Genomic DNA, 70513 nt, shown 5'->3' with positions numbered 1-70513 from the left:
TAAGTTGAGGGGGTGTTGCAAAAGGGAAGATGAGAGCACCAAGCTTCTGGAAACGAAAAGGCATGTGTCATAGACTTGAGCTGGACCAGACCCTGAAAAGCATGGAAGTGACCGGGAGTCATGGAAATAACCCTGGGATTGGAGTCAGAGGCCAGAATTTAAACCCCAGCTCTGCCGTGTGTTGACTTACAAGTTTGGGCACAGTACATAATCTCCATGAGACTTAGTTTCCTTATCTGTGAAATGCAATAGTATGGGAGGATTGTGTGAGAACATTTGGCTCAATGCTAACACAATAAATATTCTATGAGGGGCCGAAGGGAGGAAGTGATTTGCTCAAGGTCACTTCCTCAAGGTCGCACAACAATACCATTATCATCATGTTGCCCAAAGCTCAGCAATGCCATGGTCTAAGAGGCTCATGGTGCCCAGGGAGGCAGCAGGGCCCGCTGAACCTCTGCCTCAGGTCCCCGCACTTCAGGGGTACGGCCCTGGAGCAGGCGCTGAGACACCCGAGAGTCTCACTCTCAGGAATTCAATATAGAAAACACATTAAGGCCTGTTTACATGGAATGCTATTTATAATGATTGTTCCCTGCGGGATACCCCCCACTGCTTCCTCCAATCCAGTTTTAAACTGCTCCACTAATAGAGCTCCCCTGGCCTCCTCAGAGAGACATTCACAGAGGCTAATAGAGACATAATTCAAAAACTGCTTGATATACATGCCCTCAATTTCCCCAAGAACCACCCCAGCAAAGATCCCCGAGCATGCCGCACACGCACTGGCCGGATGCAATGAAGCATGCGCAGTGTGAAATGGATGGGCTCCGGCATAGCCAGGTCTGCATTTCGCTGCAGCCGTCCCTGCACTTTATCCTCAGATCCCACCACGGCCAAGTGCAATGGGGAAGAAGCAGGCTGCTAGATGGGGGCCCCAAAGGACCCCTCCTCTCGGGCCTCTGCTCCAAGCCATGTTGGACAAGGCAAGCGAGAGACAAAGAAGCATGAAACAGACTGTGGAATCTCAGAGGGAAGGCAGGGGTGGCTGAGAAGAGATCAACCAAAGAACTTGTGTGGACACAGACAATAGGGTGTTGGAGGTCTGGGGCAGGGGGCAAGGGCGGGCTAGAAGGAGTAAGTTGGAGGAAAAAGAGGGCATATGTAATACTTCCAACGATAAAGATTTAATTAATTTAAAAAATTTAAAAATGAATAAATTTTTAAAATATATTTTTATTGATTTTTTTACAGAGAGGAAGGGAGAGGGATAGAGTCAGAAACATTAATGGGAGAGAAACACCAATCAGCTGCCTCCTGCACACCTCCCACTGGGGATGTGCCCGAAACCAAGGTACATGCTCTTGACCAGAATCGAACCTGGGACCTTTCAGTCCCGCAGGCCGACGCTCTATCCACTGAGCCAAACCAGTTAGGGGAAAAAAAAAAAAAAAAGAATAAAAGAATAAATTTTTAAAATCCTTCAGGTCAGGAGAAGCAAAGAACCAATGTGGAGCACCTCCAGGAATAATCACTTCCATCTTGGTATGTAAAGAGAAGGAGGCAGGAAGAAGCTGGGCGCAGGCTATCACATGACAACACTCATGTGACATCGTGGGAGCAGCATTGCTCTACAGAGAGACCCCAGGACAGACACTTACTCTGTGGGACCGGGGGGTGGGGGGGTGGGGGTGGGGGTGGCGGGGGGGGGGGGGGGGAGTCCCTTTCGCTGTCTGAGCCTTAGCTTGTCAAGTGGCAAACGGGGGACACTAATTCACCTCCCAGGATTGCTGGGAAGATAAAAAATGAACAGATGTGAGAGCACTGGGCATGTCTTGACACAGGAATTCATTAAACTTCTTTTATACAAATTCCCTCTTTCCTGAAATCTTCATATGGAGAGCGTGGACGTGCTTCTATGCTTGTTAAACAAATAAATGTGTGTTGAGCAGATCCTAAACATACTAAAATTAAATTAAAAGAGGTATACTAGGACCGATTAAAAGAAGTTTGACTTACCCAAAACTAATAAACTTAATGAAACTTGGTATCTCAAGAAGGGATTAATATAAGTTTAAAATAGCATAGGTTCAAGGTGACTGTAGAGAAGTTTCTGGAGACTCGGTTCATAATTGATTAATAAACTAAAGTTTTCTTGAGAACTTCCCTAGGCTAGGAAAGTAAAAATCCAGTGCCTTATCCTCCCCACCACCACCACCACCACCACCACCACCACCACCACCTTTCCACTGCAGAAGGAATCAAAGCTCAGAGAATGGAAACTAGGGCTTTCAGGATATGGTCTGTGTTCTTTGCCCTGTACTGGCCTCCCACACATTGTCACTTAAAGATGGAACCAGAATGCCCAGCTGGTATTGCTCAGTGGTTGAGCATCAACCTACAAACCAGGAGGTCATGGCTCCATTCCTGGTCAGAGCACACTGCAGGTTCCGGCTGCAGTGTGGGGTGTGCAAGAGGCAGCCAATGAGTGATTCTCTCTCATCCTTGATGTTTCTGTCTCTCTCTCCCTCTCTCTTCCTCTCTGAAATCAATAAAAATATATTTTTTAAAAAGACGGTGCCAGATTGACACCCAAGCAAGGTAACCCAGAACTCAGTTCACCACCACCCTCCTCACACAAGAGTTGACAGGAGGAGGAGGGGAAGGAGCCCCGCCTGCTGCGCACCTACTACGTGCTGGACCCCGGGTATCACCTAACCCTCGGAAAGACCCTGACAAGGGAGTGTCCTCCGATACGAGACAACGCCATTGGGCAGGCGACAGAACTGTATGGGATTCAAGCCAAACTCTCTGGACACCGCATCCAACTCCTTCCACTTCTCCAACTTCACAGATGCAAGCATTGACTGCCGAAGGCTCTCCATCAACATGGCCTGATTTGAATTGACATGAATGAGGCCGGATCAAAGGATAAATGCTGAGGCTTTTCACTTGTATAAAGTGTTTGTGAATTCTCCTGTTATATGGGGAGTTTTGGGCTGTGCTTGGGGGAGAATTAGCAAGCAGAAGGGAAGGGGCCTTAGGATGGCCAGGCGGCTGACAGAGGGGAAGACAGCAAGAGGCACGCTGGAGGCAGTTTCACCTGCGGGCTCACTCAGTGGTGTGGCTCTCAAACCCGTGGCTCTCAGGCAGCACCTTTGCAGGAACCGTGGTGGGAAGCACCCCAGAGAACCTCAAACTCTGGAGGCAGATCTAGCACAAAGGAGAATCCTGGCCTGGCCCCTCCAGGATGACAAATGCCATCAATCCCGGATGGGGGAATGGCTGAAGTGCTCTCAGCCAAAGACCTCAATTTATCTTCGGGACAATTTTAATTGGAAACCTCGCCTCGCTGCTGCCCACTTTTTCAGAAGTAATTAGAATGCTAATCTATAAGAAAGATGTCTATTAAGTATAAATTAATAATAGATAATACATTTTAGCTTGCAATTTTGAAAAATACGGCCATCTCGTTCTTAAAGTAAAAATTCATATATTTTTAATAAGCCTGGGACGGTTCCCAATGAACCACAGATGGTTCATTTTTATTATCCTATAAAGAGACATTATGGGTAAATGTTGTTGTTTTTTTATGGCAAAACAGAACCTTGGAGACACTCTTTTTGGGGAGATCTCCAAGCACTTTCTCAGCATCAGGGCTCCGTCCTGTCATCGTGGGCACTGAGGTGGAGACAGAGATGAGGTGACCTTCTCCTCCACCCTCTCAGACCTTATCCCGCCCAGACAGGGTCAGGGTGGCAAAGACAAAGGCAATTCAAGTTGCAACTTTGTCCCTTGATGACTAGTAACCAAGCCCCAATGACCTAGAAATAGGTGCTTAGAAATAACCTCCTGCGGTGACGGAAGGAGTATGGAACACAGGCTGTGACATGCATTGGACACAACAGCTCCACCAAGGTGTCCTTCCCTCTCCTCTCCACACCTAAAACCACGAGGAGCATCTGCAGCCGTTCCCACTGGCGTCCGTGCACCCAACCTCGCATTCTACCTGCAAGGGGAACACAGGTGTTCTGTCCACTTGACAAGCACCATGAACCCTCCTACAAGAAGCTGTTGTTTGGAGAACGAATGATTCTGAACTATCCTGAGAAGATGAAATGTGTGAAACACAAGGATGGTAACGAGCTGTTCTCCCAGCACTGATTTCCGGGTTATTGGCTTAAAGCCAAAGATAAGTCTACCCCCAAATACACCCCCAAGTCCGGTGGACTCTCTCTGCCAGAGAGATGCAGCATCTGCCTCTTACTGGTCTCCTTCAGAGTTCACATCATCTCTCAGCCAGTTGCAACACTTTCCTCTAAGGCCTTTCTGCATCTTATTGAAATACTAGTGGCCATTGCACAGATACGTGCACATTGAAATGAAATTATTAGAAGAAATATTTTAAAATCGCTATTCACCCTTTATAATAGAAGTGTCAACCAAATTCATGATCAACAATGACAGATCAAAACACATGCGTATGATTGGCACCAGTGAGAGCTTGATATATATTGTGCATGTGTGAGTCAACTTAGCCATATATATATATATATATATATATATATATATATATATATATAAAATAAACTTGCTTAATTAGGCCTGCTTTCTGATGTAGCTAAACTTTTTCCAGCCCAGTGAAGCACCCCCAACTTCTCTTTCAGGTAATTGTCAGCAACAGTAAATATCAATACGAAGCAGATTATTATTGTAGATCACACAGGGAGAACTAAGGGTAAAATATTTAACTGCAGCAGTGTTTGACTATATGCACACTGAGAAAACCTGAAGTCATTTTCAAGTTCCACCATTTCTTACTTCTTCTCAGTCAGATCAAGTTTTTAATGAAAAGAAAATAGGATCCCACCCAGTCTCCTATCTACCTACTCCAGGACTTCTGTGAGGATCAAATGAGATGAGACAGGGGAAAACACTTCACAGACATTTGGTTAAAGTGTGAAATGTTCCCACCTGTCTGTAAAGCAGGTTGTGTTCCTCGGCTGAAGAAACTGCAAGGAGGCTACTAGCTAAGGAGAGGAAGCCAGGCGTTGCTACGTGATGTCATTACCTGGATGGTCGGACACTTGGCATATTAACCTTTTATATATATAGATATTGTGCACCAAACCCATGTGACCGATACCCAGATTTAAAACGGAGGAGGAGGAGATAGGTGACCACCATCACAGCATCCTAGAGGCTCTCTCTTTGCTCCCTTCCAATGGCTACTTCCAAGGATAACCACTATCCTGACTCCTAACAGCACAGAACCATGTTACTTGCACTCTCCATGTTCGTCCATATGGTTGGGTGCTGCTGCAGTTAATTCATTCACATCACTGCGTAGCATTTCATTGTGTGACTATGCTAAGAATCTGTGTTTATTTTACTATTGATAGACACTTAGGTGCATTTCCAGTTTGGGGCAATTATAAATGGATATTTCTGCTTCCCATTGCTTTAAAAGTGAAACCCTAAAGTTGACGGATCTGATCAGTTACCAGACCCCCCTTCCTCCCTCGGTCATTCTGCTCCACCACTTGGCCTCCAGTGAGTTCCTCAAAAGGAGGCGCTCATCCTCACCTCATCACCCTTGCACATTCTGTTCCCTTCCTCAGAGACTCTTTTCCTACCACTCTCTCACCCTCATACTTCAGACCATACTGCAGACTCTTCTTCCTTCTTTATTCTTTTTCAATGTGTTTTTATTGATTTTTAGAGAGACAGGAAGGAGAGAGAGAGAGATAGAAACATCGATGAGACAGAAACATTGGCCATCTCTTGCACAGTCCTCTCCAGGGATTGAGCCTACAACCTGAGCATGTGCCCTGACCGGGAATCAAACCAGTGACCTCTTGGGGCATAGGTCAACACTCAGCCACTGAGCAGGGAAGACTCTCCTTCCTTCTAACTCAAATCAGATTTTTGCTGGGTTTTCTTCCCCGTATCACCCCACTCTTCCCTCACAGCACTTAAGACCCTCATAATTGCACATTCATGTGTGATTATGTGTTTCACCTGCCAGTCCTGCTGAACTGGGGACCTGCCTGACTTCTCTGTGACCACGTTGCTGGCACTTAGAATAGTACCTGGCACCGGATAGGAGCTCAGCGCCTATTGGTTAAATGAGTGACTGAACTTGCCACAGCTTCGAGGAGCCCCTGTCAGGGGACAGAGAAGCCTTTCTGTGTGGACCATACCCTGTGCCCATGCTGCCTGGGCGGACAGGAGAGCGTCCGTGTCTGAGGAAGTGGCCCTCGAGGTGACGGTTTATGGGGGCAGCACAAGCCCAGCTGTTGTCTAAACAGTGCCCCCTGGAGGTGTGCCGTGCAAGGGGATCAATCTGAAGGAGGCCCGGGAAGGGAATCAGGCAGCGAGTAGAGGCAGGACAAAGGCATGGAAGCCTCATCCAGGAAGTCGTGTTGGCGGGACAGCAATCCCTGGGGAGAAAGAGCGTAGGCAGCAGCGGGACAGTGGGTGGGAGAGAGGCCACGATATCTAAACCTGAAAGCTAGGCAGGGCGCGGACCATGAAAGGCCCGGCCGGCCTCATTACGGAGCGTGGCCTTTCTCTCGCAGGCAGCGGGGAGCCGCCAGAGGCTTTAAAGCCAGGGCACACTCAGATGTGCTTCCTTTGAACCCGTTTTCTCCTTCCCCAGAGTCTCTGCGCAGGAGGGTCCTGCGAAGCTTCATCTCATCTTCCCTCCCACTGAGAATGTCTCTCACACACACACACACACACACACACACACACACACACACTTCCCGGCTAGTAAGCTCCCACCCCTTCAGATCTCAGGCCACCATCACTCCCTGAGGAAGCCTTCCCTGAAGGCCCACACTACACCGAGCCCCCTGCCACTCCCTCCTGTAGCACCCAATAGCGCCCCCTTGCAGCGCGCCTTACAGTGACAATGTGTGTGTGTGTGTGTATGTGTGTGTGTGTGTGTGTGTGTGTGTGGTTCTTAGGTGAAGTCTCTCTCACACCAAACTGCGACTTCCCTGGGGATAAGAACCACATCGTCCTTGCTCACCATCGCAGTCCCACTGCCGCCCCTGTGCCTGGCATGTACTAGGCACTCAATGGTGCTGTGCCTTCTGGGTGGCTGTTTGACAGAGGCCCTTCTGCCTGTTCCTGCAGAGAACCCGCTGGGAGGGCTGAGCCCACAGGCCAGAGCTTTGCTGTAGACCTGTAGTGGTGGGAGGGGGGAGGGGGGAAGGGGGAGGGAACATTGGGGGGGGGTGGAAGGTGCTGATTGATCCCAGAGATGGTCATGCCCAACACCCCAGTGAGGAGGCATTTTGGCCCCACATCTGTCTGACTGCAGAACCAAACTGTATTTTCTTATTTTCAGTATTCTTGACTCTCCCTCATTTGGGGCCTTGATCCTGGAGAGACGGCCCCTCCCAGAGCCGCTGTTGCTGGGACTATCCAGTGACTCCCCTGCCAGTGTGCCTTCCATAGGCAAACCAGCAATCCGGCCCCTCCCCCAGCTGTCTCCTTTACCTAACTCACACCCACCAGCCCACCGTCCCCTCTGCTCTAAGTCACCCCAGGGCTGGGTACTGGACAACTAGGCAGCCCCTCCCCCAGCTCAGAGGCTGCCAAAATTCCTCCAACTTTCCCATCCTAAGCTTACTCAGCACACCTGAGCCGCCTCACCCGTTCCTTCCCGGGAAATCCCCAATAGCAGCTGTGGGCCATGTTCCCTCCCAACCCCCCGCCTCCTGACCAGCCCCAGTGCTTCTCTGCGTGGCCCTGCACGGCATGGGTGCTGCCTGTTTTCAGGGACCTGTGAGTGTAAACTGCTTTATCCAGGACAGCCATTCCCATCCTTCCTGTGCCTGACCAACACCAACCCTGGGCGCAGGTTTAACACACAAACCCTCTAATGTGCCCAGGTGTCCCAGGGTCCCGGCTCCTAGAGGCTGTGACTGGGCCCTGAGTGTCCTTCCGATCCTCCTGTCGCCCCACTGGCATCTCAGAGGCCTCAGAGATGTTTGCCCTCCTCCCCACTGGCACCTCGGGGGCACCGGGGGAGTTTGCCGATAATGAGAAGGAGGTGCTCTGGAGCCCTCTCCTCCCGGAAACCTGCCTGAGCCCCCCGTCAGGCCCAGGCCCAGAGCTGCCTGCAATGGCCTCAGGACCAACCAGCTTTACAAATTATCAACATCTCCCCATTAGCCGTTGCAATATTAAATTGTGTGACTGGAAATGAATGAATAATCCCACGGGCAAGTGAGGGAGCCCAAGCAGCGGGATTTAATAACAAGTCCTGCCCTCTCTCCGAGCGGAAGGTCTCCCTAATTAAATATTAAAGACCTCGCTGCACAGCTACAGAAGAAAAAAAAAAATGCTTTTTCAGCAGCGGGGCTCTGGGACACTTCCTCAGAAGGCCCAGGTGCCACGGAAGTGTCCCCCTGGGGACCCGAACGAGGGAGCATGGGACAGCACGCACCAGCACAGCGGGGTGCCAGGCACAGGTCTCGCATGCCTCGTCACACTTGGTCCTCACAGGACCAGGACACATGGGTAGGATCGCATCCAAGTGGCAAAGATGGAATTTCCACCCAGTTCGATGTGGTTAGAAAGCGCACACACGTGATGTGCTGTTAAGAACACCGGTTGTGTCATCACGCAGACCTGGATTCGAGTCCTAGGTCCGCCGAGTCTAACTGTGCAGACTTGGGCAGGTCACCTTACCCCTGTGAGTCTCAGGTCCTCTGTCTTTAAGAGGATGGCAGCGTGTGGAGCTCACAGGGAGAATTATGGGAGATAATGCACATGAAACTCTAGATGCAGGCATGGTACCTGGGAGATGCTTCTGAAATGTCAGCTGCTGTTCTGGTCAATGGGACACACACACACACACACACACACACACACGCGCCCCCAGTGTCTCAGAAATGCCTCTTCCAGAATGGAGAGCATCAACTGATCTCCCCTCACCAGCTGTGTCTTTCTTTCTTCCTCCTCTTCCCTGGTTCGGGACAAGTTAGGTGGGGGCTGTTGGCATCTATTCAGCGGATACTGCATGCCATTATACCTCCACTCCACTCGTCAGCTCATTTAAGTCTCAAAAGAAGGTGTGCTCGCTTTAGCAGCACATGTACTAACATGGGAATGATGCAGAGAAGACTAGCATGGCCCCTGCACATGGATGACACGAAAATTCATAAAGCGTTCCATATTAAAAAAAAAAAAAAAAAAAAAAAAAAAAAAAAAAAAGAACGTAACAGCCATTCAAAATCTGAACTCTCATAGATAATCACTGCTAAGATTTTTATGTATGATATTCTAGGGGTAGATTGATAAATAGATAAATAGGTAGATAGATGGATGGATGGATAGATAGATAGATAGACAGATATTTCTTTACCAAACATGCTTTTCTCCTCATCTAGGAATATTTCTGAGGAATAATTTGAAATGTATTTAGGGTTACATTTCACATCCCTAATCCTAGTCCCACTGCTTCTTACCTTCCTAGATTCTGCTAATTATCACACTTATTTTACATATTTAATTTCTCCCGTTTAATTATGACTACCAGGGCCTAGTTCTCCCTGCAGAGCCAACTAAAATAAGAATAAAGGGAGAAGTTCCTGATTCGCTAGAAAAACTCTTCCTAGGACACTTTCTCCAGCCTCTGTATTTTTTTTTTTAATTGATTTTTACAGAGAATACAGGAGAGGTAGAAAAAGTTAGATACATCGGTGAGAGAGAAACATTGATCAGCTGCCTCCTGCACATGCCCTACTGGGGATGTGCCCACAACTAATGTTCATGCCCTTGACAGGAATCGAACCTGGGACCCTTGAGTCCACAGGCCAACGCTCTAGCCACTGAGCCAAACCGGCTAGGGCCAGCCTCTGGTACTCTTGACGCCATGCAGGCAGGCCTCCAGTCCTTAAGCGGCGGGCACCGCCCCTGGCCCCCTTGTGTCAATAGTGCCTCCAGTGACCGCGTCTCTCTGGCGCTGAAACTTGCTTTATTCTCACCCACAGCACACAGCACCACTTCCGACCCCTGCTCTCCACCGCCCAGGGCCTAGAGGAGTCCCTGGCACTTCATAGCTACTCGGCAATTGTTCGTTGAGTGAGTGAATGGCATTGTGAGAACAACTCTGAACTGGCAGAGGGACTGACATGAGTTTGATCCTGCCCTGCCAGGAACCCGGTGTGCAGCAACCTAGGACTACTCAGCTGCGTCTGTGATGTCAGAGGGCAGGATAAAAGCTCCTCTCTGTAATCCGTGGGCTCTGACGTCTATAGCTTGGTTACCTGGTGAAGGTTGCTTTCGTGCTCAGAAAGGGGAAACAAAATTGGGGATGCTAAATGGGCAGCAGGCAGCGTGAGGCAGGGGAGGCAGGGACCCCGAAAACTATTGGGCGTCTCCCTTCCTGCCACCTGAGACTGGGCCTGCAAATTTTCAGGCACTGAAAACGTGAAAAGCGTAGGCAGAGGAAGCTGGTCCCGACCTTGCTTGGACAGAGAACCACAAAGACACGTGAGCGGGTCCCTGAGGGACCCACAGGGCGATCCCCGATTCAGAAAGCATCTGACTGTCAATCAGAGGATGAGGTTAGTCTTTGCTCTTCTGTTCGCTGAGTTTGGGACCTCAGGGATTGCTCATGAGACCTCTGATTCCATCTCTTCTAATAAAACAGTCTAGCCCAGTGGTCGGCAAACTCATTAGTCAACAGTGCCAAGTATCAACAGTACAACGATTGAAATTTCTTTTGAGAGCCAAATTTTTTAAACTTAAACTTCTTCTAACGCCACTTCTTCAAAATAGACTCGCCCAGGCCGTGGTATTTTGTGGAAGAGCCACACTCAAAGGGCCAAAGAGCCGCATGTGGCTCTTGAGCCGCAGTTTGCCAACCACTGGTCTATCCCATTCTTAACGTGTGATGTCAGCAGCACAGAAGCAAACATCTGGCACAGCCCGAATGGGTAGAGGCCCTCTCTAATCACAGGACGCCCATTTTCCTCCATGTTGCCCAGGATCCAAAGCATGAAATCCTGTCACACTGTCAGTTATAGGACATATGAATGTCACCGGGGAAAACCAAGGTGTGGGATGGGAGAGAGGGCTGTTAAATAGGGATTGCAGACTTAGTGGGTCATATAGGTTAGTGATAATGGATAACAACTGTCCATGGGTATTCAAGTGGAGAGGCAATAGGGAGTAGTGGGGACTGCGGTTTACTAGAGAGCACGTGCCTGTCTAAAGGGAGCCACTGCTCCCCAGCTCCAACCAGCTGCTGCCGTGTGATAATGCCAGCCTGTACAGCTTCAGATTCTAAAAAGAAGCTAAAAATCATCATTTATGTGAAATAAACGTTGACAAAATTCACAGTTAAAATAAATGAGACAACAGCTGTTCCCTGAGGGCTGCCAGACTAGGATTTCTGAACTAAGCTGTCCAGTGACGGAATCAGCCGCTAATTAGCCAAATACTTTCCAGATAACCTCTGGGCTGCTGCTAGAGGCTCTTAATGTATTTCCTAATTAGCTCCTCATAGCTCTGCACACTCTTAGCAAACAGTGAGCACTTACTAAGCACCTACTAAGTGCAAAGTGGACACTGAACATCACGTGGTGGGGAGGGCGCGACATATCAAAAATAAAAACCAACCAACAGGAATAAGGCACCGTCTCCTCACCCTACCCACCCCACCCCCACCACCCACCCCACCCCACCACCCCACTCCGGTAAATGAAAGGCCCAACCCCCAAAGACAGATGGGGTATCTGCCGGTGATTATTGAAGATGGTAAGCGCTTCTGGAGTTTGGACAGAAAGAGCGCTTTCCGCGTGGCATTCTGTGAGAGCTGCCAGTGGAGATGGCTCCGAAGCCAGGTTTAGGGAGCGGCCGGGGTTGGGGTCAGCGGATCCCACGCTCTGGCAGAGACAGGGGTCCAGACACCAGCAGGCCGTGGCTGCACAGAAAACCCGCGCGGGGCGGTTGTGGGGACTGTGTGAGAAAGGTAACCTGGGCCCCAGAGTGGCCCCTTCAGTGCCCCCTGGGGAGTCCGGGCCTTTGTCCAGCAGATGCCTCAGCGGGGAGGTGGTGGTTTGTAGAGGGGCAAATGGATGGAGGGGCACCCTGGTCCTCCTGCTTGCTCCAGAGCGGGGTGTCTGGGCTGGGGCCCCAGGCTTCCTCCAGGTCCCGCTCCCACCTCTTGTTTATTTCCGACCAAACAGAGCGGACAGCCGCAGACAGAGCCTCCCCAGACAGCCCGCGCAGGCTGCCTCCTCGGGGGTGGAGCATGCCTTTGTGTAATGATCTGGGCCTTGAAACAATTCCAAGAGGCGGCAGGCCTTTTAAGTAGGCAGTATTCCACACACCCCCCCTTTTTTTTTCTTTTTAATGATGGTTTCATTTTCCATTTTTATTGGCCCTTCCCTGATTGCTCCCGGGCTCTCTGACTGGCTGTGAGCGGCGCTGACATTTATAGAAATCAATCCATTAATAAATCACGAAGTTCATAATGTCTGATTTGCTTCTAAATGAGACAGAACTATTATCACCATAAAGCCGCACATAAAATAGGCCCAATTGTGATGTATTGTGTAGCCTCATCAGAGGCATTGGAGGGAGTAACCTTTCCCCAAAAGAAGGAAGCAATCAGGGCTGAATAACTTCATTAATAATTCAAGGTGTGTCTGCCCCGGCTTCATTTATTCAGCGCACAGTTAAGAGGCTGCCGGGCGGTCCGGGAGATGACACCTCGCCACCCCCTCCCTGCTTCCCAGACACCCGCTCTCCCGCCGACCGGCTGCAGGCCTGGCGCTGGACTGCTGGGCGCCGGTTGGGGGTGATGTTCAGCTTCCTTCTCCAGCTGAGAAACGGACCGAAGCCATCCACACGCTGGCTGCGGGTTATTAAGGACACTAAATAATGTCATACTTTAGCTGCAAACAACTTGGGACCGGAGCCATGCAGTAACTCGGGAACAAGAGGCAGGACCGTTCGTGGTGACCGCACGTGGTTACGCCCACGTGACCTGGTATTTCTGGTGTTCCCCCACCCACGGTGCTCTGAGCTGTTCCATGGCACCTGCAGACCGAGGTGCTCGGTGCCCTGTCATCCAGGGTCTTGTGTTTGCTCGTGTCCGCTGCAGTCAATAGAGACTGGCAATGCTCACATAAGTCACTTCATGTCCAGCTGAACTGGCAGCTGGGTGACTCTGACAGAGTGAACCCCAGAACGAGAAAACCTTCCTGTAGTAAAGAGAGGCACATCTCATTACCTTGGTCCATCAGAATAGGCATAATCTTGACCTAAAAACTAGATAACGGATGTGAATATTGGATTCTACTGTGGAGAATGACCCTTGAAAATCATAGTCATGGTGTGTGTCCTAACGTTTTTTTGGAGTACCTACTATGTGCCTAGAGCACTTGACATACCTCATTTAGATTGAAGGAGGGCACGATTAGTCTAATAACCATCTCTCTCCTAGGGACAGTGAGATGATTAGATCGGTTGTGAAATTATCACCGTGCTTTCTGCACTCTCCCACATAGGCCCTCAATCCAAGGGTACATGAGTACTGAATCCCAGACCCACATGCCCTCTGTCCCCAACTCAGCGACCGTGCTCATTAACTGGTGTGTGCTGGAACTTCAGGACCGCGTCCAGCTGAGACCAAAGGAGAAACGGCAGGAGGTGTCCCCAGTGCGGCCTGGATGCTGTGGTGGCAGGATCTGGGCCTCGTTTGACTAATTGCCCCCTGGAGCTGGGGCCCCTGCCAGAGCTGCCTCAGTAAATCCTCAGAAGTGTCATCCAGACAAAGAGCCACATCCCCTGAAACGTGGCCTAGAGATTTCTGCCCGTGGGAGATGGTACCGTGAACCTGACATTTCTGCTTTGCAGTCTGGCCAGGGTCTTCACTGGACTAAAGCGTTGCGTTGGAGGTGAGGGTCCCTCGTGTAGTGGCCTTCCTCCTCCTCCTCTTCCTCCTCCTCCTCCTCCTCCTCTTCCTCCTTCTCCTCCTCCTCCTCCTCCTCTCTGCAGGCCCTGGCGTTTGCATGCCTCACTTCTTCACCAGAAGTGTCTCTGTGCTCTCAGTCTTGGTGAAAACGTGTGACTGTTACTCTGTGGCACAGCCAGCTGAACTATGATTACTGTCACAATCTCGATAGTGACTTTGGGGACTTTTAATAATTTAATTATATTTCCGTCACTACCCTCCCAAGAAGTGGCAAGGTGCATCCAACATCCCTCCCCACATACCCTCACGGGGGGAGAACAAAGGACTGAAAATCACTGTGTATGAAAATTTTCAAGTCATTTGACCTTGAAAACCCCCATCTGAGGGGAGTAGCAGTACTCACAGATTTATTTTATTTTTTTTGTAAGACTTTTTTTTTTTTTTTTTTGAGCATTTTGAGGACGGAGGTGTGAATGAACGAGGAATGTATAAATTTAATTTTGCTTAGAAGAGGCAGGTAGGTTTCAAGATAAAGAGAACAAACGCTTGGAGCAAAAATAAGTTGAGTTTTATTGAACCAAGAAGACAAAAAAAAAGTCTGGAACACTTTATCAAGGCTCGGTCAGCACTCCGGGGACCAGTTGTTAGTCTATAACGTTCAGAGCTGAGGAGCCATTGTGCTGTGTGGGCCGTGGGAGTCTCCGCCTCCAGGTTACCCTTCCAGACCAAACGGAACTCCTTTCCGTCTCTGCTCCACACAGGCACCAATAAGAGTCTCCACCCCCATTTATATAAGGGCATCAGAAAGATGGCGCTAAGCACTTCCAGAACAAACCAATCATCCATCTTTTTAAAAATATATATATACTTTATTGATTTTTTTTACAGAGAGGAAGGGAGAGGGGTAGAGAGTTAGAAATATCTATGAGAAAGAAACATCCATCAGCTGCTTCCTGCACAGCCCCTACTGGGGATGTGCCCGCAACCCAAGGTACATGCCCTTGACCAGAATCGAACCTGGGACCTTTCAGTCTGCAGGCGGACGCTCTATCCACTGAACCAAACCAGTTAGGGCCAATCAGCCACCTTCAAGGGGAGAGCAAAGGTGACAGTTCAGATCCCAACTTGCTATCACTAATGCCGTCTCCAGTGTAAGCAACAAGGCTTTTGCAACACTGAAAAGGAACCAGTGGAGACACTAGGAGCGTGGTGTCACCAGGAAGCACAATATTCAGCTGCATGCACATGCTCACTAAGTTATTTGTAGCTCAAGAATCACATGACCTTTTAAACTCCCTTCCAATTTTTCCAGAGTTTAAACTCCTTTCCAGAGTTTCCGTAGCATCCCCGTTTCGGCAGGCCCTATTTTCATTACCATCCAGTTCAAAACACATTCTAATTGCCATGAGCTTTCTTTTTGGATACATGGGTAACTTAGGAATTCGAACCATGCTGCTTGATTTCCAAGCATTCTGAGATTTCCTCGTTTTCCTGTTGTTCTTTCTTTTTTTGAATATATGTTTATTGATTTTAGAGAGAGGAGAAGGGAGATGGAGAAAGAGAGAAGCATCGATGTGAGAGGGAAGCATTGATTGGTTGCCTCCTGCACACCCCAATGGGGGATTCAAACACACACCCTGAGATGTGTGCTGTCTGGGAATGGCACCTCAGCCTTCTGGTGCAGGAGAGGATGCTCCGCCAACTGAGCCACACTAGCCAGGGCTCTTCTTGCTCTTGATTTCTTGCTTAATTCCGCTCTGGACAGAAAGCACCTGAGCAATGCTTTGCACTTTGTTGAGGTTGGCTTTCTGACCCGGGAAGGGTCCGTTTCAGTACATGTTCTATGTGCGTGTGTAAAGGACGCGTGGCATCCTGTGATGAGCCCTACGTGTGTCAATGAGGCCAAGTTTGTTAACTGCATTGTTCATAGCTCTTGTCTCTTACTGATTTTGTTTGTTTGTTTTTTCCATTATTGGAGAGGTGCTTTTAAGTCTCCACGTACGGTTGTGAATTTGCTATTTCTCATTTTAGTTTTGTCAGCCCTTACGTGTATTTTGAAGCTGCGCTATTAGTGCACACTAATTTAGAATCGTTACATCTTCCGAAAGCTCTCTCTTCCTCTCTAGCAAAGCATCTTGCCAAAAGCCTCTGATGTCCGGTGTTACAGCAGCCACACAGGCTTTTTCGGATTTGGTTTGCATCCTGTATCCCTTCCCATCCTTTCACTTTGACCTTTCCGGTGCCCTTATGCTTGCCAGCAGTACCTAGTTAGGGTCTGGCTTTTCCTGGGAGATTGCTCTCTTGTATTGGAGGTTTTCCCTTTGCCTTGGTGAGCCAGCAGAAAACCCTGTTTGGCTCTGCAACCTTATGGCTTTGGTCTAGTTTCTCTTGACCCATCCGCTAATAATTAGCAAATACCCAATGGAAGAAGCAGCCCGGGCAGTCAGGCCCATTGCTCTGTGGCCCCTCCAGGCTTTGGCCCCTCGGTTCCTGAGTGTCTCCATAGCACTGCCCAACGTTTATTTCCCCAGACTGCTGCAGGTGGTGCCCACATCCTACGTCTGAGTCGGTAATCCCTGGTCTAGGTGCGTACCAGTTCCTGAGAACTCCGTATGATCAGACAGGGTGTCCATCCCTCTCCCTGGCGTGCCAGAGAAGGCCAACCCACATGGAAATGCTACTGACACGTTTTTAGGGCAGTGAATCTGTTCTGCAGGACACAGGGCATTACACTTTTGTCAAGGCCCATAGAACTGTACCGTGGGAAGAGTGAACGCTGATGTAAACTATGGACCTCAGGTAAAAATAATCCACTGATCTTGTTTCGTCAGGTGTAGCAAATATGTCTGACCGAAGCAAGATGTTAATAACAGGGGACTCTGTGAAGCTGGGATGTGTGGGAACTCTGCCCATTCTCTGTAAACCTAAAACTGCTCTCAAAAGAAAGTGTGGTAGGAAACAATAAATAAATACAAGCGCTACTTATTCCGAGTGAGAAGAGAGGGCAACTAAAGCCAGCAAAATAAGTCTCTCCTGGGAAATTCAGGTCGGCAGACAAGAGCAGAACCGCTTACCCCCAGAGGCCCACCCACAGCCCCGCTTGGTGAGGCGGCAGGAAAGGAAGCCCCTCCTGTTGGGGTGGCAGGTGGGGGTGGTTACCACACACTTAGGGCGGTGACCGGGCTGCCTTCCACACTCCTGTTCCGGGTACCAGAAGGACAAGAGGAAGTTCAAGTCATTGCCTACTGGGAAAACCAGGCTGGTTCCCAAATAGACTCCCCGTGTGTGTGTGTGTGTGTGGGGGGGGGGGGGGGGTGGAGCAGCCAATAGAGCCCTTTTATCCCACACTCTGGGACCGGGGGCCCCACTCCACGCTGCCATGAGGATTTTCTAGGGCTGATGTTTCATCTTGTTTTATGCTCAGCATCACGGGGAACCCGCCTCCACTCTGCTCACATGTCCTAATGTGCTCATTGGGTTTTTAAAGGGCCCATTCCCTTTCCTGCATCTTTGTTCCTTATCAGCCTGAGAAGGGACGGGAGCTGTAGACTGTACACTCCATGAGAGCAGGGGACGGAGTTATTTCGTTTGCTGATCTAGAGGGTGGGGCAACTGAAAACCTACTTTTGCCCCACCCTGTATGTATAGTGGTTGCTTCATTGATGGTGGTTAAAGAATCGGCTTCAAATCACCAGAGAGGCAATGGGGCCTCCATGGTGGAGGGCATCTCTGAGCCACTCTTGGAGCAAACGCGCAGGTATTTCCAATGCCCATCCACATCCGTGCATCCTCTGCCCATGCCATCCCATCTCTCTTCTGGCTGCATGGCTGCATGGCTGCGGCATGCTCAGTGAGCCCCCTGCTGGGAGCCGTGGGCACTGCAAGCTGACCCATTGCTCTTGCCTGTTGTGGGGAAAGGTCAGGGAGAGGTCAGCCCAGCTCCCCTGCACCACCTCTTCGCCCAGGTCGAGCTGGACGGTGACCTGGACTCCCTCAGAGCCGACTCTCCCTGGAAAATAAGAGTGTGTTTTGTTTTTGTGATGAATGGATTTGGTAAAATGTTTTCTTACTTTTTCCTAGACATCGCCTGGTGGTATTACCAGTATCAGAGAGGTAAAAAAAAAAAAAAGTTTAAACTAACTTGACTCCTTGGTCATGTTACTTTCAAAGGAAGAGCCGTGTAACCGAGTATTCAGATTTTGTCCTGAGTCTTCTCGCTCAACAACTCTCTGTGCCCCGTATTCACAAACCCCACCTGCACGGACACCGTGGGAAACGTCCTGTTAGAGACAAGTTACAAGGGAGGCTCTGCTCCCGGAGCATCGGATATGCTTTCCTCTCCTGGGCAATAAAGCATACACAAGAGCTCAGCGCCAATTTGTGGCGCCAGAGTAGTAACTGCGGAGAACAAATGACCTGGATTTCCGTGTTCTCTCTGTCCCTGTGGTCTTGACCTCCTAATCGAATCCACGTTTTCTGAGGCTGTTTCCCTTATTACTTTACCTCTTCTTATTGTGTTATATGTATTTCATATAATTGCTTCAATCCCTTTGTGAAACAAAGCGGAACGTGTTAAGCAAACAGTGAGGGAGAGAGCAGGTTCGGTAGACGGAGTGGGGAGAGGTAGGGGAAAGTTAGGAAGCTTTCTGAAATGCCTCCGGGCCCAGGAAGGCGGCATAGCGGGGCATAAGTGAACCAGAAGGGACAGAGGGAGCCCTGGAGGGGACAGCCACTGCTCAGCTCCAGTAAAGGATGGCCTTGTGACAACTTGAGACCGAATCTTCAGATAATCCCATTTCCCAAGGAAAACCAGAAGCCCCTCATCTTTAAATCTTGGCAATTCGTTCCCCCCCAAAAATAAAGCACATGATATAGATAGATAGATAGATAGATGCCAAACAAGACCCATCTTTGGGCTGTGTTCATGCCAAGAGACACCATTGTCTAACCTCAACACTGCATGGGTGGGTACGAAGTCAGGCCCGGAGGCCGCAGGATGGAGAAACTATTTTTCAGTCCAGGCAGAAGGAGATGGTCATGGCCATGGCCATGGTCATGGGCCTGAGAGAGAAGGCGCCTCACCAGGGAGAAGACCTCCTGTTCCTCATGGTCTAAGGGTCTGACATGTACACAGGCCAGAGCTTGCTGGGGGCAGACCCACGGTAAGGCTGGCCACAAGCCCATTTGCCTTTTGTGCTAAAGGCAGCAGAAGCCGCTACAGGGGCACGTGGAAGTGAGATCTGTACCAGAGGCCTGGCCGGCGGGACGCTGGGCCCAGGTCTGCCACCAGCTGTCTGTGACAGCAGACCTGGGGTTCAGGAGAAGCCATTTCATGGCAGAGCAGGGAAGAGATCCCCTGTGCCAGCCCTTCACCTGGGCTATTTATGCACAGTAGATACGGGAACTCACCGAGGCAGTGCATTCTCTCTTCTGAGGGTCCGAAGCTTTCCTCCCGCACTCAGAAGAGCTGTGACCCCCAAAATGGAAGGCCCACTTCTCTGCATCATCTCCTCCAGCCTCTCCTCCTGCGTCCTCTGCAGTTGGTTGTTCAATCCCGTTTCCACCACCCCCAGTGAGAGATGGCGCATCGCTTTGAAGATGCTCCTCCTTAGCGAACTCCTCATGTGTTAGGACAGCCGGCTCCCTGATATTCCCACAGAGAGGGTGATGGTCCCCACTCCCCACCTCACACAGGGCTCAGTCACTTGCGGGCATGAAAACATTTTACAAATGAACAGCACTCGACAAACAGAAGGTTTTTCTAACTCGTTGTTGTTGTGTAGCCATCATAGTTTGAAGTCTCTGTGTTAATTTTCTACCATCCAAGCTCAGTCTGACTTGGGAACTTGCTCATCGTTGTTTTTAATGACAAAAATAATAACAACAAGCGACGTTTGTCCTCGGAGACTCTGAACGAACCTCCGAAGAAACCATCACACAGGCTCCCCGCCTAGCAGTGCTGTTTCCCCTTCCTCCACCCAGGGCCTCCCAGGGGCCTGCAGGAGGGGCGCACACACCGCTGAGGCCCCTTCCCAAGCTTCCGCAGCGGACCCGTCAGGAGGCGCCCGAGGAAAGGGAGGAGAGAGCTGGAGTGAGACCCGGGAATGCCTCCCCCTCCAAAGGGGCCGCAAGTGCAGGCACATTAGTCGTTCCCATTCGCATGTCACGCACAGACTTCTGTGCAGGTGTATGCGGGCTGGACTGCTGTGTAGACTCGAGTTCTTACTAATTAACAGTAAGAAAACCGAGAGCCTCGCATGCCCGTGTGCAGGTTGCACCCCAGCATCTCGAGTCCAGAGACATGGATTTCCTTCCATGACAGCTGTCACTCAGCCTGACCAGGAGAGGGTGGCAGGGAAGGAAAACAAAACAAAAGCTCTGCAGGCAGCCGCTACCCGAATATTCAGGTGTTACACAGCCCGTTTCATATGGGAATGGGTCCCGCTGCCCAGACAGCCAACTAACCATTTGTTAATAAAGGCCAGTTCTACCTTAATGGGTTTCATAGTTGATATTTCAATAATTACTTAGTGCATTTTTAATAAAGGGGATGGCAAGCAAGTGCAGTTTCTGAATCAGACTCTCTCAGGACTCCTGCAAAGAGAGTTCTCTGACTCGGGAGGAATTCCTTCAGGAGCTCGATACAAAGAAGACAATCTTGTGAGAATAGCTTTTAAGCTTTTAGGTAAGATAAACGGGGAGAAGTGTACTAGACACCTTCAAAAACACACCATTTCTCCCAAACATACATTAGTATCCTCCTTACATTTTAACATAACTTTTACCTCTTTTCAATGCTAAATATCTGTGCGTTTCATAATTGATTTTTAGAGACAGGGGAATGGAGAGAGAAAGAGAGAGAGTAGAGATCCATCCATCGATCGGCTGCCTCCTGCATCCCCTGCTGGGGAACAAGCCCGCAACCGGGGCATGAGCCCTGACCAGGAATCAAACCTTATAGGAGGACACTCCAAACCACTGAGCAACACCAGCCATGGCTCTCTGTACAGTTTTAGATAAAATTGCAATTGAATCTAGTGCCAGGCAATTTAATGCAACAATTTGATTTGTATTTTAAAATGAGGTAAAGAAAATAGGAGCATTTTGAATTAGATTCATGGGGGGGGGGGGGTTGTTTGTTTGTAATTGCCTCTTGTTAGCTACAGACATAATGACAATTAAAGGCTCTGTAAGAGTTACCAGGAAATTGGCTGTTGTCTGAACAGACGATCTTATTTATGTTGATTAACCTGTCCTGCTCCCAAGCAGGATAAGCTGATATGTATTGCCCAGCCCATAAGGAAGATGAGGACAAGGAATTGTCACCCAATTCCTCGGCCTCTCCCTTGACGACCCAGCCAAACGCCCATTCCTTTGGGGGAAGGTGCAAGATTCAAACTCCTCTTGAAATCAAAGCACCAAAAGGAAAAGTGGTGCAAAGAGGCAGACGCTGACTAGAGCGATGCCCCAGAGCCAGAGTAACGCACCGCCCACTGGTTCTCTCTCGCCCTCCTCACCCCCTGAGGCCGCGGGATGTGACAAGGCCGGTGTCCGTTCCCTGCAGCCTGCCCACCTCGCCACCATTCTCGCCAGCCCAGATGTGCAGCCATTGCAGTTCGATATATGGATTTGGTAACGTCTGCTGACAACAGTGGGCAGGAAAGGTTAGATGGTAATTGATTCCTGATTGGAGTCAATTCACAGAAAGCGTTGTGGCAGGGCCCGGAGGAGAACACTCACTCCCCCCGCGGGGATGGTAAGACGGTGAAAGTTCCGCCTGCTTGGGTTTTGTGATCCTTCAGGAGGAGGCGGGCAGAGTTCTCGCTTTAATTGACGGACACCATTTCCATCACTCGTGCAAGATGAGATGGCATTGTGGTTAAGCTGCCACTTACAACAGCGGTTTTGAGAGCCCTCCGATGCGTTAGAAGCTTTCATTTATGTAAAGTAGCTCCCTTTTCAGTCCTGTTCCCATATGTCAGGCTAGCTAGGAAATATTACAAAATGATACTGTGAAACACATTCCTATTTTTAAATTTATATTCATGCTATCATTTGAACTTTTTGCTAGATCGTGCTAGCCTTTCTCTCATTGTCCCAAATGGTGAGAGTTTACTCCATGCTTTTATATATTATTTTTAATTGATTTCATAGAGGAAGGGGGAAGGAGAGAGATAGAAACATCAATGATGAGAGAGAACCATCGATCAGCTGCCTCCTGCGCGCCCCACACTGGGAATCCAGCCATTAACCTGGGCCTGGCCCTGACCAGGAATGAAGCATGGCCTCCTGGTTCATAGGTCAACACTCAACCACTGAGCCACGCCAGGCTAATATATGCTTTTTTATATATATGTTTTATTGATTTTTTTTACATAAAGGAAGGGAAAGGGATAGAGAGTTAGAAATATCGATGAGAGAGAAACATCTGTCAGCTGCCTCCTGCACACCCCCTACTGGGAATGTGCCTGCAACCAAGGTCCATGCCCTTGACCAGAATCGAACCTGGGACCCTTCAGTCCATAGGCTGACGCTCTGTCTACTGAGCCAAACCAGTTAGGGCTGATCTATACCTTTTTGATAGTCTTCTTTCCCTTTGCTGTTTGGAGGGTGCGGATCAATCTGCCCCCTTACCTGTGTCTAGAATATTTAGATGTTCAGTGAGCAGCACATTGGATATGCAAAGAAGTTATTTCAGAAGAAAGAGAAATGTTTTCCTGCGGGCTCCACTCTCAGCCTCACTGGGAACGTGTTTCTCTCCAGCCCCGAGCTCCTCACCTGGTGTCTGACCTAGAGAGGGTGGACGGGTGGCGAGACAGGCAGGGACTGGCAGGGCTCCAGGCAGGAAGGTCCTCCGCGGGGTGGTCCCGGCCTGCGACCCTGTGTCCCAGACCACGACCCTTGAGACAGCCCTGACTGGTCTGATGGTGATCCCCAGGCAGCATCCCAACGCCGTCTCCTCTGGTTCCAGATAAAATTGAGGATGAGCTGGAGATGACCATGGTCTGCCACAGGCCTGAGGGCCTGGAGCAGCTGGAGGCCCAGACGAACTTCACCAAGAGGGAGCTGCAAGTCCTGTATCGAGGCTTCAAAAACGTAAGACACCCCCCCCCCCCCCCCCCCAGAGCCCTGCTCCCAGAGCCTCTGCCCCGGAGCCCTCGCCAGGTCCCCTGGGCTGAGTGAGCTCTCCCAGATGCCCCGGGGCCTGTCCGGAGCTCTCCCGGGGGAGTGGCTACAAAGGGAGGAAGGTCAGTTCTATGAAGGGGACATGAGGCAAGGCCGCCTGGCTAGGAAGGAGGACTCCGGGCGGGGATGGGTTCCAGCCTGAGCATAACCCGTTCACTCTGTGTGGCTGGAGCCTCAGAAACAAGGGGGTTAGGCCAGCTGCTAACCAAGCTGATGGACACTGATACGGAAGCCTGAAAGCCAGCGTGTTCACTTACCGCTTACTTCATTATTGAACCTCATGATAGTCTTGTTGGGAAGATCCTGTGGGGCCCATTTCACAGCTAAGAACACTGAGGGTCAGAGGCCGACTCAAGGTCACAAAGCTTAGAAGGGGCTGAGCCAGGAACCAAGCCCAGGTCCTTCTCATCCAAGTCCACACTCTTCCTCCTCCCAGCCCCATTCTTCTCATCATTTTGCAGAGTGGCTTCGGTCCTGAGGTGGGGCTGCCCCCCCTCCCGGCCCCTCTCTGCCCCTTGTGACCTAGAGATCATAAGGAGCCCCAGACCCCAAGGCTGGCCCAGCCCACTGCCCTGAGGGCAGCCCTCAGACACCCCCGCTGACTGTGTCCTCCCGGCAGGAGTGCCCGAGCGGTGTGGTCAACGAAGAGACATTCAAGCAGATCTACGCACAGTTCTTCCCTCACGGAGGTGAGTCCGACCTTGGCAAAGACTCTGCCTGGCTCCCTTTTCTTTTTTTCTTTTATTGATTTCAGAGAGGCAGAGAGAGATAGAAACATCAATGATGAGAGAGAATATCATTGATCTGCTGCTTCCTGCATGCCCTCCACTGGGGATCAAGCCTGCAACCTGGCATGTGCCCGGACCAGGAATTGAACCGTGACCTCCTGGTTCATAGGTCGATGCTCCACCACTGAGCCACGCCAGCTGGGCCCAGCTCCCTTTCTGAGAAACAGCCTTCCTTTCTCCAAGTTCATGGCCCTGGTACCCGCCTTCTCAGCAACAGGGAGAACTCAGAGCAAGATGCTTCCCTCACACGATGTGGAACTCTCAAAAGTGTCAACAGGAAAGAGCCCTAAAGGGGGCCCCTCTCCGGGAGGGGAGGGGGCAGCAGGGCCACCTCTAAGGCCCAGCACAGCCCTAGGCAGCAGGTGCTCCTCCCGATGTGGCCCAGGGAGGCTACGCCTCGCTCGGGACCACACAGCCGGGGAGCACCGCCCGCAGAAGAGCGTCTCCATCCAGTCACTGTCATTCGTCCACCAAGAACCGCACAGGCCCTAGCCGGTGTGGCTCAGTGCATGGAGTGTCAGCCTGTGGACTGCAGGGTCCCAGGTGTGATTCTGGCCAAGGCCACATGCCTGGGTTGCGGGCTTGATCCCCAGTGAGGGGCGTGCAGGAGGCAGCCAATCAATGATTCTTTCTCATCATTGATGTTTCTATCTCTCTATCCCTCTCCCTTCCTCTTTGAAATCAACAAAAATATATTTTTTTAAAAAAAGAACCACACAGCCAATCAGGGGGTCTTTCTCTGGGGGTGCCTCGGTACAGGGGCAGGGGGCTGTCTCGACTCTCACGAGACTTCGCACCTGAGCCCCAGGAGAGCCAGGCGGGTCCCGGTTCACACCCGGGGGTGTGCCACTCCACAGTGCCTCCTTTGCACCCCCCCCCCCCCCCCCCCGGCATCACCCTCCTCTCTTTCTCGCTGCCCTAAGTGCCCTCAGCCCGCTCTCGGCGCTGCTCCCTCACCTGCCTCTCCTTCTCCGCCTCGCAGATGCCACCACGTACGCCCATTACCTCTTCCACGCCTTCGACACCACCCAGACCGGCTCCGTGAAGTTCGAGGTGCGTGTGTCTCGGGGACTCCCCGGGTCCCCGGCTCCTCTGCTTCTGCATTCACGGGGTGCTGGGGGAAGGGCTGGCTCACCAGATGCCCTGCGTGAAGACAAAACACCTTCATCCATTTAGCAAGCATTTCCTGGAGAGAGAGAGAGAAGCCACACCCGCCCTCCCTCCGGAGCTCGGGGCCTGGAGGGACCAATGGTGACAGCCTGGCAGCCCCCGTGCACACAGTGAGCACACACAAGCTCTGTGCCACGTGCTTCACGTGTGGCAGTTCCCTGAACCCTCACGACAACCCCAGAGCAGGGAGCTATTGTGTATTGCCAGTTGCAGAAGAGGGAAGTAAGGCAAAGAGAGGTCGTGTGCCTTTCGCAAGGTCACACACAAAGGAGGGATTGGAACTCAAGTGGGATGTTCCCAGAGTCCACTCTCTTAGCCACTAGACCAGTGGTCGGCAAACTGCGGCTTGCGAGCCACATGTGGCTCACGAGCCTCGGTTTGCTGAACTGTTGACTTATGAGTTTGCCGACCACTGCACTGGACTATGCCACCACCCACACAATGACCACAGCAGTGGGAGCAGACAGTACCAGGGAGGCTGTTACCTGTGTCTGGAGGTATCCGCATGCACAAAGCTCCATTCCTCCTCAGGGGGGCTCCTCCCTCAATAGTGGGGCAGGGAGGGGAAAAAAAGGGGGGGGGGGCGCTGCTGTTCACTGAGCGTGGCCATATCCTTCCTGGGACAGAGACCATGGGAGACACGATTGTGTCACATCAGTCACAGAGTCAGACCCACAGTCAGAGCTTCACCCCAGCCGACGGCTTGGTGTTACTGTCACTCATGCCTCTTCCCCTTCTCAGGACTTTGTGACCGCTCTGTCGATCCTATTGAGAGGAACCGTCCATGAGAAGCTAAGGTGGACTTTTAACTTGTATGACATCAATAAGGATGGCTACATCAACAAAGAGGTGAGTGGGCTGAGGCCAGGGGCATCAGGGGCCACAGGATGGCATCTCATGAGACAGGAAACAGCCCAGTCACGATGAGGAGGTTGTCCCCGTGAGGAGGGATCTGCTTTGGGCGAACAGAGCTGGTGTCTGGCAAAATGAAGGAGTTCACCTTTGCCCTCCCCATTGCCCTAGGCTGCTCCTTTCCCAGGCGCTACGAAAGGGCCCAATAGATGCATTCATCTTCACTGGCTCACACACATTCAACGTGGACTTCTCAGTGGGTATATGTGGTTTCAGAATAGAGTTCCTCTTCCCAGGGGAACTTGGATTTGAACAGGTTAACAGCCACAGTGAAAGCCAAGAGTTGGAATCATTCTTGCTGTTACCTCCTTGAAGAAAAAAGGGAGATTTGGGGCAAAGGGGAGACCACATCTGGATCCTATGGGCCACAACCTATTTTGCAATAAGCCCGCAGGAGGGGGTGAGACTGGGTGCAGCCATTTCTAAAGAGTTGGTCTGAACCTTCACTGTTGGACGTGTCTGGAGCCTCAGAGTCCATTCTTTGTCTAGTCAGTGAAATTCCCCACGTCCTCCTCAAAACACTTGGGCACCTTTTGTGCCCAGCATCTTGGTTGAAGCTTGGATGTAGCCTCCATAACATCCACTTCCTAAGAGCCAATCCTCACCTCAGCCCTGCAGGGCTCTCTCCAGTGTTTTATTCCTCATTCATTTGGTCATGTCTTTGCCCGACACACATTTGAGGGCTTCCTAGGTGTTCCAGATGCTGAAGATAAATGGGTAAACAACCCCAGCAATGTGAAAACTCTAATATCCCCTACAGCAAAAGTGTTACCTGAATTCCAGCCAGCACATACAATGGAAATCCAGGTGGCCAGCTAACATCACCACGCAAGAGTGACAAGATGGAAAGTGTGTATGGTGCACTGCATTGGAAGAGTCACTTTATAAAGCAGCCTGTATAGAACTCTATCCTGAGTAGCTCAGCTGCAGTCAGCTGTCTACCTTGGCTGCAGCCAGCTGTGGTCAGTGTCACTTGTGGCCACAGGGACAGGTCACCGGGTACCAATCCAGCCACCCAGGAATTAAAGAGTGGGGAGAGGGTCTTCCGGAAATGGAGTGTGGGCTGACGGGTACAGAAACAGGTCCACCCCAACCCCAACATTAGCCCTCACGGAGGGGAACGCTCAAGAAAAGGTAACTACCCAAGAGCTTCTGGAGGCAAAGAGAATTTCCCACTGTCAAATAGATCCCCACTCCCAAAGACCGAGGAGGTGCCCCGCTAGTCTGCGTCCCAATGCCCTCTCGCCAGCTAAAGAAGGTCCTTGTCATCACTCTCATCCCTAAGGGGGGTAAGGAGTCCCACACCGTCACCTAAGAAGAGCTTGGCCTCACGGTTTCCGCACTGTGCCCCCATGTCCCTGTGCAGGAGATGATGGACATCGTCAAGGCCATCTACGACATGATGGGCAAATACACGTATCCCGTGCTCAAGGAGGACACCCCCAGGCAGCACGTGGACGTCTTCTTCCAGGTGAGTGTGCGCACCTGGGCGGGAGCTCCAACTCACCTGAGGCCAGTCAGCCCGCCCCGTCGGAGCAGTGGCTGGTGTCCACCCGCGTCCCACACTCTGTAGGAGACAGAAAGAATGAAAAGGGACGGCTCTCCGGGAATGAATGACCTCTGAAGCAGGCGAGTAGACACTACAGAAGAATAGGGGAAGTACACGTGGTATATATAGTGCACCCTCTAAGTTCCATGAGATTTGAGGGACCCGAGACCACAGGGAAGACGTCATTAAGCCCGTGGGTGCAGGTGGGAAGCCCTGGTATCCAGGGAACTGTGGTGGGTGGATTGTGAGGTCTTGAGGCGGGAGACTTCATCCTTGTTAATCCGTGAGTAGAAGGGGGCCAGGTCCAGAGGCATTTTAGTGAAAAATGCACCTGGTGATGGAATATCAGAGAACGCCAGAGCTCCCGCTAGCCCAGCGGTCGGCAAACTCATTAGTCAACAGAGCCAAATATCAATAGCACAACAATTAAAATTTCTTTTGGGGGCCGAAAACCAACTTCTGTGCATGGGCCACAAAGTTTCCATCGCACTCTATGTGCGCGCCCACGCGTGGTATTTTGTGGAAGAGCCACGCTCAAGGGGCCAAAGAGCCGCACCATGTGGCTCGCGAGCCACAGTTTGCCAACCACAGTGCTAGTCGAATCCTCTCACTTTGCACATGGGAAATGCAGGCTCGCAGAGGCTTAGGGACTCACTCAGGGCCACAGAGTGACAGTGACAGTGACAGTGACAGTGACAGTGACAGTGACAGAAGTAGCAGCTCTCATGTCCGGGCTGGAAGCATCTCGGGAGACACGGTGGGTGTCAGCAGGCGGGTCCGCTGATGAAGTGATGAGAATCTGGGGCATGTCTTTTTATTTTGAGGATGCTCTTGGGGTCAAGTGCTCTCACCAGGCAGGGCCCGGTGGGGTTCTCTGGCCAGTGAAAAACCACCCTCCTCCTCGGGGCAACGTTGGTCCATAAAGGGCACCGTTTGGAATGCAGAATGCCAGGTTCTGTAAAGCGCTTCCTCTCGTGTCTTTCAGAAAATGGACAAAAATAAAGACGGGATCGTGACGTTAGATGAATTTCTCGAATCCTGTCAGGAGGTGAGGAGAGATCTCAGGCCACGTCCCTAAATCGGGGAAGGAAAGCCGGGGAAGGAAAGCCGGGGCTTGGCGACCTGCGGGAGGGAGAGGATGACAAACTGTGACCCCTCGAGTCAGAGCCACTGATCCCAGCGGCAGCAGGTCAGATTCCAACCATCGCCACACCCCGGAATGATCTGCGGTTGGTCTCGGCCAAGCGGGCTGAGCCAGGCAGCCTGAGAGGGGCAGGTCATCCACAAAAAAGCTGCTCTGCAAACACCCATAAGCCAGTGCTGATATTGGATAGGACAAAGATCACATGTAATTCCTAAGCCTGAGTTCAGGAATAACAGGCGTGGGGAAGTGGGCAGTGAGGGCTGCGGCGGGACTCCACTAGGCAACAAGGTTGTCATCTTTCCATGATATTGGGCAGTTCCTGAATGAAAATGGGTCTCATTCCAAAGTTGACTCCTAGGTCCTGAGGCTGTGCAACTCCCAGCCAGATTAGAATGTCCTTTCTTTAATCAGAACGAGGCCATCGTGGTTAATGTTTCTTATAACTATAGCTAGTCCCCGACACTCTATTTCTGCCTTAACACTTATCAGGGTCTTTTCACCCAGGAAACCCGTGCCAGAGGCTGGATCCCCAGGTACGGAGCTCCTCAGGAATGCTAACCATTCCCTCCCCTCCCCCCTCCCCAGGATGACAACATCATGAGGTCCCTCCAGCTGTTCCAAAACGTCATGTAACCACGGACACAGCCATCCGGCTCTCAGAGACACTGTCCCAAACCACCACCCTAACACCTTGACCTGCCCTCCTGACGTCACACTGACTCTGGGACAGAAACACCTGCTGAACTCTCTGCCGAAGACTTTCTGTGGAGCCCAGCGCCCCGTGGCCTGGTCTCTGATGGCCGGCTCTTCCTCCTCCCTCCTCCTGAGAGAGACAAGATGAAATTGGAAGCATGCTCATCTCCTCACACCGCCGCCCCGGGGAAGGCCCCTCTGCCTGAGCTTAGACAGTAGTGCACACGTGTCTGCCTGCGCGCCTCAGCCCTCTGCTTGCAGTGCAGCAGACCTCGGTGTGTCTGGAAGCAAGATGACCTGAGCCGAATGCCCTCCACCCTCTGATGGCCTCCCACACCAATGTGCCTGTTTCCCTTCCTTTGGTGGGAAGAGCGAGCGTTCTTCGGAATGATGTGAATCTACCGTGACTAGCGTGGGAGAGCCAGCCCCTGGCCTGCATAGGGCAGGACTGAGTTGGTGAGCATGGCATTGTCTGACGACCCAAACTGCCCATCCCTTCTGTTCCTGGAGGCAAGGACCGGTAATTCTCTCTCTCTGGCACCTGTGCTGGTAGGACCCATCCCTTAACAGCCCGGAAGGGAGCCGATGCCCAGCGGTCCATGTCTCCACTCCATCTCCTGCTACAGCCCAGCACTGCATGTCCCTTCCAGAAAGCCTGCAAATTGCTGTAATTTTATACCATCTTCTAACCAATAAACAGAATTATTTCTTACACTCTTAATCGTCATGTCTTCCCTGAGTCCTTTGGGCAGGAGAGGTGAGTTGTGAAAAGCAGAGGCCAGTCCACTCACTGGCGCCTCATTATTAGGACTTACTAGGTCCCAAGCAAACATCCAGTTCAGATGTAAATACTGGGGCCACATGCAAATGCATCATCGTGAAGAGGAAACTCTTCTCAGGGCCTCCCTTCCAACAAGCTCGCCCCCACTCCCAAGACCCTCTGCTGTGGAAGATCTGGACCTGCATCAGGAAGATCTAGGCCAGTGGTCGGCAAACCGCGGCTCTCGAGCCACAGGCAGCTCTTTGGCCCCTTGAGTGTGGCTCTTTTACAAAATACCACGGCCTGGGCGAGTCTATTTTGAAGAAGCGGCGTTAGAAGAAGTTTAAGTTTAAAAAAATTTAACTCTCAAGAGAAATTTCAATAGCTGTACTGTTGATATTTGGCTCTGTTGACTCATCAGTTTGCTGACCACTGGGTGAGGCCGTACGCTATGGCTGCACATCACCATCACCTGGGGCGTGAAAAGTGCTAACACCTGCTGCCCCCCTCCCCCCCCCATGCAGGCCAATTGACGTAGACTCTCTGAGGGTGGGGCTAGGCAGCAGGAAGCTTTCAGAGCTAAGAGCTGATTGAACGGTGCATCCAGAGGTAAGATGAGGAAGTGACCACACCCAATAGGAGCCCTTCCCCTGACCCCCCCCCCTGTTAAAAAATTGGGTCTGGATCCCAAGGCACAACACCTGTAGCCTTCCTGAGCTGCCTGCTGCTCTGGGGCCTACCCCACACCCGCCCCCTCCAGAAGCACCTCCATCAACAAGCCTCATCATCTAACCGCCCCAGGCCAGTTCATTCCCCCCTCCCCCGCCCCCCCCCCCGCCAAGTTTCTCCAGCTACGTACATCACATCACTTTACCCCCACCAGGAAGTCTGCCACCTCCGCCCCCCCCCTGCTCCTCCCACCCACCCTACCCCCCACCCTGCTTTGTCTCAAAGCCCACTCAAGGCTCCCTCATCCAGTCTACTGGGAGCTAGAAATAGAAACCCGCAGTCCTGCTCCACCTCTCCCTCCACTGAACCACACTCATGGGAACAGCTGGAGCAGGACAAGGAATTTGGGGGCAGGGGGTCAGAAGTGAAGTCACCAATCCTCCCACCACTGCCTGCCCAGTCCAAGGGGTCAAAGCCCCTCGCTGACACAGGACAGGGGAGTGCGTGGGGAGATGTGGAGAAAGACAGGCTATTATGGCCACTGAGCAGGACGAAGGGTTAAGACATGGGGCAGGTGTGCCTCCATCCCCACGCCCACCAGGGCTGCACCAGCTGCTTGTGAGCGGCGGCTGCTGCTCGCCACTAAGCCGCTAGATGGCGCCGGCGCCCCGCCGAATAAGGCGTGGGCCCTGCCGCTGGGGCCTCCAGGCTGCGCCGGAGCCCAGGGGGTGAGCTGCTGGGAGGGACTCGCCTCGCTGCTTCTAACCGGGGCTGACTTCCGGCTACCTGTGCATGCCCAGTCGCCGGGGCTGACTTCCGGCTACCTGTGCATGCCCAGGTCCCGCACTTCCAAAGGCCCGGCGCCTGGTGTCTGCTCTGGTACCACTGCCTTGGAATTCTTAATAACCTGTGAACCGGGAACCTACATTTTCCCTTTAAAGACTCGGCATGCCTTGCCGCATTCACCCCAATGAGGTGAGGATATGGTCCCATTTTATAGACCAAGAAACTGAGGCTACGGGAGGTGTTGAGACCCATCCAGGATCACACGCTGGCTGCTGACGGAGCCCGCTGCACATGGCATCGATGGCGCCAAGGGCAGGATCCCTTCCCATCCACAGCGGAGGCTGTCCACGCCACCCCGGCCCTGCACAGGCCCAAATGCAGGCCTCTGCCCCCCTCCCCAGCAGGCAGCTCCTTCAGGCCTGGGGTGGGGCTGGGATAAAGGGCCCCAGGGCCAGAGCTGTGAGCAGGCTCCATTTCTTCTGGGGGTTGGAAAGTCCTATGGAGCCTGGAGGGAGAGGCGGCCAGCCCAGGCCTCGTTGTTAGTCCTGGCTTCTTCCTGGACAGACAGACAGCCGCGGACCTGGGTCACCGGACGGACGTGCAGGTCAGTGGGCTGTGCAGAAAGGGAGGGGGCAAAGGGTCTGGCTCCCCAGGGAGGGAGACAGCCCAGAGCTGGAATCCTGCCTCCCCGCCCAGTTCCCCACGCCACCACGCCCTTTCCAGACTCAAGTCCTAACCCCGTTTTCCTCAGAGTGAAAGGGGGACATTCTCAGGGCGGCTGAAATACTTCAGGTGCCTGGCAGGTCACAGGTACGCGGCAAATAGGCCTTTGTTTACTTTTGGTTTCTGTCACAAAGACAGCTGGGTTATCCTCTCTGGTATCTGCCCCTAAGGGAATGGGGGTGGGAGGGAGGTCCCCAAGAGAGAGTTGGAGGGCAGAGAGCAGGAAACTGTGAGAAATGTGGTCCAACAGGCCGGACCAGCCACCCAGGGAGCCGGGCCTGTGGGTCTGGAGAGGGGCCTGCACAGCGTAGACTCTGTCTCAGAGGCAGGCGGGAAAGCTGCTGGGAGGGGCTAGGCCGCGGCCATGGGGAAACAAGAGAATGATAACCCTCAGACTGCCCCCTTGTGGTCCTCCCACCCGCTGGGGCTGGTTCAGAGCCTTTGCTGGGCCTTCCCGTTGCGTGACCCTCCTCCCAGCTCCCCTGAGAAGCCAACAGGGAACCAAGCCGTCATCCCAATGTTACATGAGTGACATGTCCAAGGTCAAGAGGGTGACACAGGACTTGACCCAGTCTTCTGGTGTTTGATTCAGGGCTGACCCCAGTGCTGCAGAGTCAGGGCTCCCATGGGGGGCGGGGGGAGGGGGGGCGGGCAGAAAAGGCAGAGCCACCTTCCTTGTTTCTCCATCTGCCTCTCCCACAGGACGAGGAGTGGGCCGTGGGGGTGGGGCCTGGGACACGGAAAACAAAGACGCCTCTGGTTTCAGGTCCCATGCCCTCCTCCAAGTTCAGGCTGAGCCAGGAGGAACGGTTGTCCCGGAGCCTCTGACGTCAGGCAGGCTCAGGCCGCACCCCCCACTGCTGCCTCTCACCTGCTGTGTGACCTCAGGTAAGTGGCACCACCTCTCTGAGCCTGTGTCCTCATTGATAATACTGACAAGATTGGGATAGTGTGGGGGGAAGGGAGGGGGGTTTGCAGTTGGGCGGACTGGGTTCAGAGTCCAGCTCTTCGCCTCCATAAGCCTCCGTGGGCTCTTAAGACCTCCTGCCTCAATTGTTGTACAGATTGAGATCATAGCTGTAGCGTCAATAATGCTCATCTCACCAGGAGAGGAGGCGGGATGGGGGGAGGGTGTCCCCTGCATGTCACTCAGAGGCCACCCGGCACCCGGCCTCACCCTCGCCCTGCCCAGCCGCCTCCTGCCTGGGCCCAGGCAAATCTGCTGCCCCGGGGAAGTGGCTCAGAGCATTCCTGCCGCATTCCTGCGCTGCCCGCCTCTCGGGGTAAGAGAGATTGACGTTCAGAGACGTTAACCAGGCAACATGGACAATGGAAAGACTCTGAACTGTTCCCAATGGGGATCACAGAGGCAGACCCCTTCCATCCCAGGATCTCAGAACCTTAGAAATGCTCAGCCTGACACCAAGGCGCTGAGTGAAAACCAGCCTCAGAGGCAGGGACAGGAGGTATTGCTGAGATGAGCCGTCACTTTTCTTCTCAGTGACAGACAGGTCGGGGCGCATGCAGGAGTCAACCAACCCATGTGTCTCTCCCACATCGGTGTTTTTTCAAAGACTTGCTTCCTCCTGCTCCCATGTGTGTGACCGAAGCCTGGTGGCAGGCTGGCCAGGGCCACGTGCTTCGCCAGGCCGCGCCCAGCAGTGACTGGGCTGGAGGGTGTATCAGTCCAGCCCGTTCCTGCAGGGCACCTGCCCCTTCTAAGGAGAGCCCTTAGCTGGAGGCTCCGTCAGCGGGGCCCAGGATCCTCGGACCGGCCCTGCCTGCTGTCTGAGGCTCTTCCCACTCAGTCTGTCCTGCCTCTCTCCTTTTTCCGGCTGTCAGACCTACAGCAGCCCCCCTTCATCCGGCCTGTAAATCTCTGCCATTCAAACACCCCCATGCTAACAAAGCGCCCCAAGTCCCAGTGGCTTGGGTCAGTGGTCGGCAAACTCATGAGTCAACAGAGCCAAATATCAATAGGACGATTGACATTTCTTTGGAGAGCCAAATTTTTTAAACTTCTAACACTACTTCAACATAGACTCGCCCAGGCCGTGGTATTTTGTGGAAGAGCCACACTCAAGGGGCCAAAGAGCCACATGTGACTCACCACAGTTTGAGGACCACGGATTTGGGTGAAGGCCCATGTAGGCCTCTGCTTCTTAAAGGGCCCCACCTGGCACAGCAGCAGCACCTGCTTCCCAGGGTGTTGTGAGGGGCTGGCGCGTGACCCCGCATAAGTCGCTTATGACGTGCTAGCTTTCACCACAGCCACCCGCTCCCCTATTTGCAGCAGGCAGAGACTTCTGTGGCGTCCTCTCCCCGAAACTCCCTCGCGGGTGAGCTGGCCAGACAAAGGTCCCCGAAAAGGCGGGGACAGGCCCAGGGCTCTCCCTGAACAGATCCATTCATTCCTTTAGGGCAGTGTTTCCCAAAGTGTGGTACGCGTACCCCCAGGGGCACGGGAAGAGTTTGGTGGGGGCACGCGTTGCACCGGAGTTTGGTGGGGATATGCACTGCACCGTGCTTAGCTGCACCTAATTCTACGTTCTCAGGAGTACGAGGGGTACTCAGGTTACGAAAATTATAGAAGGGGTACACATATGGCAAAAGTTTGGGAAACACTGCTTTAGGGGACAGTCATGCTCAATGGAAGGGTCAGAGGCTAAAATAACCACCATGAGAGACACGCCTTTGTTGCCACCTGCTGGGCTCTGCCCGTGCATTTTCTCCTGTCGGCCTCACAGCAACCGGACCAGGTGGCAACTCACCAGGGCAAGTGATTGGCCCCTTCACCTGCCAGAGCGGGTGGGCCAGGTGGGTTCTGCCTTCATGCCTGCTCTGCCGAGAAGGAAGAGGGCGCTTGCCCCCAAATCCATTCTCTCGGGCAACCAGAGGTCTCCTGCACCCAGCCTCCCCCTTCATTCCCTCTCCCCCCAACCAGGCACTGAGGCTCACCCTCCAGACCCCAAGAGCAGGTTGGCCCATGAGCTCAGGTTACAGTCGGAAATTCCTGCGAGCAAGGCACAAGGCACAGTGTGGGGGAGGCAGAAAGGCGGACAGCTGCGGGGTCACGTTCACAGACAGACAGCTCATTGCCGGGAGAAAGCCACAGGCCTGGCCTCCCAGCTCCTCTGATTGGAGTGAGACACAGCCAGGTTCAGTCAGGATTGTGTCCCAGAGGCCCCTGGGACGGGCGGAGGCGGCCCTCACGCCACCTGCTGCAGGCAGCCTGCCTGGAGCACTCACTCAGCTGAATGCTTACCCACTCTGAGGACCTCCGGGCGGAGGGATGCCGCACACCGTGAGAGAGACACTCAGAGAGGGTAAGTCAGGCTCCTACAGGAACCCGCTTCTGCACGGAGGATGACAAGTGACAAGTGCTGGGGAGGTGGAAGGTCAACATTCCCCAGAGGGAGAGGCCATGAACCTCTTGAGTTTTGGAAGGAACAAAGGAACACACTCAGACACCCACCAGATACCCCCAAGCAAGCAAAGGGGCTCCTGAGTCCCAGTGGCCTGGGTGAAGGCCCAGAAAGTGGCCCCCTAAGGCTGAAGGAGGAGGTGCAGACAGCAGTGGGTGGGGTTCCCAGGAGACCAACAAAGGCTCACACAGCTGCCTCTGACCGAGGCCATTCACAACGTCACTCTGCCCCCCACCCCCCACCCCTACCCCCACCCCAGGCTCCTACCCCCCACACATAGACAGCCTGGGGTGCTGGCAATGACAAGAGAGACTTTCACCCAAATACTGGCCTGTGTTTCCCTGGAGAAAAAGAAACCGGAGTGAGCTGGCTTCCTGGCGGGCTCACTGGAATGAACAGAGCTGTTAGGTGTGCCGTGCCCAGCCTGCCGGGCTGGATGCTGCCCCTGCCCCTCAGGAGAGAGAACTGCTCACAGGGTCCTGGTGTTCCTGGCTGGCTGCCCCTCTGCCCTATGTCAACACCTGGGCCTTCCCTCCACCTGGAACGCCTCTCCCTCCTTCCTTCTCACTCAGAAGGATCCCTCCTCCCCCTCTCTGCCCTGTCCTACACCCTGGACACACGCATGCTCCTAGAGGCCTTTCTAAGCCAAGTCCAAGGGCTACATGAGTCCCTGGGCTTCCTGCTCTACCTGGGAGCTCAGTACAGAACCCATCACATCCATCCCCTACCAGCTCTGTGAGCTTGGATGAAATACAAGCTTCTCTGAGCTACAGTCCCCTCACCTGTCAATGGGAATAACACTACTTAGGTCGGGAGCTTGTTACGGGCACACAGAAAAGGCAAAGCCATGGGGCAGAGAGCGGATTAGCGGTTACCGGAGCTTGGAGTGGGTGAGAGGAATGGGGAGTGGCTGCTTCGTGGGTCTGGGTTTCTGTGTGGGTGATGACGTGTTCTGGAACTAGATAGTGAAGCTGGTTGCACAACCTTACGAATGAACTTAACGCCGCTAAGTTGCACACTTTTAAGCAGCTGTTGCAGTGGTAAATTGTATGTTAGGTGTATTTTACCATAATAAAAAGAAAAAGATTATAAGGAGATGAAGTGAAATGAAACCTGTACAAATGTTGACCACAGATCCTGGTATACTGCAGGAGATCAGCAGACTCTCCTGTCCTCCCTTCCTGCAGGAACTACCCAGGCAGATTGCCTTTCTCTCCAGACCTCTGCCTGCTCTCAGGTGCTGAGAGGATGGAGCCACATGTTTTTCGTAAAGCAAAGCCTTCACCGTTAGCCCAGACTAGTCAGAGAGAATGTCAGATTCTTCCCACTCCTGCTGGTGACTTTGTTTCCCTAATCTGGCTGTAGCCTGGGATTAAATCCTGCTTGTGGGGGAGAGGGTCAAGGTCAGCCAGCTTTGATAGGGAGGCTGAGGACTTCCCTGGTGTTGCCTTCTCACTGTTTCCACAAAAGCTGTCCTTCCGTAACACTGAAACTGGTCATTTTGGGGAAGGAGTTTTCCAAGAGTCCCTCATGTTTCTTTTCATCTTCTCCGAGCAGGGGCAATGCTTGGTTACAACTATCTTTCCAAGAACGCTTGGATAGCAGTTGGCCTCAGGAGATGGATAGATCTCGTCTCCCTCCAAAGCAGAGGGCAGGTAGGCTTACTGTCCACTACAAAAGATTCGGGTTCCCTAAACTCAGGTTTCCTCTCCTGTAATGCCATCCACAGCGGGCCCTCTGAGGAAATTAGAGGTTGGCACAGAAAGTATAGCACTCAGCAAGGCTCAGTTCGCATTTCTAGTCATTATTACTTGCCTTTCTTTCCCACGAGGCTCTAAGAGTCTTAATAGTAGTCAGCATGTTTTATCTTTGTATTTCACAGAGTAGGTAGGAATAAATGTTTGCTGCATGAATGGATAAGTGGATGAATGAATAAGTGGAGGGATGAAAGGGTGTTTCTTACCTGTCATCTTGGTAGCCCTACTTGACCCTGCTCCTCCCATTCCTATGACTTTCCTAGCACCTGACACCATATCCAATATTTTACCCACTTAAGCTTGCCAGCTATTTGCCTGGCTAACACCATCTGACACAGACAGTGAGAAATGAATACTCCATCTTTGGGCTGTTTGAATATTGGGGGGTCCTGGATTTTTGCCAAAGTCTGGACATCCTCAGGTCTGCCCTGCCTGCCCTCCCAGCTTTGTCTAATCCTCAGCTCCGTTCCCATCTTCATGACCAATGATGACCCGTAGGCCTACTGTGCGCAACACATAGGTCCAGGCCACCACGCCACACCTTGCTGGTCATCTCAGAACCAGCACACGGGGTGTTTGTTTCTCAGATTCGTTCCTGTTGGGCTGTAAGGGGACACAGAGCGGTGCTCTGCTAATATTTACTTAATGAACGAATGAGCTGTTCTTGAAATGAAATCAGTTGCCTCCTCCTTATATTGTTTACGTCAGCCACCCGAGCCCCAGGACTCAAAAACATAACCAAAAAGAGAAGAACCTGAAATGCCACTCTGGGCAGGCCTTTTGGCTTGGCTCGGCGTCCACACGGCAAACACAGTCTTCAGAGTGGAGAGTAGTGACAGTCAGCCATCGCCTGACACAAGAACCCCTCACCACACACTGCACACCGCGGGTACGGTGATTACAAGAGTGTACCCGCTCCATTTGCACCGATTGCAAACTACCGCTCACCTTCTGTGCAGAAAGCCTAGCCAGTTGGCCTCTTGCCAGGGGAGCTGGCAGTTAACAGCTCCTTAATGGACAGGTTTTGGGGCCCATTTTTAACACGGCTGAGAGAAAGGGAGCAAACTGAAGAGCTAACTCTGCGACTCAGGTCCCAGAATCTTCAGTCAGGGCACACTCTATCCTATATTGCATCGCTCCCCCCTCACCTCAGTTCACCTGGAGAAAACTAGTCTTTTTCTTTTTTTTTATTGCGAGTTTCCTTTTTTTTTTTTTTTTTTTTTTTTAATTCTTTATTGTTATCGATGTCTCCTTTTTCCCCCATGGACCTCTCCCTAGCCGCTCTTACCCCGCTACTGTCTGTGTCCATTGGTTATGCTTATACACTGAGTGGCCAGATTATTATAATCCCTGAACGCATAATAATCTGGCCACTCAGTGTGTGTGTGTGTGTGTAAATGTAAATATATATTAGAAGTCCAGTGCATGAATTCGTGCATAGGTGGGGTCCAGCCAGTATGGCCAGGGGGAGGGGACATGGGCAATTGGCCACCCTGGCTGCTGGTCGAACTCCTGGTCAAGGGGACAGTTTGCATATTAGTGTTTTATTATATAGGATATAGTGGCCAGATTATTATGCGTTCAGAGATCATAATAATCTGGCCACTCGGTGTATGCATGCAAATAAGTCCCACTGGTTATGCTTATATGCATGCATGCAAGTCCTTTGGTTGATCTCTTACCCCACACTCACCTACCCCACCACCACCGCCTTCCCTCTGAGGTTCAACAATCTGTTCGATTCTTCCATGTCTCTGTTTAACTGGATATTTTGCACCATCACATGGCTAATAGTTAAATGATGCATTTGCTTGTTTATATCTCCCTTCACACCAAAAGAGAGCCATGACCACCTGTAAGAACTCATACAATAAGACAAAAAGGCGCAAGAGAAATACAGGCAGTATTTGCCGAAGTAAAACAAAGCTTGGATTGGTTCTAAGCCACATAACTGACTACACATTGCAACTGACGGGTGCTCAGAGACATTGCTGGGCGGGCTCTTGAGTCGGGCCCCCATGGACCATAATCTTTACAGACTTTGTTATTTCTGCTGCCTTTGCATGGAAGTTAGTGAGGGCATTTCAAATACAGGTTAGCTCTTCCTATTGAGAAGATTCCGCTTTCTTAAGTAATCAGAAGCCTGGTAAAGACACCCTAAAAAACACATAAAATTGTTTTTGATAAAACACAGAATCTTTGCTTTCTAAGAAGACCACATTGCACAATATCTTATCAGGAGCTGACCAGTAATGCAAGAAAACTGTCTTAAACAGAGAGACAGTCATTCATCTGACATCAGCTTTTGATATTTAGATTCACTGAATTGAATTTATTCCTCTCTTACTCAGCTTGATCCCACATAAAATTTCATTTCATAAGCATTTTACAACTTTCTTTGTCCCTTCTAGTTTGTCTCGTTCTCTTGCAGTTCAGAAATAACCGGGACAAATCATTTCATTTCCAGCTGAGATGGCAGGTCCATGGGGTATCTAGTCTGCAGGGAGGATTCCCTGGGGAGAGCAGGTGCTGGGCAGTCTTGGCCCCCCCCCCCCATGGCCTCCCAGCCAAGGCAGATCCCAAGGCTCTCTCTCCTGGTGCCCTTGAGCTCTGTGCCTTAATATACCCACCCCAAAAAAAAAAAAAAAAAAATGAATGGACATATGAGGCAGGGAGCTGACTGGGATTCCCAAGACCTGGGTTCCAGTTCACACTGGCCGTATCATTTAGTGATGTGTGGCTCTGGCCACAGCTTCCTCATCTACACAATGAGAAGAAAGGATCACTTTCAGTCATGTAAAAGGCTCTGAAAACTTCAACGCACCGCATCCATGGGCAGCGTTGGTATGACTTACTAGTTCCCTGTGTGCATGGTGACCACTCTGGGACACTCTAGGAAGGGGTGTGGCCACGTGCCTAAAGAGGTGGACACCGAAATGGGGAGCCTGTGGGCAGCCTGTCTGCAGAGCTGGGCATCCTGAAATGCCACTGACCTCCGGCAGCCTGAGTCTAGAGGTCACACGGGGCACGAGGTGGTCTGGATGGTGCAGAGGATGCCAGGGGTCAGGAGCGAGGCCGCCTGGGACCACAGGGAGACCCTGGCTCCCCTGGGAACTCCGCACTCCGGCTCTTTCTTCAGTTGGTCTGAAAGAGACCGAAGAAGCTGGCACGGAATGAAAGCTTTGTTTGAAAATGAGAGATAAGACCCTCTATTATACCTACTTTATGAACCTGAGTTCTGCTTGCCCTGACCCCCAGGTATAATCAGTCTATTAATATAGGTATTTACTGAATGCCGGCACAGAATCAGTACAAACCCGAACAATTAAAGTACTAATAATCCGATTGGGAAGATTAAATACAGGGTGAATGCATGATAGATGGATAGACTAGATAGATAGATAGATGATAGGTAGATAGATAGGTAGGTAGATAGATAATAGATTGATAGATAAATGCATAGATGCATAGATGCATAGATTAGTGATGGAGCTAGAGATAAATGAGAGATTAATGATAGATGATAGATACTTGGATAGAAAAGTACAAACTTGAGAAGATACTACCAACATCAGGATAAAAAGAACAATCTACTGAGTATCTGCAAACATGCCAGATGCAACAGGCCAGGTAGTTTCAAATGTGCTGTCACACCTGTCATCCTGAATTCTTCCTTACCCCGTTTGTCAGATAAGGAGCCCCGGGTCCAGAGGTTAAATAACTTGCCCGAAGCCATCCAGCTGGCTGGCCCTTCTTCTTTCTCTAAGTCTCACTGTCCCTGAGTCAGAAGGGACAGTGAGACTTAGAGAAAGAAGAAGGGCCAGCCAGCCCCCGGCTCCGCCCACTCCTACCTCCCTGCTCTGAACTGTATTTGTCTCTTTTGAGCCTTTGTTTCCTGTGTGAACGTCTTGTACCTTCTGAGGAAAACCCCAAACCGCTTTCCATTCGCTGAGAACCTGAAGCCGCTCCTTAGCCGGCCTGCTCCAGCCGCCTTGCCTTCCGGGTGCCCGGGTGACCCGGAGGCCCCTCTGAAGGCATCAAAGAGCTTTCTCTGCAGAGCGAGCTCCCACCAGCCCCACAGAAATGCCTGCGAGCTGGCCCGGCTCCAGGGCACCCTGCAGAAACTGGTCTGGGCCAAAGGCGTCTCTGGAGTATTGTACCCGAGGCCCAGCCCTCCTCCTCCTCCCCCCTTTTACTTTCTGCAGCTCCATTCTCTCCCCACTTCTCTCCCTGTCGTTCCACTTTGGCACCTCCAGGACCTGTGAGGACGGGGGTCTGGGCAGGAGCTTGGACGTGATGTCAGGATGGTAGGAGGCATGGGGACATCCTGCCAGGGCTTCAGCTCTCTCCCGGGCCCCTCCTCTGGACCCCCTCCCCAGCTCCCAGCTCCCAGGGAATCCCTGTGCCTTCCCTTGGGGCTGGAGCCAAGAGTGAGTTTCGAGTTTGGGTGGAGGGTAGAGAGGGGAGGCACTGGTGTGGTGACGGGAGGACAGGGGCTCAGCAGGCACTGCTGACGGGCACTGTTGAAGCAGGACTGTGAGGAGGTTTGGCTGTGGAGGAAGGATGCTCCTGAAGGACTTTCCAGGGAAGAAAGAATCCTCTGGAATAGGAAGGAGGAAGAGGAGAGAGAGAGAAATCTACCAAATTGCTCCCAAAGGCTCTCCCGCCTGGTCCTGGGTTGGCTGCTCGGCCTCTCTCCTCCATTCTCTTGGCTCCGGTGGCTCTTGTTGAAACTTCCAGCCTGGAAAGCACATGCCCCAGGGCTCTGCAAGCCTCCTTTTGTGTAGACACTGCTTTCCGTTCACCCCCAGCATGCTCTTACATTGCACAGCCAGGAATCAGAATCCTAGAAATGGTCAAGTTCTTTCTCAGAGATGGGAAGCTGGGGACCAGAAAGATGAATCGGCTTACCCAAGACCTGTGGTCGGCAAACTGCGGCTCTCGAGCCACAGACGGCTGTTTGGCCCCTTGAGTGTGGCTCTTCCGACAAAATACCACGGCCTGGGCGAGTCTATTTTGAAGAAGTGGCGTTAGGAGAAGTTTAAGTTTAAAACATTTGGCTCTCAAAAGAAATTTCAATCGTTGTGCTGTTGATATTTGGCTCTGTTGACTAATGAGCTTGCCGACCACTGCCCAAGACTGTATATATGTATACTGCTAACACCCATTCCATTGTATCAGGAGAGAGGGGTGTCCTCCAAATTCAGCCACCCTGCGGCTCATCTTCCAGGCGTGGGGGCTGGGATCATGCACTTTATTTGACTTTCATGGGTCTTTGATCTCAAGAATTTCTCCTATGGCCTGGGAACATAGCTGAGACACAACCCCCTGGCAGCCAGCAGTCACTACAGGAGCTGGGCAATTCCTACAGACACCCAGGACTGGCTCAGAGCCCCACCCAGGGGAGGGGCTGAGGGAGGCCCCGCCCACCTATCTGCCTAGCTGGTCCTGCAGCTCCCTTTCCCACAGAGAGAGCCGCTCCATCAGAGAGCGTCTGTGTGTGGGCCTCCAAGAGGCCAGGGCTGAGGATGGGGAGCACCTCGGAGACCCAGAAGACCATGCCCTGCCTGAAAGCCCGGCCTGAAGGCCCAAAGGACCTGCCCTAACACAGCCTCGGTAAGGGCTGGGCCCTCTGGAGGGAGGAGAGGGGAGGAGATCCAAATACGAGCCGTGCTGGGACTGAGGGGAGGGGACAGGGCCTGGAATTTGCAGAACACCTGCCCAATATCGGGTCTCCCCGTGTCTCAAGAACTACCGGTTACCATCCCATTGTACATTGAGGACAGTTAACCCTCAGGGAGAAGTGACACCGGCTCAGAGCAGGGGCTGAGCCTAGGTCCAGCTCCTGGTCTGGCACTTGAGCTGCAGGTGCGGGGCCGGCATCACACAGGTGACCGTGTGGTTTTCTCAAGGAGGGCCCGTGGCGACAGGCCTCCCACACCCCAGCCTCACGTGGGCGTCCCTCCCACTTCCCCACAGGCTTCTGCTGTGCTGACTGAGGATGGGAACAGTGGCCGAGCAGGGAGCCGTTTGGGGTTCATAGCATTCATGGGAGGGAGATTCTGGGAATGGGAGTGAGGACCCACACACACTGGGGTGACCTCTGCTTCTCAGAGCCAGCCCAGAGGAAGGTGCCATCGGCTGCGTGGGAGCCTGGGAAGTCGTGTCTGACCCGGCTGGCCAGGTCCGTTCTGAGGTGGCGCTCCCGTCAGCTCGGCCCCGGGTGGCAGCCTGCACTGTGGTTCTCGGTCACTGTGGGATCACAGAGGTCCCCCTGGAAGACATAAGAGGGAGAGGGGAATGGAAACTAATGTGTATTGAATACTCCTCCCCGCCCCCCCCCCCCCCCATTTGTCAGATGGGAAAACCAAGGCTCTGAGAGGTTAAATGGCGCAGGTGTGATGGCTCAGCCACAGGAGGAGCTCCTTAAGCCTCTGGTCAATGGAATGAATGGGCGGAGGAAGGCACCGGAGTCACTCCCATGACCCTCTTTAACTCAGTGCTGGGACAGGATAGCCGGGGAGGGGGGCATGGACCGAAGGGAGAAGGTTGGAATGTGACCATGGATGGGTTGATAATGTTTTGTCCATAGCTGGTATTTTGATGAGTGAGAAGGAGCGGCTGAGGTAGAGAAATATGACGGAGTGCAGGGTTATCGGAGCTGACATACATGGTTTTGTAACAATAAAAATGTTTGAAAGTATTCATAACGAGGGCATGTGCTATATCAGTGTTGGGATATTGATCTCCTGAAATACCGTGTAGCCGTGACACAGAGAGGCAGGCCTCTAGGTATGGCATGGCACCGTGCGGCTGGCATTGGAAGGGCCCAGGTGTCACATGGGTCAGGGGTTAAAGTGCTGGGGTCAGCTTGCTGGGACTCAGTGGCCTCTCACCCCCCGTGCTCCCCAGGAACTGTGTGTAATCTTCTCGCAGCCTCAGCCTTTTCTCTTGAAAATGAAGAGAGTGGCAGCAGCTGCTCAAAGGATTTGTTGTGAGGATGCAAGAGGGTCTTAGCACAGGGCAAGCACTCATTAAAGTTTGTTTTAATGTTTGCTGTTATTATTAAGTGAAAAAAGTAAATAGCAAAAAAAAAAAATGCGTGTTATCACCTCTTTTATTTTTTAATTTTTTCTTTACGCAAAAATGTACGTGTATGTAAATACACAGGTGTGTGCATAGATGAAATGGCCGCCAGCTGGTTCTCTGGTTGGAGTGAGGCCAGGGAGAAGGGAGGGAGGGCCTGGCAGCGTTGAATGGATTTCAGCTTTTAGAGAAGGTTTAGGCTCACGGCAATACTGAGCCCCACAGCCCAGCCTTCCTCGCTGTCATTTGTTAAATCCATGCACACACACGGAGGCGTGGAGACTTGCACTGTTACCTTTATCATCTCTGTCTGGGTTTCGTATCTGCAATGAGCATGCATTGTTTCGTAAGTAAAATAATATTCCTTAGTGGCTGAGTTACCCCCTCTGCCCCAGAACGGCCAGATGGTAGGAAGTGGTTGGGTTCACAGAGGTCACCACCGAGGAGGGAGGGCCTGCCCTGGGCCTGTGGGGACCGGGCCTGAGCCCCGCCTCCACCCCCACTCTGCTCTGCTTACTCGACACCAGTGCTGCCTGCTCTCTCAGGGAACCTGACAGCAGCTCCAAAGGAGGCCAGGCCAGGGCCATGCCTACCTGTCAGTCCTGGCCTCGCACAGTGCTCGCCCTCACCGGCCAGTGGCCTCCGGGCATCCCGGGAGCAGGTCCGGGGGCAGCCAGTGTCCTGGCTCCACAAAGGAGGCAGCCAGCCCTGGCCTCAGAGCAGGGCGGGCATGCCTCCGAGGTATAAGAGTTGGGGCCCAGATCGCCTCATTAGCGCTAGGACTGCAATCGAGTGAGTCAGAAGTGTTCTCCTGGTGGAGGGTCTCACCTTCACTTTGTAAACAATACAACATCCTGAAGCACAACAACGTGAGGGGGTCTGTGCAGGGGGAGCTCGCCCAGCGCACCAGGCCCTGTGAGGGCCGGGAGACAGTCTGTGTGTGGGAAGCACCCCCTCATTCTCTGGCACATGGGGGGCTCTTGGGAGGTTTCATTTCCTGTGTCCGTGGCCTGCTAACAGGCCTAGACCCTCAGGTGAATAAGGGGTACCTGGCACGGTCGGTTGTGGATAGTTGGGGTGTCCTTCCCGGCAGAGTCAGGGCAGGGACCGGGTAAAGTCGGTCTCGGGTTCATGACAAGCTGGGCCGCTGCCTTTCTGGTGCCGTGAGCCACCCTCTGAGCAAGGCTCGGCCTTTCGTTGGTGGGATTTAAACTGATCCCCCTAAAGGAAGTCATCAGGGAACACAGGGACACGTGGGAAGCAGGAAGTATAACAAATGGGTGAGCCAGGCTGCTCTCCACACCTCGTGAGGAATGCTGCCCCTGGTGATGCCCGGGTGGGGCTGAGGGGGGGCGGGAGGCCGGGCTGAAGGGGGAGCGGGGAGGCCGGGCTGAAGGGGGGGCGGGGAGGCTGGGCTGAGCGGGGGCGGGGAGGCCGGGCTGGGGGGGGGCGGGGAGGCCGGGCTGGGGGGGGCGGGGAGGCCGGGCTGGGGGGGGCGGGGAGGCCGGGCTGAAGGGGGAGCGGGGAGGCCGGGCTGAGCGGGGGCGGGGAGGCCGGGCTGAAGGGGGAGCGGGGAGGCCGGGCTGAAGGGGGAGCGGGGAGGCCGGGCTGAGCGGGGGCGGGGAGGCCGGGCTGAAGGGGGAGCGGGGAGGCCGGGCTGAGAGGGGGTGGGAGGCCGGGCTGGGGGGGGGGGGAGGCCGGGCTGGGGGGGGGCGGGGAGGCCGGGCTGGGGGGGGGCGGGGAGGCCGGGCTGGGGGGGGGGGGCGGGGAGGCCGGGCTGAAGGGGGAGCGGGGAGGCCGGGCTGAGAGGGGGTGGGAGGCCGGGCTGGGGGGGGGGGGGAGGCCGGGCTGGGGGGGGGCGGGGAGGCCGGGCTGGGGGGGGGGGGCGGGGAGGCCGGGCTAAGGGGGGGCGGGGAGGCCGGGCTGAGCGGGGGTGGGAGGCTGGGCTAAGAGGGGGTGAGCCTTTTGCACTGCCTCTCACCTGCCCCCCTCTTTCCCCAGGTGATTCCTCCTTGGGCTCCTCTCTGCACAAGCGGCTCCTCACCATGAGGCAGAGCCTCCCCTTGGCTGTGCTGTGCCTGAGCCTCCTGGCCGGAAGGTGAGCTCTGCCTCCCCACAGCGGCCTTGGCCTGCACTGCTCCGTGTCTGCCCCGGGGGAGCGGGACAGCTCCCTGGCCCACAGGACCGTCTGCCATTCATTCTCCCTGGAGAACGCAGCTTCCAAAGCGGTCCTCCATGGACAGCGCCCTGGGGATTATTGGGGAGACACTGGGAGGGGCGCCAAATCACCACAGCAGGGCAAGTGGGCACTAGAATGGAGGGGGGGGGGGGGGGGGCGTGTCCAGTCGGCAGCTAAAAGGCAGAGATTTCTCTTTGGGAAAGTCGCAGCTGGTACCCGGGCCCAGACGTGTACATGCAGACACAGCTCGGGTTTGCGTACACATCATTCACGTGTGAACAGGCGTGTGCACGAGCCCTGCTTCCTTTTCCAGGATGCATGTGCAGGGGAGCCGGCTCCCCAGGGAGGTCAGCAGAAGCGACAAGCTGTCCCTGCCCGGCTTCGAGAACCTCACTGTCGGATATAATAAGTTTCTCCGGCCCAATTTTGGCGGTAAGTCATCTTTTTTGCCCAGGACATCAATCCAAAGGACGGGAGCCGAGGGGGCTCGGGAGGGCGGCTGACTGTGCGGCCTGCAGCCTGCGGAGGGCTGGCAGTGATGGATGAGCACAGCCGCAATGAGTGTCCCCGCGACCTCGGAGAACGCACTGGGTCTCCCACCTGCAGCATAAACTCTCCTCGCCAGGGAGGTCACAGAGCCGCCTGGCAGCCTCTCCCTGCCTGCCTCTGTCCCCACTTCCCGTGTCATTGTTCAAGGGACCCGGCACATCTCACCGGGACCGGCCCACCTGGTCTCCCCGCCTCCCGCCGGCCCCTCAGGGCCACCCTCCCCCCTCCACTCAGCATGAAGCCCCAGACCCTGCCCAGCCTCCATCTGCCTGCCAGTCTGAGCCCTCCCCACCCCCTGTGCCCTCCACACACGTGTGCCCCAAAGGCTCCCTGACCCCCGAGGCCTCCCTGGACTCCAGGTCTTTGCTGAAGCCATTTATCTGCCAAGAGAGGCTTCTCCCAACCCAACTCCCTGGTGAAAATGGCAGTTTTCCTCCAGGTCTCAGAGCGAAAGGCTCCTCCGCTGAGAAGCCTTCCTGGATTCGGCCAGGTGCCATCCCCTTTCTCCACGCTTTATTTTGAACGTAACTCCACATGACGGCCACTACCTGGCGATGCTGTCACTGGTTTTATATGTCTGTCTCAGCTCTGGACCGCAGCCCCCGGGCGAGTCCTGCTTTATTTTTTTTTTTTTTTTTTTCTTTGGAGTATACATATACATTTTATTTTTTTTTTTTTTATTTATTTTTTTTTTTCAAATCAATCTTTATTGTTCATATTATTACAAAGGTTCCTCATTTCTTCCCCCCTCCACCAGGTTCCCACCCCACCCTCCGCCCCCTCCCCATCCCCCATTGTCCTCATCCATAGGTGCACAGTTTATGTTCAGTCTCTTCCTCCCTCCCTTTCCCCGATAGTAAATCCCTTTTCAGATAGTAAATCTGTTACTTAGCATTATCTCATATCAATAATACCTCCACATGCCCAATGATACACTTCACACAAAAGACATTTCCAAATAGGTCAACCAGCCTCATCCAGGCCCCACCCAAGGCACTTACAGATCAACACCCCAGCGCTATACTAACTCAACACATCCAGATCTAAGCCTTCATCACTTGATTCAGCAGACCCTCAAGTTCCCGCAAAAGTTTCCAGCCATGTCTGAGAGGAAGCCGTGGGCAGGTACAGGCGAGGAGCGAGCTGTTTCGGGCCTGGCTGCTCCGGGCCTGGCCTCTGTTGCTCTGGTTCGTTCCACAACCAGCTGCTCCGGGTCTGGTCACTGCCGCTCCCGACCTAGTTGCTCTGGACTTGGCTGTTGCTGCTACAGGCCTGGCCGCACCCGACCCGGCTGCTCTGGGACCGGTTGCTCCGGTCCTGGCCGCTCCGGGCCTGGCCGCTCCCAGCCTGACAGCCGCTGCTCCGGGCCTGGCTGCTCCCAGCCTGGCAGCCATTGCTCCTGGCCTGGCCGCACCAGACCCGGCTGCTCCGGGCCTGGCCGCTCCCAGCCTGGCAGCCGCTGCTCCTGGCCTGGCCGCACCAGACCCGGCTGCTCCGGGCCTGGCCGCTCCCAGCCTGGCAGCCGCTGCTCCTGGCCTGGCCGCACCAGACCCGGCTGCTCCGGGCCTGGCCGCTCCCAGCCTGGCAGCCGCTGCTCCTGGCCTGGCCGCACCAGACCCGGCTGCTCCGGGCCTGGCCGCTCCCAGCCTGGCAGCCGCTGCTCCTGGCCTGGCCGCACCAGACCCGGCTGCTCCGGGCCTGGCCGCTCCCAGCCTGGCAGCCGCTGCTCCTGGCCTGGCTGCACCAGACCCGGCTGCTCCGGGCCTGGCCGCTCCCAGCCTGGCAGCTGCTGCTCCGGGCCTGGCCACTCCCAGCCTGGCAGCCGCTGCTCCGGGCCTGGCCGCACCAGACCCGGCTGCTCCGGGCCTGGCCGCTCCCAGCCTGGCAGCCGCTGCTCCGGGCCTGGCCGCACCAGACCCGGCTGCTCCGGGCCTGGCCGCTCCCAGCCTGGCAGCCGCTGCTCCGGGCCTGGCCGCACCAGACCCGGCTGCTCCGGGCCTGGCCGCTCCCAGCCTGGCAGCTGCTGCTCCGGGCCTGGCCGCTCCCAGCCTGGCAGCCGCTGCTCCGGGCCTGGCCGCACCAGACCCGGCTGCTCCGGGCCTGGCCGCTCCCAGCCTGGCAGCCGCTGCTCCGGGCCTGGCCGCACCAGACCCGGCTGCTCCGGGCCTGGCCGCTCCCAGCCTGGCAGCCGCTGCTCCGGGCCTGGCCACACCAGACCCGGCTGCTCCGGACCTGGCTGCTCCCAGCCTGGCAGCCGCTGCTCCAGGCCTGGCCACACCAGACCCAGCTGCTCCGGGCCTGGCCGCTCCCAGCCTGGCCGCCGCTGCTCCGGGCCTGGCCGCACCCGACCCGGCTGCTCCGAGCCTGGCCGCTCCCAGCCTGGATTCTTCGTGGTTGTCTACTGCTGTTCTGGGCCTGGCTGCTCCCAACCCGGCTGCTCTGGGCTGGGCTTCTCCGGGCCCAGCCACTCCGTGTCTGGGTGTTCCTGGACTGGCCACCCTGGGCTTGGCCGCCTCTGCCTCAGGCCTGGCTGCCACTGCCCCAGGTCTGGCTGCTCCAGTGCTGGCCGTTGATGCTCTTGTTCTGGCTGCTGCTGTTCTGGGGCCTGGCCACTGCTGCTCCGGGCCCAGCTGCCACTGCCTTGTGCCTGGCCACTCTAGGCCTGGTCGCCGCTGTTCCAACATTCTGTCCCTTTTTTCTCTTCTTCTTTTTTTCTTTTTTTAAAAAAAAACAACAAAACGCATTTATGTTGCAATGTTGGCTGGTGCGTTGAGTTCTGACTTAGTCTTTGATTTTTCAAGATCTTCTTTGTATTCTTTCTTAAGTAATTTTACTATCATTTGCTCTCACTTGATTTCTTCACATTGAGAACTTCTTTGGTTTCTTCCTCCTTGTCCTGGGAGCTCAGCAGGTTGGCCTGTGGCACCCCTTTGTTCTCCGCGGGCTCCCGCGCTGCTCCAGCCTGTTGCCGGGGTCGGCGCCGCCCAGGAAGCAGCCCCCGTCCTTGGCTCCGTTGCCAGCGCTCAGCAGTCGAAGGCTCAGGGGCACCCCCCCCACTGGGGGCCCCGTCGCCCGGCTCCTTGCTGGCGCCCAGCTGGCCGGTGTCCGGCAGGGGCTCCTGCTCCTCGTGGCGTTCCTCCAGTCTGGAGCTTTCTTTCTCCCTCCCACTAGGGGAGTCCAGGATCAGAGTCAACAGACTGTCCTCTGCGCACAGTGTGCGCGACTCCGGGGGCTCGGCCTTTCGCCGCGCTCCCAGGACTCCACCTCACAGCCCCGTCTCCCCCTGCCCGAGCCTGGGTCCCCAGGGACTGGCCCAGACCTGGAGTTCGGGGAGGTCTGGACTGAGGCTCAGAGCTGCCGCTGGAGGCTTTGTTTCTTCCGGCTAGGGTAATCCAGCATCAGAGTCAACATTCAGTCCTCTGCGCGCCATGTGCGCGCGACTCCGGGGGCCCAGCATTTCGCCGTCCCCCGGGATTGTCTCCCCCTGCCGGAGCCTGGGTCCCCAGGGTCTGGCACATAACTTGGGGCTCAGCGCTGCCGGTTCGGGGGTTCAGCCCAGGCTGGGGGTTCTATTTCCTTCCTGCTAGGGAACGCCAGGCAGCACCCAGCCCTCTCCTCCTCTCCGGCTGCGACCTCTCCGCGCGCGCGTGCGTGCGAACGCGCAGCATGTCTCCGTACCTTAGGCTTTTTTTCAGCTCCTCTGATTTTCCTTCTGGTTTTCTCCCTCCTTCCTATTGTAGAGTTTTCAGTCAGTCGACTACCTGTAGCTCTGGGCAATGTCCACTCTACATTTTAGTTGTATTCCTTTGAAATTGTTGTGAGCTGCTGCGGCTAGGTGTATACCCGAGCAGCCATCTTGGATCCTCTCGAGTCCTGCTTTATGTACCTCACTAACCCCAGCAGCAGCTCAGGACTTGACACAGAGGACGTTGTTGATATTTGTTGAAAGAATGAGGCAGCAGGGCGGTCATGAGACCCATGGCACAGCTCTGCGCGGGTCTCAGGCTCTATTTATAAACGGGACACTGACCCGAGGTGGCCTCTTGCCGCACCACGCAGAGCAGAAAGCAGTAGACAGAGCCGTGGCCTTGAATAGACCTGGGGTTGGCTCCTGGCTCTCCTGTGTGGCCAGCCTCTTCGCTTCCTGAGCCCCCGTTTTCCTTTCTGCAGCCTGGGGGCAGGCCATGCACCTGTCGGGGAGGACTGAATGAGGGGAAGGGCGTACATAGGGAGCACAGTGCCTGCCAGGCATCGGGGCGCAGTCAGTTTTAGTCCCCGTTCCTTCCCGCTCCTCCCGTCAGGCGACAGCATTCTCTGGGCGGGGCTAGGATGAGTGAAGCAGGGACTGAGAGGGGGCCAGCTGTCTAGGACATATTTGGGCAATATCTGTCAAGGCTGTAGGGTGGGGAAAGGGGGAAGCTGGAGCGTCATCAGATTGCAATGCAGGTCTGACCCCAGGGGACGGAGGGAGGGAGAAGGGAGGAGGAGGTATGTTAGCAGCAGAATTTCCAATGTGCATGGAAAGGCCAGCAGCGAGTCCATGAGCCAGAGCTCCCGTCAGAGGAGTCTCCACCCTGCGCCTCCCAGGAGGGTCCGCCTTAGTCCCTGGGGGGGCAGGGCCACGGGAAGGGTGGTCTCGGAGCCAATGCCATCATAGACTCAGAGCACAGCGGCTGGCCCTGGGTCAGTGGCACCCCCTCGGTAAGAGATCTGAGACCCACGTTCATGGCCACACAGTCAGGACCCGAGGTCCTTATGTTCAGGGACCCAGGGGCTCCAACCCCCCTTGGGTTTCCCAGGCCCAGCTGAACCCTAACAACAAGCGGGTGAATCTGACAGCCGGTTAGGTGCCCCCCTCCATGTCTCCGCCTCCCGGATCTGTCCGGCCAGGGCACTGCTCTTCCTGCTGCCGCTCACCGGCCAGCAAGAGGTCAGGTCCTCGGGGAAGGTGCCCGTTCTGAACCTTGATCACATGAGGCCCAGGTCCTCCTCGGGGGAAATGCTCAGCCATAAAGCACACCCCCAGCCCCTTCTCTGTGCCGTGGCACTTGAGCTCCTTCAGGAGCCTGCATTCCCATGGCAGCCTGAGGCCCCCGGAGGGGTGGTTGTTCTCTGTAATGTCTGTCCATCCAGGTTCTGAAATCCCCAGGTCTGTAAGACACAAGACCTGCAGGGGATTTTCCCGGAACTAAGCCAGACAGAGCGCCGGTTTGCAAGCAGGCGCCAGTGAGCACTGCCCGGGAACCGGCTCTGACCTCTTTCCTAGGAGAAAGCTGCCCTCTGGTGGCACAGCTGGCGTTGTAAGACCAGGGAAAGAAAGGGCAAGCGCTGGCCCATGGAAGCACCCCCTGAGGCCGGCCTGGACGAGGCCACCGGGAAACAAACTAGATAAGAGCCGCAGTGGGGCTGGAGTGCCCGTGTGTTTTCCCGTTTTCCAGGTGCCCCGGGGAAGCCACTCACACTGACCCACTGGCCACTGGTTTCCAAGCACTTCCCATAGATCCGTAACCTTCCCAGCCCAGCCCTGGGCGGTGGGCATGAGTAGCTCTGTTTATAGGTGAGAAACTGTATGTAGCACAGAGAGGGTTAGCAATTTGCTCAAGGTCACACAGCTATGAAGTGGCCGGCATGGGATCCAATCATTCTGAGTCCAAGTTTCTCTTCCTGGACGGATAGAAAGCTACCTGGCGTCACACTCCTTCAGCCCCTTCCAGGGTCTGTCCCCAAAGATCTCCCCTTTTCTAGCAAGTATGAAGAACAAGTATTACTAACTTCGTTATTTTTAATTGCATCGGCTCTAAAGCTCCTTTTCCAAATTCCTACCCACATTCTGTGGCTCGGGCTCCTCGGATGAATAATTTGGTCACTTTGAGGGATTCCCACTGATCAGATGTTTTTAAAGCGTCCCTGGGATTCCGCCTCTCCCCCTCCTGGTCACTGCATTGTCACAGTCCCCGAATCACCCCCGTCATTTATTGCAAGGAAATGTTAGTGCATCTACTCACCTGGTCAGTACACTTGCTCCTTTTCCAGAATTAGCTGGGATTATGGGGGGGGGAGGGGGGATGCCATTGACTGGGCACCTACGATCACGTGACAGACACCATGCTGGGAGCCTGAGCAGATAACTGTCTTTGAGCCCCATCGGCCCCCGCCCAGCTGGGCATGCATTGGAGGTACAGTCCCTCTCATCCCCACCTTATAAAGAAGCTGTCACAGGCCCCATCTCAGTCAGCCCTTTTCGTGACCCTGTGGTGTTCTTGGTGTTACCCCACTGACAGGTGAGACAAGTGCAGTTCCGGCAGATTTGGTAATGTTTCCCAGGTCACCGAGCTGAGATCAAACTCACCTCTTCTGACTCCGGGGCCTTCCTCACGCACTCCAGGCTGAGAGGAGACCCCTGGCCTGGCCTTGGGCTCAGGAGCGGGGCCTGGCCCTCTCAGGCGTTGGGCCCACGTGGGGAAGGTTCTGGGATTCTGACTAGTTCAGGGTTCAGAGGAGCAAAGGAAGGGGCAGAGGGGGAGAAGTACCATAGGTGCGTGAAAGCTCACGCAGGAGCAGTCTTGAATGCCACCTTGTGGTGGATTTACTTAGTTGAAGGGGGGAAGATACCTGTGCACCAAATCTCACTAAGCTTTCTAAGCAATTAGTCTCTTGCAAGTGCCATAGGAAAAGTCCTCCAAATACATAATACCGAGCACCACGATCGCCTTTAGAATACACACTAATGAATAGTGTGGTCTCCCTTATACGAAGCCAGCTATGTATTTGTGCATTTCTCTCATACAGAGGGAGGCACAGTCTACAGGCGTTTTCTTGTGAGAGGGGAGGGGAGGGGAAAGTTGAAATTAACTTGTATTTTATCTACTTCTAGAGCAGCCACTTTCAACCTTTTTCATCTCACGGCACCTATAAACTAATAATAAAATCCCGCGGCTCACCAAAAATATTTTTTCCCAACATAATAAAAAAAATAGGCATAATTTTTATTTGTTCACACCAGATGACTGTTGTTGTGTTGGCTGTTGTTTTGTTTTGGGAGGTTTTTTTGTGGGGTTTTTTTGTTTGTTTGTTTTGTTTTTTACAATATAAGGAAAAAGAGGTCAGTGCCCCCTAACTGAATAGTCAGGTATTGCATGTTTTAAAACTTCTTGCAGCTCTCCAGTTGAAAATCACTGTTCTAAAGCATTTCAGATTTTCCAACAGTCAAGCGTTACTATTGGAATCTTCTAATTAAAAAAATAGTCCTGGCCAGTTTGGCTCAGTGGAGAAAGAGTCAGCCTGTGGACTACAAGAGTCCCAGATTCAGTTCCAGTCAAGGGCACATATCTCGGTTACTGGGTTACTGGTCGGGGTGAGTGTGGCAGGCAACTAATGTGTCTCTCTCACATCAATGTTTCTCTCTGTCTCTCCCTCTCCCTTTCCCTCTCTCTAAAGATTGGTGGAAATATCCTCGGGGGAGGATTAAAAAACATATACACATATGCTGATGTAGTGTTAAGAAGCCTCCTGTCAGTGTGTCTAAGTAAGTCTTCCTGGTTTTCTCTCCAATCTTAGGAGAGCCCGTTCAGATCGCCCTGACCCTGGACATCGCCAGCATTTACAGTATTTCAGAGAGTAACATGGTAAGTGAAGCCCCTCCATCTGCCACCGAGGGGGTCCCCCTCTTTGTGTTTAAGGGGAGACGTGAAAACAGGACAGACTTACCTAGGTGGGTGCCGATTCTGAAATTCAGACTCTGGAAGATTCTTGTGAAACAGACCTAATAAGTATCCGGAGGAAAGTGGATTCAGAGGCCAGGAGGGGAGAATCGAGGGAGTGGAGTGGGTACATTTAGTGAGGGATAAGAAGTACATTTAGTGGCAGATAAGAATCGGGGTTCCCATTCTAGAGTTACTATCTAGAACGTGGTTCTCAACCTTCCTAATGCCGCGACCCTTTGATAAGTTCCTCATGTTGTGGTGACCCCCAACCATAAAATTGATTTTGTTGCTACTTTATAGCTATAATTTTGCTACTGATATGAATAGTAACGTATAATAAATATCTGTGTTTTCTGATGGTCTTAGGCAACCCTGCTAGCGGTTCTCAACCTGTGGGTCATGACAGGTTGAGAACCGCTGCTGTAGAGCCTAAGATCATCAGAAAACACAGATATTTATATTATGACTCATAACAGTAGCAAAATTACAGCTATGAAGTAGCAACGAAAATAATTTTATGGTTGGGGATCACCACAGCATGAGGAACTGTATCAAAGGATTGCGGCATTAGGAAGGTTGAGAACCACTGATCTAGAATAAGATGCTTCATTCTCTCACGGCTGCAGGCCACGGCCCCAAGCAAACTACTCACCAGTGTCTGCCACAGTAGACCTACGTGCTTGACCCCAGGGAAGTGGAGAGGGGAGTAAGACTTGACCCCTTCCGATTTTGGAATCTTTCTCTCACCCATTTCTACCCCCTTCTCCCCCCCCCCTTCCCCGGACCCCCAGGACTACACGGCCACCATCTACCTCAGGCAGCGCTGGACGGACCAGCGGCTGGTGTTCGAAGGCAACAAGAGCGTCACTCTGGACGCCCGCCTCGTGGAGTTCCTCTGGGTGCCGGACACATACATCGTGGAGTCCAAGAAGTCCTTCCTGCACGAGGTCACCGTGGGAAACAGGCTCATCCGCCTCTTCTCCAACGGCACAGTCCTGTACGCCCTCAGGTGAGTGGGCACCCGCCATCTTGGGCCGGAGGGGAAACCGGTGCAAGAAAGGGCACAGGCGCATCTTGAGCATCTGGGACTGGCTCTCAGACAGCCATGCCGAGGCCCCTTCCCACGCTCCTGCCCTCGTCCATCCTTGCCCCAAAGCCAGAAGGGCCTCCCTCCGCTCAGTGTGGTTCCATGGCATCTGCTGAACAGCTGCTCTGTGCCAGGCCCCAGGCTGGACTCTGAAGAGACAGAGGGAGGCAGGCATTGTCCCGACACAGGCACAGGAGCAGTGGGAGTCCAGGGTGCTGGGCCCAGGCTGGGAGGAGGTGCGGGGTTTGGGGTGATGTGAGAGGATGTGTTCACAGTACTCTGAGCCGAGTCCTAAAGAACAAAAGGAAGTTAGCAAGGGAAGGGGGTAGCGGGACAGCAAGAGCAAACAGATAGCCATACCAAGGACTTGCCTTTCAGAGGGCGCTGGGGGTAGGGATGGGGTAGCTCCAGGATGCGTCTCCACTTGTTTCAGTCGTCTTTGTACAGAGAATCCAGGTGCGAGGCCCTCTGCCACTGTGGTCATGGGCTTCCCTCTGTCCCTTCCCCAATCCCTGAGGCCAAAAGATTCTCCCAGCCAATTGCTCATGAAGCCACTAGCTGGCTAAACCGCAAAGGTGCTCTGTAGGCGAGGTAATTAATGGGGGCAGCGGGGATGGAGGGTGACTCATCACTGCTCATGCAAACCGAATACTCCCAGAGGCTGTGGGGAGAAAGGCCCGGAACCAAACGCTCCCAAATAAGAGGCTGTAGCTGTGACACCAAGACTGAACTAGCCAATAAAATGAATTTTTGGATTACTTGTCTGATTCTCCTCGGTTGCACTGACTTTTGCCAAGATCAGCCAAAACCCCAAGTCCTCTTTCAAGAGCCCTAATGAGCCCTGGCCAGGTAGCTCAGTTGGTTAGAGCATCATCCCCAATATGCCAAGGTTGCGGGTTCAATCCCCAGTCAACCAATGAATGCACAATTAAGAACAGCAAATCAATGTTTCTATCTCTCCTCCTTCCTCCGTCACTCTATAAATCAACAAGAAAGCCAGGCTGGCATGGCTCAGTGGTTGAATATAGACATATGAACCCAGAGGTTACCATTCAATTCCCAGTCAGGGCAGATGCCCAGATGGCAGGCTCAATCCCAGTGTGGGGTGTGCAGGAGGCAGCCAATCAATGATTCTCTCTCACCATTGATGTTTCTATCTCTCTCTCCCTCTTCCCTTCCTCTCTGAAATCAATAAAAATATATATTTTTTAAATCAATAAGACTTCTCCTTTGACCCCCAACTCCAACCAACACAATCAACATGAATGCCTATTGATGCCCCCTTCCCTGTGTTCCCACAGATGTGTGTGCATGTGCAAGTGTGTACCCATGTCTGTATTATAGCACATAACGCATCTGTCATGTACACAAGGCTTACACATAATGGGTGATGGCTCATAGCCTGGCTGTAGAGTCAGACAGATCTGGGGAAAATAGGTCCTGTCTGGCACCTGAGGGCAGGTGGACTCTTTGCACCTCAGTTTCCTCAGCAGCAGGAGAGAAATGATCGTCGCTCCAGCTTCACGAAGCCGCTGTAGAAATGCAGAGATGCCACTCACAAAGCGGGGAGCCCAGGGACTGGCTGGTGGCCGGTAAATTGCAGCTGTTGCTAGTCTCTCTCCCTTAATGGAGTGGGCGCCGTACGGCAATCATTTCCACTTTCCCCAGCACCCAGCACAGTGCTTAATAAATAAAGGTGGAAGGAGGAAGGTAAAGGTCTGCCCGTGGACCCTCCCCTGGGAGGACTTAGCGATGCTTCATTGCACGTCTCTGTCTGTTGGTCCTTCAGAGCCACAGTGCCTGGTGCCCTTCGAAACCTCCTTTTCCTCTGCGCGCTGATCCCTCCAGGAAGGAGGGACCTCGAGAGCCGTACGGCCTCCTGAGCGGGCTCTAGCCCCGGCTCTGCCTCCAAGAGCTGCGTGCGCCTGAGCGAGCCCTGAGTCTGTTGTCAAATGGTGGCGGTAGTGACCGGGATCCCTGGTATAGCTTCTCCCGGTTTGTCATGAAGGTGAAATTTAATAACTGAATGCAAAAGCATCTCAAGCCAATGAGTGAGTCTGTTCTGCAATGCTGTTGCAAGTTTGCCTCTGGATTGCCAACATTCCAACTTCTTCCTCCCTCTGGACCCCAGCATTCACCGCACCTCGCAGGTGTTGCTTAGCACAGAGAACAGCACGAAGGCTCCGAATGCAGGCTCCACACACTCCCTGTAGACTCAAGGCGAAAGTCTTCATGGCGCGCCCTTAGAAAGAACATATACGTCTTATAGCACCCTCATAACACTGTTTTGAGCCTGTTCTTCCTTTTCTAGGATCACGACGACTGTGGCATGTAACATGGACCTGTCTAAATACCCCATGGACACCCAGACGTGTCAGTTGCAACTGGAAAGCTGTGAGTACATGTCCCACAGGCCCCGGAGCTGGTTTGCTCAGGGACTCAGATCTGTGTGTTCACATGAGGGTGCTGCACACAGGGGCCTTTCTTTTCTTGATGTTGAATACACCAGATTTGACCCTTCTGACTGTACATCCAGAGAAACTTGGAGATTGCTCAAAGCAAATTACATATTTTGGGGAAGACCATTATGCATTGAGATAGAATGGTTCCCCCTAAGAGTGGACATGACAGCCAAGGAAACAGGGGTCGGTAGGACTAGGGAGCGGGCTCAGAATCAGCGAAGGCATGGGCGCCAGAAAGGACACAGCAGGGATTAGGAATGACAAGTATACAAAGCAACCCGGGGCATTTATCATACAACTTCCTTCAACTTCCCAAAGAAGTTGTTTGGCCTATATAAAGCTTAACAAATGTGAGCATCTATCTGCACTGCAGGCCGGGGACCTGCTCGTGATGAAGAACGAGCAACTACTCGGCGCGGGTGTGCCTCAAACGGTGTTGACGAGTAATCGCCATTGTTCCCTGGTGAACTTCTCTGAAATGCCCACCTAACCTGGGGCAGTGCTACCTCCGTGTCCTGGGAAAACAGTGCCTCAGCGAGGACTCATTAAGGCCTCAAAGGGTGGCTTGTCTGAGGAGGAAAAACCCTAGTCACACTGGAGACCAGCAGGCACTCCCTGCATGAGGGCACAAGTGGCCAGCATCTAAGAACACAGCCCTTTTTCAGAGGCAGGCATTGAATTCAAGCCTCAGACTGGCAGATCCATTACCTTATTGATCAAATGTGTGCATAGGCTTCTTGGAACAAACAGCTGTTTTTTGGGGGGCAGACTACAACGTGAGGTTATCAAGATGAGAATCCCTTTTATGCCCTCCACGGCAAAAGTAATTGCTCTCCGCTGTTTGCTCAGGGACTCAGATCTGGGTGTTCATATGAGGGTGGCTGTTCTTGACTCAGATCCCAGCAGTGAGAGTCTCCGGGAAACTTCAGCTCTCCGCTTGCCCTGCTTTCTGCGTCCCCATGAGCAGAGAGAGCTTTCTCGGAGTGGTTATTGGCAGTGTATTTGGGTACAGAAAGCTCTCCCAGGGTTTTGGCCTGAACGCCATCCCTAAAAAAGAGTTGATGCCATCCCACAAAGCCAACTGTCCACGTTGGTAGGACTCTCTTTTTTAGATCACTTTCTTTTTATTTCTTTGGGATCCTAGGCCTGTTTGGTCAACTCCCTTCAGTAAGTTTGGAGGTGTTTCCAAAGGCAAGTCCTCAGACAGTTTCTACCTGGAAATCCTCTAAGACAGTGGTCGGCAAATCATGGTTCACAAGCCACATGTGGCTCTTTGGCCCCTTGAGTGTGGCTCTTCCACAAAATGCCATGTGCAGGTATGCACGCTATTGAAACTTCGTGGCCCATGCGCAGAAGTCGGTTTTCAGCCTGGGCTAGTCTAGTTTGAAGAAGTAGCATTAGAAGAAGTTTAAGTTTAAAAAATTTGGCTCTCAAAAGAAATTCCAGACGTTGTACTGTTGACATTTGGCTCTGTTGACTAATGAGTTTGCCGACCACTGCTCTAAGAGGTCCTGACTTCTTCCTTGCCCTTGGAGGGGAGCTAGATGCTTCTAAACAGTGGAAGCCATAGCTAAGGGTCCCCAGAAGGCCAGCTCCAGCACAGGCATCCCCTTGCCAGCAGCCCAGGAGAACAGAGGCCTGGAGGAAAGACCAGAATCCCTGGGCTTTTCCCATCACTGGCTGTGTGCCTTTGGGTGAGTAGAACGGCATCTCTGGACCTCGGTCTCCTCATGAGTGAAGTGGGATAAATAATAGGATCTGACTCCCAGAGCTATTTGTTAACAGCTTAATTGGGGTAGATTTACAGACCATAGGATTCACCCATTTTAAGTGTACAATTCGAAGGTGTGTGGTAAGTTTGCCAAGTTGTGCGACCACTACAACGTTTTGTTGCGAGAACATTTCTGTCACCTACAGAGACCTCTTGTGCCCATGTACCATCACTTTCATTGCCGCCACCAGCCCCCAGGCTACCACTAACCTACTTTCCGTCTCTGAATTTGTCTGTTAGGGATATTTTACATAAATTGGATCACTGCTTTATGCGGTCTCTTGCATCTGGATCCTTTCACTTAGCATAATGTTTCTGAGGTGAATCGGTACTGCATCCCTTTTACTGCGTTATTCCTCGTTATTCCATACAACCCATACAATCCTTGGAGGCCCTCTGGCCTGTTCCACCCCCTAGCTGTGATGAGTAATGCTGCCATGGACAGTTGTGTACAGTTGTTTGTGGACATGACTTGGTTTTTCTTGGCAGATACTTAGGAGAGAATATTAGGTCAAATGGCAAAATCCATGTAATCCTATCCTATATAATATCTGATATAATGAAGAGCGAATATGCTAATTAGACCAAACAGCAGAACAACTTTGCGGACAAAGCTGGGGCTGCAAGGGCCAAGCCCCTTGCACAAATTTCATGCATCTGGCCTCTAGTATAATATACACTGAGTGGCCAGATGATGATGATCTCTGAATGCATAATTATCTGGCCACTCAGTGTATGTCCTATATAATAAAAGGCAAATATGCAAGTTGTCCCCTCGACCAGGAGTTTGCCCAGCAGGCAGGCTGGCCAACTGCTCATATCCTCTTTCCCTGGCTAGGCTGGCCAGACCCCACCCATGCATGAATTTATAGAAGATAAATAAATCCCAAATCCCAGGCCTCTTGGGATTTATTTATCTTCCATACACACACACACACACACACATACACACACATACACATACACATACACATACACATACACATACACATACACACACGCGCGCACACACACACACACACACACACACACACTGAGTGGCTAGAATATTATGCATTCAGAGATCATAATAATCTGGCCACTCAGTGCATATGTCTCAACTATGAGATCCATCGCAATCTCAGAAAGTGTAAAAAGTATAGCATAGGGAATAGTCATTAATATTGTAAAAACTACATATAGTGCTGATAAGTCATATAAATAGCTAACCACTATGCCATACACCGGAAACTAATATGCCACTGAATGTCAACTGTAATTGGAATTTTTTTAATTAATCTGAAAAAAATATGAAGAAAAATAAAAATATCTACCATGCAAGTTTGTCAGAACATAAATGTTTAACAAAAGGCAGCTGTTACTACTATTATCAATTCAGTTAGTCAAACTGCTATGAGATTTCTCAAATGCCTGTGTTTATTGACATCAATAAAGTGGCCCGCAGCAGGGTTTTAGTGTGTTGCATTTTTTGCCCACATGGAAATAGGAACAGCCTGATTTTCAAGTCCCCAGGAATACTGTGGGCGGTGTCAGACGGTCCTGGAAGGCACTACCCCTCATAGACCTTGTGTGTTCACACGTGTCCAATAAATCCTATCTAATAAAAGCTCAGCCATTGAATGGCAGAATGACCGGAACAACCAGAACAATCGTGGCCCCTTGCCCTGGCCGGCCCTGCCCAGATCGGCCCTCATTAGAGTGGCCAACAGGACCCCACCAGTGCATGAAGTCATGCACTGGGCCTCTAGTATTTAAATAATGAGAGAGGTCACGTGCCTGGATCTGCACTTAGCACTGACCCGCATAGGGTGCTCATAGGTCATCCCATCCCGAGTAGACACTGCAGTTTCAGGTGAGAAACCAGGCCGCATGTACTCAGACTCATCCTTGGACTCGGCCCCATCCAGATGAGCGCCTGTGGTCTCCATAGCGTAGCATTGCCCAGTCCGGTCGCCACCTTCCCGCACTGACGGGCTCTGCTCCTCGCCAGGGGGCTACGACGGCAGCGACGTGGAGTTCCGCTGGCTGCGCGGGAACGACTCGGTGCGGGGCCTGGAGAACCTGCGGCTGGCGCAGTACACCATCCAGCGCTACTTCACCCTGGTCACCAGGTCGCAGCAGGAGACTGGTAACTCGTGGGGCCAACTGAGCAAAAGCAACATAGCTGAGTCCAAAATGTGACCCCTTCTCCACTCGGTCCTCTCAGGGCCCTGGAGCCCCTCTGCAGGGTGACGGGGCCGTGGGGCTTGGAGTTGACACTTTTACCTGCGCCACACCCAGTCCCGCACGGCCCCCCAGGGGCTTCCAGTCTGGCGAGGTGGGTGACTAGGACACCAGCAGTTATGTGCTGCGGGGATAATCGGTCGGAGAAAGGCACAGGAAGAGGGTCGTGGTGGGGTGGGGGGACCAGCACCCGTATAAATCCAGCATTTCCTTTCGTGAACTCGATGACAGCTTCTGACTCTCTAGGTGTGGCGGGTGACCGAGGGCTGACTGTACAGGCAGCGAAGTTCAATGTCCCGCGGGGAAGCCGCTGCCCTGAGAGCAGACATGAGCCCCTCCCCCTTGCTTTCCCTCTCAGGCAATTACACGCGGTTGGTCCTGCAGTTTGAGCTCCGGAGGAATGTCCTGTACTTCATCTTGGAGACCTACGTCCCTTCCACGTTCCTCGTGGTGCTGTCCTGGGTTTCGTTTTGGATCTCCCTCGATTCCGTTCCTGCGAGAACCTGCATTGGTGAGCAGCTCCAGCCCGAGGTCTCTAAGAGCGGGGTCGCTAGGTCCTGCCCGCCTCCTTTTCTCCTGCCACTGCTTACATCGATAGTCACCAGGCAGTTCCAGGGGTTGGTTGTTTGAGGGAAATAGAAAGAAAAAGAGAGAGACTACTCTAGGAGCAGTACATTTTTAAACTTCATTTTATAGTGACAGATAAGGGAATGCTGTGATTAAAGGGTGTGTTGCCAATTATTTTGCATAATGACCAACCCCCTCCAATGAGAAGACAGAAGGTGAAACATTAAAAAAACAAAAACAAAAACAAAAACAAAAACCCTATGGCTCATATCTGTACAAAACGGACAATTCTGTCCCGTTCCAGAAGGCCACAGATTCTCCAAAATGAGCTCAATTCCATTTCTGAGTCCTGTGCCCACCTGGCCAAGTCCCGAATGGAGACGGTCTCCCTGGTAACCATGGGAGGTTCCCTGGCCACTGGCGTGGGAACATGGGCTGCCTGTCTTCCCAGGAGTGACCACCGTGTTGTCGATGACCACCCTGATGATCGGGTCCCGCACTTCCCTTCCCAACACCAACTGCTTCATCAAGGCCATCGACGTGTACCTGGGGATCTGCTTCAGCTTCGTGTTCGGCGCCCTCCTGGAGTATGCAGTCGCCCACTACAGCTCCTTACAGCAGATGGCGGCCAAAGACAGGGTGAGGATTCTGATTCGTCACTTGTGCTGTTCGGTAGAGATGACCTGGACCTGGTTACTCCCTCCCCTCCTCTCCCCCACAGCCCCAGCCCATCCCCCATAACGCACTTGGCTCCAGTGACTCTCATCTTGTTCAGGTAGGAGCTGCTGGAAGTCACAATGCCTTTTGAAAATGACTGTTCTTTTCACCAAATGCAATGAGATAGTAAAATACGCTTCACTTTCCAGCGGAAAATAACTGTTATCTCTATGCAACATAAAATCACACCTACAAGAACAAGCATGCACAAAAAAACAAACAAACAAAAAACAATATTAAACCAAATGTGATCAGCTACTTACAAGTTCCAGATTAATCTGCATTTACTACTATTTCATTCTTTGGTGCATTCTTGTTTTCTTAAATTACACAAATAATGCTTTACTGGAAAAAAAGTATGAAAAATCAAATTGTGGCAAATTTCTTGATTAACATATTTTTCTGCTAATTGGAAATGTGGCCCAGCTCTCAGAATAATAATGGCTATGATGTATGGAGCACTTACATGTGCCAGGCACAATACCAAGCCCTTTGCAAGTGTTATATCCTTTAAAATGCTCATGGCAACCCAGTCAGGCCCTTTTCATTTTGATGCTTGTGGAGTCTGATGTAGGGGACTAGAGAACACAGATAGGAAGACGTAGAGCTTGGTTGTGAACCTAATTAATTCTCCTTGGCTCCCAAGGCTGACTCTTATCTGTTATTCCCACTTGCAGTGGGCAACAAGCCATGCTCTTAATAACCAATCTCTCCAGGCCCATGGAACCCTGGGATTCTTTGGAAGTCCAAGTTGATAGGCATTGGCATATGAAAACTCATGCTAAAAAGCAAAAATAAAATAAAAAAATAAAAAATTAAGGGATAGAAATCCAAAACAGAAGAAGTGCCCCCTTTAGCAGAGTGCCAGGACTACACGGGGTCTAATGATGAGGAAAGGAGGAATCGGAGGAGCCCGAAGACCCAGGAGTCTTCCCTTGTGTTTGATATTGTGAACAATATTTCACACAGTCATGCTAGCCAATTGACAAAGGCAAATGATCATGTGTGCCAGCCACGGTAGACATAGATTTCCCTTCCTTTCTTCCTTAAGGAGACAATGGTTAATTACCACAAAAAAAAAAAATCTGAATTTGGTAGATTGCCAAAAAGGGAATTGGAGAAAGACTGAGATCCAGCATGAGGCCCCAGAAAGCCCTTGTTTTGCCATGTGTACAATAGTAACTTCACTCCAGAGTACTTGCTGTGTGCCAATCAACTCGCCAGCCTCGCATAGTCCACCCAACAACCCATCAGATGGGTACCATAATTATCCCAATTTGACTGTTAGGAACCTACCACTCAGAGACATGAGATAACCCATCTAAGACTCCACATCTAGTGATCGGCCTGGTCAAGGATCCATACTCAGTTCTCTCTGACGTCACTACGCAACTCACATCCTGTGTCACCCCAACATGTTAGCGAATGGCAATTCCCTGGGATTTTAAGGAGCATCACTATTTCTGTTTGTGGCAAGACCTCGGGACCCTGCTGATTTCTGTTATTTCTCATAATCAATTACTTCCCCCTCCCTGAGACAGAATGAAATCCCTCAAACACCTACTAAATGTTTTACATAATTTATATCACTTAATCTTCCAATCAGACTCAAGAGGTAGGTATTAATATTATCACCATTTTAAAGGGATTGTGATGACTAAAATTTCACAGGAGTGAGAGACAGAGCAGGATTTGAACCCAGGCCAGTTAACTTCAAAGCTGTGCATTTAGTATTTAGCACACAGCTCTGCATAGCTAGAGTGAACAATGGTCAGTCTTCCCATTACACAAGCTAAGGACAACAAGCAGGATAACACGACTGCTAAGTCTGGCTTACCAGCCGATCTCCGATGTACTCAATGTCACTCTTTTAAACCTAATTATGCAATACTTAGGCTTCCAAGTATATAAATATTTATTTTGCTGACTCAAGCCTTCCAGCTAACTGCATTGTCTATGAACTAGGGGGTGCCGAAGGAAGTGGAAGAAGTCAATATTACTAACATCATCAACAGCTCCATCTCCAGCTTTAAACGGAAGATCAGCTTTGCCACCATTGAAATTTCTGGTGATAATGTCGACTACAGCAACTTGACTATGAAAACCAGTGACAAGTTCAAGTTTGTCTTTCGGGATAAGATGGGAAGGATTGTTGATTATTTCACAATTCGAAACCCCAGTAACGTGGATCGATATTCCAAACTACTCTTTCCATTGGTCTTTATGCTGGCCAATGTATTTTACTGGGCATATTATATGTATTTTTAAGAGGACATCAGTGGACTTCAGTAGAAGGAAATAATGATATAAATGGTATTCTAAGCCAAGTGTGCGCCCTAACCCAATGGTGCTACAAATAACTAAAGTAACAATTTAGCATTTATTATCAAAGAATGGACTCCCCCCTCAACCATTCTTTAAGCTTGTAGACATCCCAGCATTACAGAGTCTTATAATAGAAACATCAATTCATTCCTGTTTTATCTTTACAAAAGACATCCCCATGGAGCCAAGATTACAAACAGTACTCAGGGTTGGCTGCCTGCTCAGTGGGTCCCTGGTCTGCATTTACCTCACATAAAAAATATGAGAGGGAGGCCATTCCATGTACTGAGTAACCCGCAAGTGGCAGGGGTTGTTTCTGAATTAATCATACATGCCATTTGTTAGATCTACGTAATGCTTATAAAACGCATTGTTGCCTATTTAGGGAGCAACATTTTCTAGCTTTTTGGTTTTGATTGAAATGAAATGCGGGCCTAAGTCAATTTACTGAAAGTCACTGTATTAACTCAACACCAAGGTGAGCTTTTAGCACTGTACTTAGTACCACAACAGAATTGTCCCCAAATTCCAATAAGTCCCACCGCTGAAAAGTCAGATGTAAGTGAAGAAAAATTTAGTGGATCAATAATCTCACACATAAACCCCTTGTTCCTAAGATACAGTGGCTTCCCCACATTTTGGAAGGGCTCTGGGGCTTTATTCCTCATTCGGCATGCCTTATCCCTTTATCGTTATACACACGCCAACCCTCAACATTGCTGGAGCTCTTTCCCCATATCAGGGATGGAAATGGAGGCTGTTTGGTTTTGTTGTGTTTTTTAGCTATTCTGGGAGTCTTAAGTGTGGACTGTTGCCGTGAAGACTTGCATTGTTGAGCGCATTTCTATCTGCTATGCATTCCCAGCAGCAGACTGCTGCGTCCTTCCAGGAGGAGCTTGCACCCCCAGGCTCTAATGACCAGGAACGATGTTTACTCGATAATGAACTGCATTTCCCAGAAACATGTGGGTTAGCACTAGCCAGCGTGGCCACGACCCTTTCCCGGAGCATTCTAGCTGAACTGCAAGAGCAAGAGAACATTGGTCCTGGGTCCTGAGCTTTCTGAGGAACAGTGGACCTTGTTGCAGAGCCAGTATTCAGGCTGCAGGTGAGCTGTCTTGTCCAAGTCCAGCCACCCTCATCCTAAAATAAGAAGCACAGCGTGCATCTCTTCTTGTCCATGGCCAAGTTCAGCCAACAGCATAAGAGGCAATGTGCGAGTGTGCCATGATAAAGGCTTCCCGTTCAGTCTGTCGTGCTGAAGAATCTTGCCATCTTTAGTGCTTTAGCTTCCTTTTCTAATCAATGGGCACCTTTGAGCCTCCTTTCGGAAATAAGCCATGGCTTTGGAAGCTCATCTTGCCTCTATAACCCCCAATACCACAGACTCTCATTCTTTTCCCCGCTACAATGCTTTTCTCACAATTTCGTTTCTATGGGCTTAATCGTCTGAACTTTTAACAAAATGTTTCTAATAGGCATGGGGTCACTGACATGGGTGGAATATAGTGGTATGGCTCAATTATATTTGTGATTTTTTTAAAATGTTTAAAAGGAAATATATTCTTTGAAACCCCATTTAAGCATTATATGAAGAAAACTGGAAATATGTGAAACTGTGAAATAAATATAGCACATTAGCTACCCACCAAGTCAAGTGGTCATCTGTAGATTGATCTTCATTTATTGTTAAGACCCTATTTGGAAAAGGTATACATGGTAGTACAAACTCAATGGTTCACACTCTTCTATCCTCATGTTCCTCACCCCAGATAGTACACACAGACACGCACACACAGACACACACACACAGACACACACACACACACACACACACACACACACTATCTCCTGCCAAGGAAAATAATCACTGGTGACAGACAGTCAATGTCCTTCTCGACCTCACTGCACTGTAACACTTGTCATGCAATTAGGCAACTGGACCCAGTGATATTGAAAGATCCAATTCTCAGAAATTTTACAGATTTCCTCCCAAGCCTTCTTTATTGTTTTGAAATTATCTTCTATTTTTGTTAAATAAGATTTTTATAGTTTGGGAATATACTTGGGCGGGGAGGGGGGTATATTATTGGATTTTGCATCTCTCTGAACTTGATATAGGCTGTGATATTGGAGTTCCCAGTAAAAATTCCTAATATTCTACATCTGTCCCATGTATCCTATCTACCCAGACAGTCTCAGGACTCGCTTTATTCAAAATACTTATTTCTAGGGTAAAAAATACTAAGTTAACCTCTAGATACAATGGGACTTCCCAAAATCATGAAACCAGGAAGCGTTGAGGATATTCTAAGGCATGAAACTATCATTTTTAATTACCTTGATATTGAAAATGTCAATATTCTCAATATAGAAAGTTGTATATAAGTATGAAGACTTTCAATAACAAGTCAGTGACAAGTAAATTTTAAGTGACAGGCTGGGGAAATGGAGAAATGGGCAGATCAGAAAAGAGCTAGCAATGACAGTAGACCACCAGCTGAAAATGGGTAAGTGACACAGGGGAGAACCACTGGGAGAAAAAGTATAGTGTGGGCCTTCAGTGCCAGACAAGTGAGGTGACAATCGTAGTGATGGAGAGTGTGACAACCAGGATTGAGATGTGTTCCTTCTTCAATGGTGTGCGTACTCCTATACATAAAGAGCAGTTCCTCTCGGCTGACTATCAAAATAGTCCATTTTAATCAGTCCATAATATATTTACTGCCAAATATCTTTGCTTCTGAATATACATTTTTAAAATTGAGTCTTAAAGAATAAATAAACTTAAAAATATAAAATTGAGTCTTAACAGACAGGGAGTTATACCTCAACTAGAGGCCCGATGCATGAAATTCGTGCAAGTGTAGGCCTTCACAGCCACAGTGGCTGCCTGGATCCCTCCCTCACAGCCTGGGCGGCTGCAGCCCCAGCTTCATCCGGAAGGTCATTCAGAAGGAGGTCTGGGAGGATTTCCGGTCTAATTAGCATATTACACTTTTATTATTATAGATACATAGTCAGTGTAATGTATGTGTTGTACCAAAGACCTTAAAGAACAAAAGAACATTTGAATACATGTCTCATGTTTCTGAATAATTAAAAAATATACATATATAATGCACTTCATTTTTAACAGCTTTTGTAGAAAATCTAGACATCTATGTCATATTGTAGTTTATTTGGATTGAAAAACATTGTGTCCACTTTTAACCATCATGCTTTCAAGAAGGATGTGCAAAAATGGGGACAGCTCCAAGAAAAATGACAGAAGCGATTAAAATAATGGAAAACGGGTCCAATAAGAAGACTTTGTCCCCTGAAAAGCAAGGCTAAATGATAATGACTACCATTAAAAGGTTCCAGAGGGTTTTGTACAAGGGACATGCTGTTCTTCTCTTCACTTGAATAAGTGAACTGAATAAAAGGACACAGACAAATGAACTCAGTGCAAGTCTCATTGTTTAGAGGGAAGAAAATGTGCAAGTTGAATAACGAAGTGCAGCTGAATAATGAAATGCTCAGATAAACTCCGGGTCTCCATCTGGAAATTCCCCACGAGGATACACCCCCGTGTCTCCCCTTGATTTCGCCACCCACATGCCTGAAAGCAGATGGCTCTATTCTTCCAGGCAGCCCTGGGAGGCGTAGATGCAGGGAGACCCCTCTGGCTGCAGAAAATGAAAGTGTCATGCCAAGCACTGCTAACAGAGAAATGGATGCCTACCTATATTCCTGGTGGCCCACGGGGTGGCGTTCCATAACGATGCCTTTTGGGGGGATTTGAAGGGAGTCACATGACACAGCTTTCAGTGACTTGGGTGTGAAATAGGCTTTGGGCATGCCATCTCATCACTTACCATTGTGCCTTTCCAGAAATCAGAGAAGACACAACCCCATATCGAGAACGGGAGAGGGGAGCAGGACGTAAAAAGTGAGTTAGCTGCTGCGTGTTGAGCCAGGGTCTCTGTGATCTTTGAGGACATCTGCATCGACAAGCCAGTTATCTCTTCTTCTCGAAGAAGAGACCTAAATGGTCTTGGAGGGGCAGGTGGTCCATACCCCACATTCCTGGCCTGCATCCTACTAAGACAAGGCATGAATTGTATAATATTATAGTCCTCATGGGATAGGATCTCAGATTTCATCACCTCCATTTTCATCTGAAGATTCAACCAGTTTTTAACCAATTCAGAAACATGGTTAATATAGTGTATAGAAAAAAAGTTCACATAATAGGCCTGAGACTACTATCCTTAAAAATTCTGTTTGCAAGATGACTATTGCTGGCATCTGAGAATGAAAATTTGGGGCGAGTTCTCATTATCCCCTAATTT

General features: G+C 52.0%; 2 protein-coding genes across 6 annotated transcripts in view; both read left to right on the top strand.

The window, feature by feature from the left end:
- KCNIP1 (potassium voltage-gated channel interacting protein 1) overlaps positions 1–30101 on the top strand; it is a 235381-nt gene extending 205280 nt beyond the window's left edge. For 3 of the 5 annotated variants that reach the window (XM_084884021.1, XM_084884022.1, XM_084884023.1), the window contains 8 exons: positions 18026–18058; positions 22917–23041; positions 23751–23820; positions 24902–24972; positions 25831–25938; positions 27368–27472; positions 28536–28598; positions 29280–30101. In XM_084884021.1, coding sequence (XP_084740147.1) covers positions 18026–18058; positions 22917–23041; positions 23751–23820; positions 24902–24972; positions 25831–25938; positions 27368–27472; positions 28536–28598; positions 29280–29327 — 623 coding nt within the window. In that variant the 3' untranslated portion in view covers positions 29328–30101. The remainder of the gene's footprint in view (positions 1–18025; positions 18059–22916; positions 23042–23750; positions 23821–24901; positions 24973–25830; positions 25939–27367; positions 27473–28535; positions 28599–29279) is intronic. The other 2 variants (XM_084884024.1, XM_084884025.1) reach the window with 1 other exon arrangement.
- Positions 30102–42972: 12871 nt separating this feature from the next.
- GABRP (gamma-aminobutyric acid type A receptor subunit pi) lies at positions 42973–67826 on the top strand. Its single transcript, XM_084886112.1, has 10 exons — positions 42973–43123; positions 46595–46691; positions 47086–47204; positions 54879–54946; positions 55816–56033; positions 58423–58505; positions 62335–62472; positions 62926–63078; positions 63586–63773; positions 65817–67826. Exons 2-10 carry the CDS (start codon positions 46639–46641, stop codon positions 66117–66119), a joined length of 1323 nt encoding a protein of 440 aa, XP_084742238.1. The 5' UTR covers positions 42973–43123; positions 46595–46638; the 3' UTR covers positions 66120–67826.
- The last annotated feature ends 2687 nt before the right edge of the window (positions 67827–70513 follow it).

The sequence above is a fragment of the Pipistrellus hanaki genome (genome assembly GCF_964339955.1).
Source record: "Pipistrellus hanaki genome assembly, chromosome: 5".
In the NCBI taxonomy this organism is placed as follows: Eukaryota; Metazoa; Chordata; class Mammalia; order Chiroptera; family Vespertilionidae; genus Pipistrellus; species Pipistrellus hanaki.
This window is presented reverse-complemented; position numbering and strand designations above follow the sequence as displayed.

Excerpts from the sequence above, each read along its gene's own strand:
- GABRP (XM_084886112.1), top strand. The coding sequence starts at position 46,639 with ATGAGGCAGAGCCTCCCCTTGGCTGTGCTGTGCCTGAGCCTCCTGGCC. Across the intron at positions 46,692-47,085 it reads CTGAGCCTCCTGGCCGGAAG|GATGCATGTGCAGGGGAGCC; the intron begins GTGAGCTCTGCC and ends TTCCTTTTCCAG. Across the intron at positions 54,947-55,815 it reads GTATTTCAGAGAGTAACATG|GACTACACGGCCACCATCTA; the intron begins GTAAGTGAAGCC and ends CCGGACCCCCAG.